General features: G+C 50.3%; 3 protein-coding genes and 1 pseudogene across 3 annotated transcripts; all 4 read left to right on the top strand.

Annotated features, from left to right (window-relative positions):
- The first annotated feature begins 10,294 nt into the window (after positions 1-10,294).
- On the top strand, positions 10,295-15,175 carry LOC138397375 (keratin, type II cytoskeletal 6A-like). The gene is made up of 9 exons (XM_069491309.1): positions 10,295-10,901; positions 11,792-12,006; positions 12,355-12,415; positions 12,574-12,669; positions 12,792-12,956; positions 13,446-13,571; positions 14,190-14,410; positions 14,604-14,638; positions 14,752-15,175. Exons 1-9 carry the CDS (start codon positions 10,362-10,364, stop codon positions 14,985-14,987), a joined length of 1,695 nt encoding a protein of 564 aa, XP_069347410.1. The 5' UTR covers positions 10,295-10,361; the 3' UTR covers positions 14,988-15,175.
- Positions 15,176-25,933: 10,758 nt separating this feature from the next.
- On the top strand, positions 25,934-35,187 carry LOC138396877 (keratin, type II cytoskeletal 75). The gene is made up of 9 exons (XM_069490621.1): positions 25,934-26,498; positions 27,026-27,240; positions 28,192-28,252; positions 28,611-28,706; positions 29,533-29,697; positions 31,468-31,593; positions 31,733-31,953; positions 33,350-33,384; positions 34,487-35,187. The coding sequence occupies exons 1-9, from the start codon at positions 26,001-26,003 to the stop codon at positions 34,723-34,725; spliced, it is 1,656 nt and encodes a 551-aa protein (XP_069346722.1). The 5' UTR covers positions 25,934-26,000; the 3' UTR covers positions 34,726-35,187.
- Positions 35,188-36,887: 1,700 nt separating this feature from the next.
- LOC138397283 (keratin, type II cytoskeletal 5-like) lies at positions 36,888-44,838 on the top strand (annotated as a pseudogene).
- Positions 44,839-45,654: 816 nt separating this feature from the next.
- Positions 45,655-56,700, top strand: KRT82 (keratin 82). The gene is made up of 9 exons (XM_069491228.1): positions 45,655-46,113; positions 47,977-48,185; positions 50,520-50,580; positions 51,163-51,258; positions 51,631-51,795; positions 54,636-54,761; positions 55,393-55,613; positions 55,851-55,882; positions 56,459-56,700. The coding sequence occupies exons 1-9, from the start codon at positions 45,709-45,711 to the stop codon at positions 56,698-56,700; spliced, it is 1,557 nt and encodes a 518-aa protein (XP_069347329.1). The 5' UTR covers positions 45,655-45,708.
- The last annotated feature ends 1,188 nt before the right edge of the window (positions 56,701-57,888 follow it).

The following is a 57,888-nucleotide window of genomic DNA, read 5'->3' as shown; positions in this document are numbered from 1 at the left end:
TATCCCTATGATGTTTTCTCTGCTCTTTGCTTCCTTGTAATTGCTAAATAAAGCAGATTTATAATATAGTGTTTGATGTTGTCTTGCTTTGGGGCCAAAGGTTGTCAAACTTTTTCATCTGATAAAGGAGTTTTCATTTTTAAATGATAATGCATTCCCTGTATACATAACTCTCCTCCTTTAGAGCGATTCAACACCTGTGATTTGGCGTCTTGACATTCAGTGTCTCTTCCCAGATCAAAGTCCATGTACCTTTTTGGTAAGTGGAGTGGAAGGTGTCTGGTCCACCATCACTGTACGCTCTTAACCGTCCGTACTAGGAACCCTGGCACAGTTCCTCTGCCATGGTTTCTAAGCCTATTTCTCTCCCTATGCCAGTACTCAGTCTAAATGCCTAGTTGAGAAATATATTCCCGGCCCATTACAGCAAGAGAGATTTGACAATGGAATCAGATATTTTATTATTAATAATAAGTAAAATTGGCTTCATGACCAAGAAACAAGTGGAATTAATTTCTAGAAATGCATCCTGAAGACACAGTACTAATGTAGAAAAGTGTGTGCACATGCACAGCTGGGAAACATTGTGCATAACAGGGATAATTGGAGCACTCAAACTGGTCAAGTTAAGAGTCCAAAGAGTCAGGACAAAACTCAGATTCTTATCCCTTGAGGGGTGAAGACAATAGAAGGAGAAAATCCCCTTTTCTCACACCCTAAGCTTCTCATAGAGATTCGAAGAAACCAAGTCCTTGTCGCTCAGAAGACAGGGTCCCATCCCTCTCTCAGGTGTGAACTGTCCCAGTATAATGTCCAGGGATGGATGAGGGAAAACCCAGGATGAGAACTGGGGTTGGTCAGTTCACTCGCATCATCCCGGAGCCACTTCAGTCCTGTTGTCTCCACGAGTGGAGATTATCCTCCTAACTCTCAGATTCTCATATTACCGAAGACATTTTCTTGGAGTGTACTAGTGTTTCTAGTTCCTACTCTGTGAGTACTGAGCCCCTCTAACTGTTCCCCCAGCAACATGGGAACCCCTCACTTTCTGCCCAGAACTTTCCTGATGGCAGAAAAGTGAAGACTGACTTCTGAAATCCAAGCACACTTACCACAGTTACCCATAAGCAATAATGAAAGAGAATGTAATCGACAAGGAAAATTATCTAGGATATGGTAATAAACAAAAAGGAGGTTTAAAATAGTTTGTCTCTACATTTGTATTTAAATAACTTTAAAATCTTATGGTGCATGGATATTAAAAATACAATAAAGGAATATTACAAACAATTGTCACCAATTTGATACCTTAGTTTGATAAGAATTGGTATTAATTATTCTTTAAAAGTTTGGCAGAATTCAGTGGTGAAGTCATCCTGTCTTAGACTTTTCTTTGTTGGAGGCCTTTTCATTGCTATTCAATCTCGTTACTTGGATTGGTCTGTTCAGGATTTCTATTTCTTTGTTCAATCTTGGTAGGTTGTATATGTCCAGGAATCTATCCATTTCCTCTAGGTTTTTGAATTTATGGGCACATATTTGATCATAGTAGTCTCTAACAATCCTTTGTATTTCTGTGATATCCATCGTGATGTCTTCTTTTTGTTTTTGATTTTATTTATTTGGGTCTTCTTAGACTTAGTCCTTACTCAGTCTAGCTAGTGGTTTGTAGATTTTGTTTATCTTTTCAAAAGCCTAGTTTTTGTTTTGTTAATCTTTTGTATTTTTTAGGCTCAATTTCATTTCTTTCTTCTCTCTTCTTTATTCTTTCTTTCCTTCTATTAATTTTGGACTTTGTTCTTGCTTTTCTAGTTTCCTAAGGTGCATGTTTAGATTGAAATCTTCTAGTTTTTTGATGTAAGCATTTATTGTTATAAACTAGTCCCTATGTCAATTCTTCTCAAACTATTCCAAGAAATTGAAGCAGAGAAAATTCTTTCTGACTCCTTGTATGAAGCCAGCTTAACCCTGATAACAAAGCCAGATAAGGACACACAAAAAAACCAGAAAACTACAGGCCAGTATCACTGATGACATCAACACAAGATGCAAAAATCCTCAACAAAATACTAGTAAACCAAATCCACCAACACATTAAAAAGATAATACAACATGATCAGGTGGCATTCATCTCATAAATGGGATAAATCAATAAACATTATACATCACATCAATACAATGAAGTATAAAAACCTTATGAACATCTCAATAGATGCAGAAAAAGAATTTGATAGAATTCAACATCACTTTATGGTAAAAAATTTTAATAAATTAGATATAGAGAAAAGTACCTTAATCTAATACAGGTCATATATGATAAATCCACAGCTAACATCTTTCTGAATAGGGAAAGGCTAAAAGCTTTTCCTCTAAGAACTGGAACAAGAGAAGATGCCATTCTCACCACTCCTATTCAAGATATTACTGGAAGTCCTGCCCAGAGCAATTAGGCAAAAGAAAGAAATAAAGGGCACCCAAATTGGAAAAGAGGAAGTCAAATTATCCCTGTTTGCAGATGACATGATCATATAATATACATATACATGTATATATAATACAAACCCTAAAGTCTACCAAGAAACTCTTTAATAAACAAATTCAGTAAAGTTGCAGGATACATAATTAACATACAAAAATCAGTAGTGTTTCTATATGCAAACAACAAATTAGCTGAAAAAGAAACCAAGAGGTAATCCCATTATCCTATTTACAATAGCTACAAAAATAAAATAAAATACCTAGGAATAAATTTAACCAAGGAGGTGAAAGATTTTTATAAGGAAAAATACAAAACACTGATGAAAGAAATTGAAGATACAAACAAATGGAAAGGTATACCATGCCCTTGAAGTGGAAGAATTAATATCACTAAAATGACCATACTGCCCAAAGCAATCTGCAGATTCAATGCAATCCCTATCAAACTACCAATGACATTCTCCACAGAAAGAGAAGAAAATACTAAAATTTGTAGGGAACTACAAAAGATGTGAAGTACCCTAAGCAGTTCTGAACAAAGAGAGCCAAACTGAAGGTATCATACTACCAGACCTCAAAACATACTGCAGAGCTGTAGTAACCCAAACAATACAGTACTGGCATAAAAACAGACACAGGCCAATGAAACAGAATAGAGAGCCCAGAAATTAATTTACATTTTCTATAGCCAGTTGGTTTTTGACAAAGGTGCCAAGAACACTTATTGGGGAAAAAAGATAGTCTCTTTAATAAACGGTGCTGGGACAATTGGATATGTAAATGCAGAAGAATGAAACTAGAGTCCCACCTCTCACCCTATACAAAAGTCAACTCAAAATGGATCAAAGACCTAAATGGAAGACCCAAAATGATAAAACTACTAGAAATAAACGTAGGGGGAAATGCTTTAGAACATCGATCTGGGAAAAGATTTTATGAATAGGACCTCAAAAGCACAGGCAATGAAAGCAAAAATTTTAGAAGCTAAAAATCTTCTGCACAGCAAAGAAAATAATCAACAGAGTGAAAGGAAACCTACAGAATGGGAGAAAATATTTGACGACTACTCAGGTGACAGGGGATTATACTTCCAGAATATACCAGGCACTCAAACAACTCAACTGTGAAAACCTAATCTGATTCAAAAATGAGCAAATGATCTGAACTGATGTTTCTCAGAGGAAGATATATAAACGGCCAACAAATATATGAAAAAATTCTCATCATTAATTACCTGGTAAATGTAAATCAAAACCACAATGAGGTATCATCTCATCCCAGTTACGATGGCTATTACCAGAGACAAAAAAAATAATAAATGCTGGTGAGTATCTGGAGAAAAAGGAACTCTTAGATGCTGTTGGTGAGAATGTAAAGTAGTATGGCAACTATAGAGAACTGTATATATAGAGTTTCCTCAAAGAAACTACAAATAGAGCTATTTGATCCAACAATCCCACTACTGGGAATTTATCCAAAGGGAAAGAAAAACATTATATTGAAGAGACATCTGCACTCCCATGTTTATTGCAGTGCTATTCACAATAGCCACAATATGGAATCAAACTATGTGTCCAACAACAGATGAATGGATGAAGAAAATGTCCTATGTACACACAATGGAATACTATTCAACCATAAAAAAGAATGAAATACTATTATTCATGGCAAGATGGATGGAACTGGAGGAAAGCAAAAAGTCAGGAACAGAAAGTTCAACACTGAATGTTCTGACTCATATGAAGGAGTTTTAAAAGATTGATCTCATAGAAGTAAAAATTAGGAAAGAGGATACTAGAGGCTGGGAAGTCTAAGGATAAGGGAGAGAGAGGGAGAGATCTGTTAAAGGATACAAAGTTACAGCTAGATAGGAGGAATAAGTTCTAGTGTTTATAGCTTGTAGGATGACAATAGTTAGCAATAATAGATCATGTCATTTCAAATAGCTAGGAGGATATTAAACATTCCCAACCCAAAGAAATGATAGATGTTTGAGATGATGGATATGCTGATTTCCCTAATCTGTTCACTCTAAGTTATGCATATGGAAATATCACTATGTACCTCATGAATACATACAATTATTATTTGTCAATTTACAAAAAGCCTCAAATATAAAAAAATTGATACATTAAATAGGCCAAATCTTGAAGACATAAAATGCCAAATTTCTCACAAGTACAAATAATTAGAATATCCATATAATTTTTAGAGAAATTGAATCAATAATATATAACCTTCCAAGAAAGCAAGCACTGGGTTAGATATTTTCATTGGGTAATTCTACCATCATTAAAAAATGAAATAGTGCCAATACTCTACCATCTCCACCAGAAAATAGAAGCACAGACAGTACTTTCTAACTCATTCTATGTAGGCCAGTATGATACTGACATCAAAACTAGACAAAGACATTTCAAGAAAGAAAAACTACAGACCAATACCTCTTATGAACATAGACACAACAATGTTCAACAAAATATTACCAAATTGCATCTTACCAAGTATATAAAGAATTATACACCACGACCAACTGGAATTTATTCCAGATGTGCAAGGCTAGTTCATGATTCAAAATCAATCAATATAATCCACCACATCAAAGGGATGGAAAAAAGGAAAATCAGATGATTATAACAACTGATGCAAAAAAGGTGTATGACTTAAGCCAACATTCATTCATTTAAAGAAAACTCTCAGAAAACAAGGAATAGAGAGCAATTTTCTAAGCTTGGTAAACAATGTCCAAAACCAATCATATACCTAACATCATACTTAATGATGAGAGAATGGACCCTTTCTCCCTAGGACTGAGACCAAGGCGAGCATGTCCTGTCTCTCCACTATCCTTCACATTGTACTGGAAGTCTAACTGGAACCATAAGAAGAGACAGAGTAAGAAGAGTTATATATATTAGAAATTAAGAAATAAAGCTGCCTTTATTCTCCTATGACATTATAAGCTATGTAGAAAATCCCAAAGAATTTACCAAAACCCTCTCGGAAGTAGTAAGCAAATATGGCAAAATTACAGGATACAAGGTTACCAGATAAAAGTTAAGTAATTTCTTATATACCAGCCATGAAGGACTGAAATTTCAAATTAAAAACTAATACCATTTACTGTGCACCAAAAGATTAAGTACTTATACATAAATCTAACGAATTATGTAGAGACTCTATTAATATATGTGGAAAACTACAAAATGCTAATGAAGTAAATCAAAGGTGTAAATAAATGAAGATCTATTCCATACTCATGGATTGGAAGACTCAATATTATTAGGATATCAATTCTGTCTAATTTGATATATAGATTCAACACAATCCCAATTGAAATTCCAGCAAGCTATTTTGTAAATATCAACAAACTGAATAAAGATTGCATAGAAAGGCAAAGGATCTTTGCAAGGTGAAGAGGAGAAGCACAGGGTAATTTTTAGGGTGGTAAAACTTTTCTGTGTGGCAATGTAGTGGTGAAACCATGACATTATGCATTTGTCAAAATCCATAAAATATTTTTGGGAGATTTTTAAAATTAATATTAATCTTAATTGACAAATCATAATTATATGAATGTATGGGGTACAATACAATGTTTTGACCCATGTATATAATGTGGAATGATTAAATCTATCTAATTAACATATTCATCACCTCACATGATTTTTTGTAGTAAGACACTTGAAATTTTCTCCCTTAGTTATTTTGCAATATTCAATATATTCTTATTGAATATTGTCAACCTGCTGTGCAATAGATCTTAAAACCTATCCCCCTGCCTAAATGAAACTCTGTACCCTGTCACCAGCAACTCCCCATTCCCTCCACCTACCCCATCCCCAGCCTCTGGTAACATCATTCTACTCTCTACTTCTATGAGTTCAACATTTTTAGATTCCACATGTAAGTGGAGTATCTGTCTTTCTGTGCCTGGCTTAATTCACTCAGCAGAACATCCTCCAGGTTCATCCACATTGTCTTTATTCTTTAGAGCAGTTTTAGGTTTACATAAAAATTGTGCAGAAGGTACAAAGACTTACCATATACATCCGTCCCCCACACCATCATGGTCTCACCCATTATTAACAACCCCCAGTGGAGTAGTACATGTGTTACAATCAATGTGGTAATATTTACATTCATGTCATTATTACCTAAAGTTCATAGTTTATATTAGGGTTTACTCTGGGTTTGGAAAAATGTATAATAACATGTTTTACCATTATAATATCATACATAATAGTTTCACTGCCCTAAAAGTCCTCTGTACTCTGTCTATTCATCTGTCCTTCCCCCTTAACCCTTGATAGCCATTGATCTGTATTTATTCTCCCATGACATTATAAGCTATGTAGAAAATCCCAAAGAATTTACCAAAACCTTCCTGGAAGTAATAAGCAAATATAGCAAAATTTCAGGATACAAGGTTACCAGATGAAAGCAAGTACTTTGTTGTACACCAGCAATGAAGGATTAAAATTTCAAATTAAAAATTTGAAATTAAATTTTACTGTCTTCATAGTTTTGCCTGTTCCAGAATGTCTTACGGTTGGAATCATACAGCATGTACCCTTTTCAGACTGTATGCTTTCACTTAGTAATATGCATTTAAGTTTCCTCCATGCCTTTTCATGACTTGATAGCTCACCCCTTCTTAGTGCTGAATAATATTTCATTGTCTGTGCCAGACCTCAAACAATACTACAAGGCTGTGGTTCTTAAAACAGCCTGGTATTGGCACAAGTGCAGGGACACAGACCAGTGGAACACAACAGAAAATCCAAATATAGAGCCATTCTCATATAGTCACCTAATTTTTGACAAAGCGGGAAAGAATATACTCTGGGGACAAGAATCCCTATTCAACAAATGGTGCTGGGAGAATTGGTTAGCCACTTGTAGAAGACTGAAACAGGACCCACAGCTTTCACCTCTCACAAAAATCAAATCACGGTGGATAACAGACTTAAACCTTAGGTGTGATACAATCAGAATTCCAGAAGAAAATGTAGGAAAGACTCTTACAGACATTGGCCTAGGCAAAGAATTTATGAAGAAGACCCCCAAGGCAATCACAGCAGCAACAAAAATAAATGAATGGGACATGATTAAATTAAAAGGCTTCTGCACAGCCAAAGAAACAGTCAAGAGAATAAACAGACCACCTACAGAATGGGAAAAAGTTTTTGCATACTACACATCAGATAAAGGACTGATAACAAGAATCTATTTAGAACTCAGGAAAATCAGCAAGAAAAAATCAAGCAACCCTATCAAAAAGTGGGCAAAGGACATGAATAGAAATTTTTCAAAAGAAGATATAAAAATGGCTAACAAACATATGAAAAAGTGTTCAACATCTCTAATCATCAGGGAAATGCAAATCAAAACCACAATGAGATATCACTTAACCCCAGTGAGAATGGCCTTTATCAAAAAAACCCAAAACAACACATGTTGGCGTGGGGTGTGGAGAGACAGGAACACGAATACACTGCTGGTGGGACTGCAAACTAGTGCAACCCCTGTGGAAAGCATTATGGAGGTATCTTAAACAGATTCAAGTAGACCTGCCATTTGACCCAGCAATCCCATTACTGGGCATATACCCAAAGGAAAAAAGGTCATTCTGTAACAAAGGCACATGTACCCAAATGTTTATAGCAGCACAATTCACAATAGCAAAGATGTGGAAACAACCCAAATGCCCATCAATACATGATTGGATTAGTAAACTGTGGTATATGTATACCATGGAATATTACTCAGCTATAAGGAATGATGAAGATACGACATCTCTATGGTTCTCCTGGAGAGAGTTGGAACCCATTATATTAAGTGAAGTATCCCAAGAATGGAAAAACAAGCATCACATGTACTCACCAGAAAATTGGTTTCCCTGATCATCACCTAAATACAAATCTGGGAACGACACCAATTGGACATCAGACTGAGGTGGGGGGTGGGGGAGGGGATGGGGGTATGCCTACACAATGAGTGCATTGCGCACCGTTTGGGGAGTGGTAACACTTGAAGGTGCTGACTCGGGAAAGGGGGGGTGGGGAAAAAAATATGAAACTGTTGTTTTTAACTTGCACTGTTCACTTAATAATTTATCATGAATATTTCCCATATTATTTCATATCATTGTACAAGAAATAATGTATACATTATGAGGACATACTGTATCTAACAAGATATACTGTTAGACTCTTTGATTCTGTAAAATTAAATTGAAAAAAAAAATAAAATCACCAAAAAAAAAAAATTACACACACAAAAAAAAATATTTCATTGTCTGATGTGGCACAGATTGTTTATTCACCCACCTACTGAAAGACATCTTGGTTGCCTCCAAGTTTTGGCAATTAGGAATAAAGTTTCTATAAATGCCTTTGTAGATATTCAAAGTAGACAAAGTAGATACTGCACAAGCACGATTGGAAAAGAGACTATAGGAATGTATGTCAAATAGATATATAAGAGTTTAAAATAATTTATAAATGTATGCAATTTTATATATAAAACACAGTGAACCCTATAATATGTGTGTATATATGTATGTGTATATATACACACACACAATATACCTATGGGGGGTTCACTCTCTACATATAAAACACCCCCCATACACACACACACACACACACCCCCCCCAATACACACATCTCACATATTATCCAGAAAAAGCACAGAAACATTCCCAGGTAAAGGTCCTGGAAAGATACACAAAGAACTAATAGCACTGCTTACTTACTTATACAAACCCCGGGTGGCTGGAGAATGGCCTTACCTCATATGATCTTCCTTAAATGTGTGTTACAAGTTCAATTTGTAAATGTAGAAATAAATGTGTAAGTAACAGTATTCAATATATAAATAGGCTTTATACTACATCGACATCTGCAAAGTGTAAATATATAAGAGAATCTTATTAATCCTCAAGTTTTAACTGTTTACAGAAAATACAAAGGACATATAGCATATTAAATGAAACACTGTGATCAAGCAATTAGGAAATCCCGAAGACTGAAACACTACTCAGGATAATATTACAAATAAATAAATGATACATACAAGGATAAAGAAAAATTGAATAGACACTTGATCTTAATAAATACATAAATTTTTAAGATACAAAATAACATTTTGATTATATTTTAAAGGGGCCTATCATTTAGACACTAATATTGAATTATTTGTTGAAGAAATAATATAATTTCTTCAATTTGCTTTCAAATAGTTCAGGGTTGGTGACTAAATCGGGTGGAAGCACAGAAGAAATAGGTTGGCCATGAGATAATGTTAAAGCTACGTGACACAATATAGGGGCCCATTGTGCTGGTGCTCTACTTTTCTACTTGTTTGAAATTTTACATGAAGAAAAATAAATAATATTTCACATTCAAAATCTTTGGAAAAAATAGTGATCTTTCTGTTAGCTTAAAATGATTTTAAATTTCCAATATCTCCGCTGGTAGACGGAGCAGGCGGGGAACAGGCGATCACTCAGGACACTGTGAACACAGCACAACATGCAGGACCTTTGTATGAGACAGTGACTAACTCGTAACTTCATGAATTGAGAATAGTCTTATTGTGCTGACATCAAGTCAAAGCTGGAGGCAGGAGCATTTTCCCTGACTAAAGGAAGCAAAAAATGCAATCTTGGTATTTCACAACTTTTCTACTAATCCAGGTGTGATCTCACCGTGCGTAAAGCCCAGCCCTGCCCGATGTGCAAGCTCACCTTCCAGGACTGAGCCCAGCCCAGGCTCACCACATATAAACTGCTGCCCGGAGCTCGCCTCACAGTCCTGCTCCTCTCCCTCCAGCCTCCAGCCTCTCGCGCTCTCTCAGCCTTCTCGTCTTCTAGAACCATGTCCAGCAAATCCACCATAAGGAGCCACAGCAGCAGCCACCGTGGCTTCAGTGCCGGCTCGGCCAGAGTCCCCGGGGTCTCTCGCTCTGGCTTCAGCAGCGTCTCCGTGTCCCGCTCCCGGGGCAGTGGTGGCCTTGGTGGAGTGTGTGGAGGAGCTGGCTTCGGCAGCCGGAGCCTCTACAACCTGGGGGGCTCCAAGAGGATCTCCCTCGGAGGGGGCAGCTGTGGCATCAGCGGTGGATATGGCAGCAGAGTTGGAGGTGGCTATGGCTTCGGCGGTGGAGCCGGCAGTGGATTCGGTTTTGGCGGTGGAGCTGGTGGTGGCTTTGGGCTCGGTGGTGGAGCCGGCTTTGGTGGTGGCTATGGGGGCTCTGGCTTCCCCGTCTGCCCCCCTGGAGGCATCCAAGAGGTCACAATCAACCAGAACCTCCTCACCCCTCTGAACCTGCAAATCGACCCCACCATCCAGCGGGTGAGGACCGATGAGCGCGAGCAGATCAAGACCCTCAACAACAAGTTCGCCTCCTTCATCGACAAGGTGAGACATGAGGCCGTGGCCTCCACAGAGTCTCTGGATGCGAGAAACAAAAATCCTCCTACTGGGGGACACGTAGGAAAGAGGGACAAGGGGCTCAGACTAGCTCTGCACGGGGATGCCAGATGCCCCATGCTGACAGCTGGCGGCAGGTGATGAGATGCATCTAACGACTGATCCTGTAAAGGGGCCTCATCCCTGCCCGGGAAGAGCTCTCACCTTTTCATAACATTGAATCCCAGATGGGGCAAGGAGAGATGGCATGGGTTCATTCTTCCCTCTCAGGTGGCTCAGAGACTACAGAGAATTTGATGGTAGTATGTGAGTTGATAAATTTCTTTCTGGGAAAGAAAAAATTCTTTTAAAAAAAACAGAAAAAAATATTCTCTGTAGATTAACAAAAAAAACTTAGAAATATGTATACAATATTTAGAAATAACAATTTACCCTAGAAACAGACAATGATGATAAAATTATTATAGAATATTTTAGAGCAGACACAGGCACTGAAGGGGACGCTGGACTGGAATCCGGTCATTAGGCAGCACACAGCATGCCTCTGACTGAGGTCCTGTCACTCAGGAAAACTGGGCACAATATGTCAGGTACACACTATTTGAAAACTAGATTTCTGGTTGTGCTTGGAAAGTCATCTGTGTGCTCAACAACTTAGAAGGGGAGAACATTTGAATGTTCCATAAGAGAATTTCCCAAGTTCGATCTATGGGGTGCAAAGGGAAAAGGCTTGGGGAGCAGAACCCAGCCTGAGCCATCCGCATGCACTGTAGGATCCCAGCACCGTGGGACACTGCAGACCTGCCAGGAAACATGATGCCACAGACACTTCTTGCTTCCTTCCTGTCTGGCAAATGACCGTCTTGTCTCCTCTCCAGGTGCGGTTCCTAGAGCAGCAGAACAAGGTCCTGGACACCAAGTGGACCCTGCTCCAGGAGCAGGGCACCAAGACCGTGAGGCAGAACCTGGAGCCTTTGTTCGAGCAGTACATCAACAACCTCAGGAGGCAGCTGGACAGCATCCTTGGGGACAAAAGCCGCCTGGACTCGGAGCTCAGAGGCATGCAGGACACGGTGGAGGACTTCAAGAACAAGTGAGTCAAGGGGGAAAATGGGCTCAGCGTTCTGAAGCACACACTTCAAGACAATGGGTGACCAGGTCCAGATGGGGGCAAGATTCCTAGCAAAACATGTCCATGCTAACGAAACTCACAAACTACTACCTAGGAACAAATCTGCAAGTACAAAGGAGAGCCAGGGAAGGACCAGGGAGATTAGAGAAGTGAAAAATTTAGTAGCAACAAAAATTGGCCTTTAGGCTGTCTGTGGCAGGAAGGAAGAATCAGGACATATTGCACATAGGGACAGTGTGGGATCACGGGCTGCTTTTCTGATTCCTGCCATCACTGGCTCAGTGGAGTCTTACACCTTCCTTCCTGCAGGTATGAAGATGAAATCAACAAGCGCACAGCAGCAGAGAATGAATTTGTGACTCTGAAGAAGGTGAGCAGATTCAGCCAGGCTGTCAGGTTTCTTTGCTAAAGGACAGAAATGACTCCGTGTCTCTGCTCACCTGTGAGAGGAGGATTGGCAGGGAGACTCAACTGTGGGTAGACGGGGCAGGGGCTCAGCTGACGGCACGTTGTCGGCTCTTTCCCCAGGACGTGGATGCTGCCTACATGAATAAGGTTGAACTGCAAGCCAAGGTAGACAGCCTTACAGACGAGATCAATTTCCTGAGAGCCTTCTATGACGCAGTAAGCATCTCCACTCTCCTTTTGTTTGCTCTATGGAGTCTGTGAAGGGGGAGGATCCATGGGCTCGGGTAGTGCTTTTAATGGCACAGGGGTAAGTGGCCTCACAAACTTGTGTTCTGCAGGAACTGTCTCAGATGCAAACCCACATCTCAGACACTTCCGTGGTCCTGTCCATGGACAACAACCGTAACCTGGACCTGGACAGCATCATCGCCGAAGTCAAAGCCCAATATGAGGAGATTGCTCAGAGGAGCCGCGCTGAGGCTGAGTCCTGGTACCAGACCAAGGTGAGCAGGGAGGTGGCAGCTGCCAGGAAATCCCCGTGTCCCACCCTGCATACCAGAAGGCTAGAGACTTCACTGGGGAAACCTACTGAAAAGAATCTAGCATCCTCTCACATGACATGTACCCTGCACTGTCAGAGTAGATATTTGTAGAGATTATGCCTAAGTGTAAGAGGAAAAGTGAGAAGGATGCTCATGTTGAGAAGCACTAGGAATCTTTGCTTTTCGCTTCCCCCTCAGTGCTGGCTCTTAGTCGTATAGTACAGAGCACTGCCAGGCCCTAAGGGATGAGGCACTCAGTGGTCCCACAATGAGGATGGTCTTGATTGGGTTTCACAAGTCTTATCAATCCTGTCATATCAATTTTCCTTAAATACCCTGAGGAGAAGCCGTTAGGTTCAAGTTCAACACATGCCTGATTCAGAAGTGAAAGTCACTGTTCACCTGTGTAAACTCATAGACACTGTCTCTCTCTCCACCTCTGGACTGCAGTACGAGGAGCTGCAGGTCACCGCGGGCAGACACGGGGATGACCTGCGCAACACCAAGCAGGAGATTGCTGAGATCAACCGCATGATCCAGAGGCTGAGATCTGAGATCGACCACGTCAAGAAGCAGGTAGAGTGAGGGCCGGTGGTGAAGAGAAGCCCCCCTTCCTTGCTAGACCGTCACCCAGTCATTAACCATCATCTGGGAACATTGCTGGGAAGTAAACAAACACTAGGGAGAGGACGACCCTCAGCTCCTGCCCTCAGTGAGAATCAAGGAGACGTGGATCCCACTCCGGAGGATTAGACTCTAAAGTGGGAGGAGGGGACAATCTCAACAGTCTCATGTGAAAAGTCATCTCCTCACTTAAGGACCACCAGGATTTTGTATGATTAGTGTCGCATCCACATGTGATCATCGACATCTTGTTGTGGCTTTGGAGACAGCACTCAAACCAGCCCAGTGGGTCCATACTTCCAATGTGCCTTGTTATTGTGTCCACTGCAGTGTTTCCTGTCTATAATAAACCACATCTTCATGCAGGGTGGGTAATACTGGGGCATAGGAGTTTGTCACTTACCTCCCACACTAGATGAGTATGCAGAGTGAAAACAATACTGCACGGTGAGGGTCATAGTTCCTTTTCTATCCTCTGGGCTCCTGGACTCTTCTGTCTAGGGAAAGAGAAGAGCCAGGCTGGTGTGCTATAAGGCACCGATGCAAGTTCACTCTTGCTTTCCCTTCCAGTGCGCCAACCTGCAGGCCGCCATTGCGGATGCGGAGCAGCGTGGGGAGCTGGCCCTCAAAGACGCCAGGAGCAAGCTGGAAGGGCTGGAGGATGCCCTGCAGAAGGCCAAGCAGGACATGGCCCGGCTGCTGCGTGACTACCAGGAGCTCATGAACGTGAAGCTGGCCCTGGACGTGGAGATCGCCACCTACCGCAAGCTGCTGGAGGGCGAGGAGTGCAGGTGGGTCCCTGAGCACACCTAGATGTCTGGCACCCAGCACAGCGTCAGGGCACACCTGCCATGGCCAGAATTGCTAGTCCTGAAAAACCACGGAAGAGCAGTTTCCCAGGGACTGTTGCTCACACTGAGCTTCCCACACGGGCCCAGGAATGGCTCACTGAGGTCTCACGCTGCCTGTGTTCCTCCCCTCTAGGCTGAATGGCGAAGGCGTCGGACAAGTCAACATCTGTAAGTACCCTTGCTTGCCTTCCTCCCCTGCCCTGGCACTCTTCCGGGTGGGCTCCGGCTGGCAGAAGGAGCTCACCGTGTCTTCTTGTGTCCTTGTCCCCTCCCCACAACAGCCGTGGTGCAGTCCACCGTCTCCGGTGGCTATGGCGGTGCCGGCGGTGTCGGCAGTGGTGTAGGCCTGGGTGGAGGCAGCGGCTACTCCTACAGCAGTGGTCACAACCTTGGAGGTGGCTTCAGTTCCAGCAGTGGCAGAGGCCTGGGGGGTGGCCTCAGCTCCGTGGGAGGCAGCAGTTCCTCCATCAAGTACACCACCACCACCACCTCCAGCAAGAAGAGCTACAAGCACTGAAGTCCTGCCGCCAGCTCTTGGTCCCACAAGCCTCAGGCCCCGGTCTGGCTGCAGAGCCCTCTCCTCAGGTCGCTTGTCCTCTCCTGGCCTCCGGTCTCTCCTGCTCTCTGAGTGAGAGCCGAGGCTGGATGCTGAGTGCCCTCACTGCTCCCCTCTGTCTACACCTGCCCCTCCTGAGCTTCTTTTGCAACAGTCATTGTCACACAGACATGCAAATATTTTTTGATGTCCTCATTTCATTACCAAATGTATAAGTCTTCCATAATTCTGAGATGAAAATGACAGCTGCCCTCCTAAGAATTATATTAATAACTCAGTCTGGGTCCTGCTGTGGACCGGGAATCTTCCCATCAACTTCTCACTGTCCTGCCCTTTATTCTACACTCAGGGGGTCTCCATCTCACAGATAAGTTGTCCTGGTCTTCCCTTGCAGTGTCCCTCAATGTTGTGTGACAGAACCCTCTGATGCACAGAGTCTGTATTCAGCACTGTTTTTCTCTGCTGTTTTGCTTTCTATTGTTCTGTTGAATAAAGCAGATTTAGAATACAAAAATTTTGTTTGATTGTACTGTTGACCGTGTATGAGTTTAGAACATTTCTCATCCCACAAATGGATCCTCCTCATTGGGGATCCACCCTCCCCCTGTCAATAATGCACCATGCTTTGCAGCCCACTCTGTCAATCAACATCACGTGATTCCACAGGGCCCTCTGGGTGGGCGATCACCAAGAACTATTCAGGCTTGCCACGCAGGACTTTTCCCCCAAATAGCGTATTTTTAAAGTGCTAGGACAGAAAGGGAAGCCAGGTCCTGGAATATGGAACAGTATAATTGGATAACTAAGAGTTTTTATTTTTCAGCCCCTCCATTGGGTGGCTCGGCCCCATCCTGATCTCTGAGACTCCCTCAGAACCCCCCACCCCCACCCCCCAGGAAACACTGCACTGATCATGCAAATGGAAACACTTGGTCAGAGGGCCAGGTGCTCGACTCAGCTCTATGATTATTACGACTTGCCACAAAGTGGTTGCCCTGATACAACTTCTAAAATCTATCGAACTAATCAATACTGTAAGGGGACATCCCGAGGTCTCAGTGCGTGGACTTACAGCCACATGGTGCTACATGCGGTGGAATGGCTTTGACACGACCCAAAGCTACATGGGTTCCACTGAAGAACTTCTCTCAGGAAAGCCTGGTTAGACTTTATGTACCAGTACACCTGCAAACTGGCTTTGTCTATACGTTATACCTCAGCAACCCTGAAAAAGTGAAGCTGTCAAGGAAAGTCAATACAATCTCAGAACTGTGGGTTAGAGATTTTGGATTCCGGTGCTGTTGGCAGAGATGGGAGGGTCCATGTTGACAGGTGACAGAGATTAGCATGGAGATGGTTCTTTCTGAGGAACTTTCTCAGGATGTTGAAAAACTGTTTGAACCGTAAGATTCATGCAAATTTTGACAAGCAAAAATAGACACTGGAGGATCATTCAAATCTACCACGTATCAATGTCAGGGCTATCATTTTAACTTTTAGACAGAAATGGACTTTCTGCCTTTTTAAGGACATCCTTATACAAGTTTATTCTAGAATCTGGCTAGTCAGACATTCCATACCAGGTCTTTCCTATAAGCGGAAGAATACAAGGCAAGAAAAAGCCCAAGAACAGCCATAACTCAGCTACAATCATATTTTGCTCATATGAAGCCACAGCAGGGACCCTCCCCCCGGCTCACTACTCAAGTTGAAGTTCAGCCTTCTTCCCATGGCTGCCCACAGGTGGGCAAGGGTCTGGCTGCTGAGAAGGTCACTGGCAGAAGCTTTGGAGCTGGGGGATTAGTGACTTTCATTCCTTTCTGTCATTGCAGTCTATGGCTTGAGGTCAAGGGGATGATGGAATCAGAGCTTAGGAACTTCCACATTGCACAAAGCCCCAAAGCTGACAGGACAACTTCCCACCGTGCCAGGCACAGACCCTGGCTCTTCTCCCCAGGTGAAAGCTCCAGGACTGCAGGCCTCCCCCACGACCCTCGAGGGGGGGTTAGATGCAAACCCAGTTCCCAGTGGCCACCTCGATGCCAGCTGGCTTGATACACAGAGCAGGCATTACTGTCCCCGTCACCTGTGAACAGGTTTGCCCAGATGCTCAGTTAGATTTCAATTTCATACAAACAGCAAAAAAATTATAGTGTAAGCATGTCCCAAATACTGCATGGAACATACTCGTCCTAAAAAAGTATTTGTTGTTTATCTGAAATTCAACCTGAAGTGCACATCCTGTATTTTTATCTACTAAATCTGGGAACTCTGCCTATGAAGTGGATCTGCCTGTACATGGAACCACAGACAAGGGCCCTGGTGGCTGGGCCACTGCTCCGGATTTCTCCTGTAAGGGGCAGACCATAGGCAAGGACCAAGCTGGAGGCCCTGCCTCCAAACCACCCCTCACTGCTACCTCAGCCTTAGCGCCAGGCTGTGGCTCCCACCTGCCCCAACACATATCAGCTCAAAACACCCTTGGGCTCCCCTGGGTGTCTTCATTTTTATGGTCCTCATTGGCAGCTCCTGTTTCCATGCCTTCATGTGTTTCTACAATTTCTCAGCCTCTATCCCGCAGGAGGCAGATACCAACATCAGCCGGTCGGCCATCGTGGCAGGAACTTGAGCTCTGGACTGTTTTTAAAGGACATTGTATCTATTTGTTATGTGTGTAATATATTCAAAGATGTTAACATGGAAAAAAGAATGAAAGCTAATAGGTCACAATATTAATAGTGACTGATCCTGAGGAGTGGGAGTTGGAGTAATTGCTCTTTTCATTTTTGTACGTTTCTATTACATAAGGATAAACATCCTATCCCCCCCATTGAAATATCCCTTTTATTGCACACTGAATTCATACATTCTTCTCTTCTGTTCCATTGATGTCTTTGTCTGATCACACCATTGTAATTACTAGAGCTTTATATTACATGCTGGTTTCTGATACAGCAGGTCCTACACTTTCTTTGTTTTCAATGTTTTCTGGTTATTCTTGTGCATTTTGTTGTTGTTATTGTTGTTAAGTATACCTGGGTATCTTAGAGTTTTTGTGTTCAGAGTTAGAACCTTTTTTTTGTCATATTTTCTAATCACTTAAAGGTAGGGCATGAAAATTATTCATTTCTGTACCTTGATCTTGCACCCAACCACCTTGCTACACTTTATGCCCATTTTGAAGATTGAGGAAACCAAGCCTCAGAAAAAAAGTTAGGTAACATGATGAATGAGAGGCAGAGCCAGGCTCCAAGGACCTATCGACCTTGTTTCAGAATCTGTGCTCTTCTCCACAATGCTAGGAAGGTGTGGTCTCACCCAAAGACAGGTGCCATCACCTCCCCCGGGCTGTGGCAGGGCTGCCCGGGTGAGCAGGAGGGACTGACCCGCCTGTCCCCCCACTCCAGCCCTTCCTTGCTTTGCTTGCCCCCTGGTGGAGGAGCTGCGGCCCCGGGAGCTAAGAGCAGGCACAGGAGCGAGCTCCTCACCTAAATGGGGCATCTGTGGGGTGATGACATCAGCCGGTGACATCCGCACACACCGAGGGCAAACACCAAGCAAGGCTGGCCCTTTTGCCTGGGAATTCCAGCCCACGCAGAGAGAAGGAAGAAAGCCTGCTTCTGCCCACGCTGGCACTGCCGACTGCCCTGCCCGCCCCGGCTCTGGCCTCTCCCCGAGCTTTCTTTCTGTCTTTCCTCCTCCTGGGGGGCCTTGCTAGTTTCTGAAGCCGTGTTTTCCCTACTGGGACTTCTTGTTCATTCCTTGGTGATGAGGAAATGATGAGTGAAACGTGACTGCCTTTAGCCTGTGTTAGCTTTGCCTCAGAAAATGTCTTCAAAATCTTATTATCTGCTCATAGGTGCCCTCTGTCACTCAGCAACCCAGCAATGTCACTCAGCAGTCCAGTTAAGATTACCTGTGGCGTAGCAGGGTTTGGGAAACTTCCGAACAATTTAAAGGAAGGTAGATACATTATTAAATGCATGTTAAATTCAACTGAATTACATGCCCACCCATAAAAAATCTCTCTCACCTGGCTGAGCCAGAACTACACCCATAAACACATACACATGCACACACACACACACACACACACACACTACATAAACCAAGAGGCAGGGGCAATGGATGCCAAGTATGAAGGTACATGAACAGTGGCAGGCCCAACTTTGGAGAGGCTAAGTGGGTATCAATTCCTTTAGTCGGAAATTTTGAAAGAAGTAGGAAAACCCTATTTCCCTTCTAAATCCATAAAAATACCATGATGCCTAAACAGCATCATCACATAGGTGCTTATCTTATAGAGACATTAAATGCTCAAAAAAAAAAAAAAAAAAACCAAACCTCCATTTAATGCAGAATCACCCTACCTAAATCATTCCAGAAAGAATCTGCAGAAATTTTCTCTCTTTAGCATGAGATCATAGATGTCCTTAATTGAATCCTTCTTGCTGAAGCTTAAGTTTATTGCCAGTAGTAACAGCAACAACAAAGAAACACAGGCCTCCTGTCATCGTTCCTTTCCCCTGTCCTCCCACCTATTTCCTAATTCATTTGTCATTTTCATTAGTCTCTGGGCTCACTCCAAGTTGGCTAACTGTTGCTTAATAAGCCAGTGCTCCAGGGCGAAGGAAAAGCACTTTGAGGCATTTCCTTTGAAAGGAGTGGGTCTCCCTTGTTGGACTGACGGGAGCAGGTTCCCGGGGTGGGAATCTCGCAGAAGGCAGCCTGACGTCGGCCTGCTGGGTCAGGTGCCATTTTGCCCTTTCTGGGAAGGGAGGAGACAGAGGTGTCCGGGCTGCCCAGATGTAACCTGCATCACGGACACGGTCCTGGTCTATTCATTGGAAACTATTTCACCCACCCAATTCCAGCAACATATCTGGTTTCACCCCCTGAAAGCTCTCCTGCACCCTGCACGTCCATCAACTGCAATTTGGCTAATTGGAAGAGCCCTCTGCTGAGTCCTGCTTCAAAGAGACTAATTGTTTTTGCAATAATGAGTCATGGGCCCTGATTTTTCGTTCCTCTGTCTGGGCTTGTGAATATTTACCCCTCTAAAAGTAGACCAGGGAGAGGTTCCTATTCTTCAGTCGTCTTGAATCAATCACTCCTAGCTTAATGGCTCTCGGTTTCCCAGCATTGCTGTCATTGTCATTGTCACCACCCTCATCACCAGTGTGTGCTGATTCCAAGCCTGCAGGTCAGCTTGTCACGCATCCCAGAAGGAGGCAGGGACTCCTAGGGGACCGGCCCTCCTGGGGATCATGGAAAACACAGCCCCACATCCAGATGCTCTTGTTCTTGGAAACACGCAGGTGAGTGATGCAACGCCCAGATGTCTCAGGTAGGAACTCGGCTTTGCGCCGACAAGGTGGGAGCACATTCCCATCTTGCGTGTCTGTGGGTGGACTCCCCCTGTGACTTACCCGTGAGAAATGTCTGGACCAAGCCAGCTACCTCAGCCCCTGCTGGGCTTAGGCGCTGCTCCGCCGTCCTGTGTGTGCCCCAGATGCAGCGTCCGGAGCCGGCAGGGAGACCAAAGCTCATCCGAAGCCCTCAAGGTCCATCCAGAGGCCAGTCATGCCACCCACCGTCTGAATTCCATACTTTTAAATTCTGTTATATACCATTTTATGTGACTTTCATTTCATGTGCGTGGGTTTTATCTTCCTCACAATCCACCGAGCTCCTCGGAGTGGGAACCGTGGAAGAGGCTTACTTTCTGTCCTAGCGCCCGGGATCAGCTCTGTGCTAGCAGGAAGGAGACAACTGTCCCAGTGTCAGTTTTACTCTCAACTTCCTTCCTGTAGGGCTCCAGGCCTTGCTGTCCTCGTTCATGAAACATGCGGCCTTTATCGTGTGCATTTCCTGAGCTCTTCTGGAGGTGAGGTGAACAGCTGAGGCCTGGGCGCTGGACCACACAGTCACAGCCTGGCGCCCGAGGGGAGGCACCCTCCCAGGTGTCTCAAGCTCCTGGCATGTCCTGTGCCTGCCCCTAACATGACACCCTCTCATAAGCACTTCCTTGTCATAGTGTTGGGACTGTGCCTCCTCCACTGTGGGTACCCCAGCACCTAGCACTCACAGATCCCCAACAAATATCCCTGAAAGAATAAATGAAGGGATGCACAAATGCAGCTTGTTTAAAGGTGCAGGTCACAAGCGCCTCTCAGATGTAGCTGGGGTGAGATAAGGAGGCCAGAAAGCAAGAAAGAGGAAAGAATTTGGGGACGTCCAACCTCACGAGACCTGGAGGCAGTGCCATGCCCAGCACAGGGGCGAGGCTGCTGCGTTCAGCTCTTATTTCCCAATAGGTGACACACACCCAACCCTCAACTGCAGCCTCCAGACCTAGAAACCAGCCAATGAGGAGGTGCCAGCAGCGTCCCTCTGTGTGCCAGTGTCACGGCGCCCACAGGCTCCAAGCCAGTGCTCACCTGCTGGGTTTCCAGGCACTGTGCCACTCAGCTCAGAGAGTGCCCCTGGGTGCCCACTCGGAGGAAGAGCTGGAGGGGCATCCCAGTTCTCCCCCACTTTCCCTGACTGCAGTTTCCCTGTTCGGCAACTTCTCCTTAGCCAACCCCTAGAGAGACTCGGTGGAGGAAACATCCCAACTCTAGGGACAAATGAGGCCCTTGAAGTGGTTGGAGGTGAATGGCCACGACACACCTGGAATCTGCGGGGGGCACAGGGAGGGCCCTGAGAGGTTGGCATCCCAGCCACCCCTCCCTTCAGGAAGGGCCCTCCCGTCCTGTGCTTGCTGGACTCCTAGCAGGACGGGCTCAGGGCCAACGTCGGGCAGTAGAAAGGAGTCGGCTACCAAGTGATTGAGTGGCCTTCTGCAGTCCTGTCCCCTCTCTGACCCTTGTTTCCTCTCTCTGGGGCTTCTCTGGGCTTGAAAAGATGACTTCTGCTCCTTTGCTTCGCTGCTCTGTCCTGATGCACGCAGGTGGCACCACGTACATGTGTGGCTTGCTGCTCTGTGAATGTTCTTAAGAGGGGCATGTCTGTGTGTCTGTCTTCATGCATGCACATCTGCTGGGGCTGTCTGAAGGTCCCATCGTGGAGAGAAGGGGCGGTGCAATCTCTCTCCTGAGCACAAGCTTGAATGAAAGAGCACAGCACTTTGCTGCTAAAATTGACGGGGTCTGGAGTGCTGTCTGCCTACCTGCATGAGGCTCTGCACCTGCCCAGAGAAGCTGGGCCCATGTGAAACACCTGCTGTGTTGGCAGTGGAAAGGCGTGGATCAGGTGAATGTGGCCGTATGCTAGTGAATGTCCCAAGCCCTGAAGCTTGGTGGCTTGTTGAGATCAGCTGGTACATTTAGTGCCCTTGGCATAGCAGTTATTCCACTGAATGCAGGAGCAAGGGGGCCGTAAGATAGAGCAGGCTGTGCGGTGCTTAGTAGGCATACCAAATATTGAGGAAGTCTGCCTGCCCCAGCACAACGGTGAGGTGGAAAATTGTTCCTGGCCCGATGTCTCAGGCACCACCGCAACAGAATTGTCACGCCCTAGGAGTGTGTCAGCTGGGAGACCCAGGTTGTGACTGCACCTCCAAACCACCTTGGCTCCCCTTCTTCCTCCAAGGCAAGGGAGTTTTGTCTGCTTTGTTCACAGCCATATCTCCCGGGCCTGGAACAGTGAGCACCTGGCTCACAATAGGTGCTAATAAATAGCTATTCCCTAAAGCCAGGCCTCCCCCAGAGAGAAGAGATCTGCAGGGATCTAGCATATTGTGCAACCAGGGCTGAGGGCTGTGGCCTAGGTCCTCAGCACGGTGCCCAGGGCCCTGGCTCTGTGCTCCCAGCCAGCCTGCTCCAGGGAGGCAATCCCCTCTGTCCGTGGTGTTCCATCTAGGCTGCCCTCCCACAGCTCTGGCCTATCTTAGAGCCCAGGCTCCCTGGTGCACCCTCCACTCCTCATCCTTGGGAGGCACATCGCCACCTTCCTCTCCTCCCCCACCCACCTCCACAGCCCTGATTGCCCAGCCCCCTTGGAACCCACCACCTCCCGAGGACCTTGGTGTCCCTCTGAGGATGATGGAGATCACCCTGGGCAGGACAGGTAGGGAACAGGAGGTGGAAGAGTTTCACTGTCCCAGCCTTGGGCATTAAAGCACACACCATGGCCCTGGAACCCACCACTCCCCAAACTGCAAGGATGCTCCTCCCAGGTGGACCCAGCACTACAGAGTTGGAGAGACTCAGGAACGCTTGGAGAACAGAAAGGGATATGTATCTCCTTTCAAATTAGACAACCTATATAGCACAAACTTCTGCCACAATTCTATTTAGGGTGTTTAGGAGGCAAGTCGGGGTCGGAGGAGGAAAAATACCCCAACCTTCAGAGGTAGACCAACACCCAGACCGCCAGAAAACCAACACCTGAAGTGCAGGCCAGATGCAGGTGTTCTAAGCAAACAGGTGTAAAGGGATTAGCACCTGGGCCCAGTTGACCTGAGAGGGCTTCTTGGGGGTGAGTTTTAAGCAGAATTTAAAAGGAGGTTAAGACAAAACAAAACAAAAAAACTTCCTTGGCTGAAAGCAAAGAAGGTACTAATAGTCTGTAAATTCAGGGACTTTAAAGTGGGTGTCAGGGAGCCAGGTGTCCCAGGCACTCATGTAAACATCTTCCCCCGGGGTAAAGGTCCCAGTGCAGGTCACAGCACCAAGGAAGGAGGAAGAGAGGTGACAGACATCTGTTTCAGTCTAGCTCTAGAAACAACCATCTTGGTGGAAAAATAGTAGAGTAGCAGGAGAAAAAGAATAAATGAGCAACCCTAGTTGAGGGGCGGTGGCTGAGAAAAACCAGAATGGGGACAGAATGCGATGACAGTGCCTGGAAGTGTGGTCCCAGCAGGGGCTGGGGAAGGAAGGAGGGAGGGCAGAGTGCAGCCGGCTCCCACCTGGGCAGCTCCGGAGCGGGGAGGGAGGACGGCAGGCAGCTCCCTTCCAGCAGCCATGCTGGCTAGGCCACCCTCGCGCCTTGACCCTCGCAGGCCTTCGGCCTGTGGAAAGCTGGGGGAAGCTTTACTCAGCGCTCCTCAGGAAACAAGTGTGCTTCTTCTGGGGGACAGATTATCACGCACCAGGAGTACAGAAAACAAAGATAATTATTCTTTCCACTCGAGAACCCTGCACCACCCCGGCTGGGACCCAGGCACGTTGGCAACCAGGTGAGAGAATTCCTGTGCTCTCCTTGGCCTATGTCAACAAAAGCTGTGATTCATAGCTTCCCTGTGGAAACTGAGACTCTCAGACAATCTCTAGATGGAGGAGAGGCCTTCCCCACCCCACCCCCGGCCTCAGCCCCAAGGAGGAAGTAGCTCAGAGAGTAGAGAAGCACCACTCCACGTGCCAAGCTGCCATTCTAGGCTGGTGAGAGCTTCTGCCAAACCGCTGGCTACCTGTGTGCCCCTAAAAGGACACCTGTGTGAAAAGACCATGGCATCTGGCTCTGGCTCTTGTGGGCCCGTCTGCGTAATTAACCGTCTGGGGCTGTTTCCTCACCCACAAATGGAGGCTGAGTGCAGATCATTTCCTCTCTTCCTCTCCCATCTCTCAAAACCACAGCAAGAAGCAGGAGGTCGGCAAGATAGATTTAGCAAATTTTCAGGCTGACTCCTCCCCTGGCAGAGATGGGGAAATAAGATACAGAGATAAGGGGGACAAGGACCCTGGAAGTCTCCTTATCAGTGTGTAGACTCATGGGAGTGTAGGGCACAGCCAACAGATTAACAGGAGAAAGGAAAGAAAAAACCCTCTACTGGATGCAACCAGTGGACTCTTTTGATAAAGGGGTGGGACGGAGGAGGAGTGGCCAGCCCGGGAGGCTCCTGGGATAAGGCAGCCTCAAATATACGATAGATTGGTGGTATGCTTCACCATACACCAATCATTCATAAATTATTTCATGTGCTTCACTTCTGTCTTCCCAACAGGACCAGGAGCTTTTTATGAAAGAAAAATCACATGTATTGTGTTTCTTTCGATTTCCCACAGGACTTGGCACACAGCAGGCACTTCATTAATACTTGCTCGATTGTATCAGAAGGAGAGAGACTCAACAGACGTTTACTCAGCGCTCACATGCCCCAGGCCTTGCAAAAGTAGTTTTCACACAAGAATACTCATCACGGCCCCATTTTGCAGACACAACAAGTTGAGGCTCAGAAAAGTTTCACGACTTTCCCAAGGTCCCGCAACGATGAGTAATTGGCAGGCCTGGGATTCAAACCCTTCTTGCACAGGAGATGGAGAGCTGGCTGGCCTGGAGAGCCACGTTACGTGGGAGGGGGCAAGGCACGGGCACACACGCTCCGGAAAACCATGTGTGACCTACACAGTAAGATGTAGAAGCTTAAGAGAAAAACAAAGGGGCCATCAAAACGGGGTGGGCTCCTACGGAAGATGATTTGCGGAGCAGGATTTTCAAGATCTGGAGGTACAGCTTGATGGGGATGGGGGACAGGGTGCAGTGGCTGAGAAAATGCTCAGAAACAGGAAGCACACTAAGCAACAGGAAACAGTGGGTCGCAGTCACCTGTACTGACACAAGGTGTTTGGACAGGAGGCAGTTGGTCCCAGGCCTAGGAAAGCGGTTTAGAAATGAGGCAGTGTTGTCTGAGTCCCTTGTAAGATGCATGATTAGCACATGACTGAAGGCAATTAACTTGCCTCACATTGGTCTGCTGATCAAGTCGCAACTGGAAAGGAGTTTCCATGGGGTGGGGGGCGGTATGCCAGAGAACCAGCCTGTGGCTCTTACACCATGTCCCGAGGGTGCCGCCTGTGAGCTCAGGGTTGGCGAATGCCCAGGGGATGCCATCAGAAAGCCCTCTCCGTGAGAGTGCCCCGCCCCTCCTGGAGGCCCATAAAAGCCCGGGTCCGGGGCTCCCCACCACCTCCCTCCTCCACCCCCTGCACGAGCCTACCTCAGGTGCTGCTCTTGCCGGCCTTCCTTGCCACCATGTCTCGGCAGGCCACCGTCACCTTCCAGACCGGCAGCCGCAGGGGCTTCAGCACTGCCTCGGCCACCACCCCAGCAGCCGGTCGCTCCCGCTTCAGCTCCGTCTCTGTGGCCCGCTCCACCGGGGGGAGCGGGGGGCCGGGAAGGATCGGCAGTACTGGGGTCGGCTTCGGAAGCCGCAGCCTCTATAACCTGGGGGGGCCCAAGCGGGTCTCCATTAGTGGGTGTGGCAGCAGCTTCCGAGGTGGCTTTGGCGGCCGGGCTAGCAACGGGTTTGGAGTCAACAGTGGATTTGGCTATGGGGTTGGAATTGGAGGGGGCTTTGGTGGCCCTGGCTTCCCTGTCTGCCCACCTGGAGGCATCCAAGAGGTCACCGTCAACCAGAGTCTCCTGGCTCCCCTCAACCTGCAAATCGACCCCACCATCCAGCGGGTGAGGACCGAGGAGCGCGAGCAGATCAAGACCCTCAACAACAAGTTCGCCTCCTTCATCGACAAGGTGAGACAAGAGCTTCATCTGTTCCCTTGAGTCTGGGATTGAACAAACTGTTGGAAAGGCCCCAGCCCAGGGAGGAGAGCAATAAAGCAATGGCCTCCCCCTGTGGGGAAGCCACCCGTGGGGCCCAGGCATGTTCCAGGTGGGCCAGCTTGCCCACAGGACCTTGTGGCAATTGCCCCTTTTGGAGCCCTGTGGGCTGGTTCTGAGTCCACACCGAGGGCAGAGTAAGCCGATTCTCTACAGGAGGACAGTTGCCACTGAGCGAGCTGCCCTCACCCATGCAAGTGGTGTTGAGAAACTCAACCCAGACACGGAGGCCTCCCACAGACACCCCTGGGCCCCAAAGCCTAAGGGAACTTTGGGGTAGCTTCATGATGTTTCTCCTTTGGGGTTGGCACTGTCAGTTACATAGTTACCAGATGGATGTCAGGTGAAAAAATATCCTTTTCTTCCCTCCTTTACTAACAGAAGTATCTGACTCTGCCTCCTCAGCTTCTCGAGATTCTATTCTCTCTTCTCCCCCGCAGGTGCGGTTCCTGGAGCAGCAGAACAAGGTCCTGGAGACCAAGTGGAGCCTCCTGCAGGAGCAGGGCACCAGGTCCGTGAGGCAGAGCCTGGAGCCCCTCTTTGACACCTACATCAGTGACCTCCGACGGCAGCTGGAGGGCATCACCAACGAGAGGGGCAGGCTCGAGGCTGAGCTGAGGAACATGCAGGATACCGTGGAAGATCTCAAAGTCAGGTAAGTGGGTCACAGCTTCTGGCCACACATAGCCATCCCAGGCCTCCTTTGTTTGAGGACCAGAGAGGTACAAAGGAGCAGATGCCAGTGTCAGCAAGGAGCTTTGGGACTGCCAGTCATTATCGTATAAGGTGAAGGCAGTATGGTGTAGGGTAATACAGGGACCTTCATCTCATGCATCACTGTTAACAAGGAGCCTATTCTTATGTCTACATGGCCACAAAGGGAGACCAGCATCATCTAACAAAACACTGTTACTCATTCGGAAAAGCATAATATTATTTCACAGTCTGCATATTATTTAATTCCACTGGACATGGGCTCGATTATTGAGATGACTTGCGTTTCCAAGAAGGCCTTAGCTTGGAAGTGAAGAGAGGTAGGAAGGAAGAGTTTAAGCAAGGCAATCCCATCTTCCTCGTGGAGGCAAATCTTGACCGCACATCATTCGGACTGTAGTGGGTAAGGTAGCCAGTGGAAAGGGACGGCCCTAGCTAACCCCTTAGCTGGCTTCTGAGTTTGAGCTACACCTAGATACAAAAAAAGACACTTCTTCTCACCCTGAAGGTTCAAGAAAAATATATCAAAATACACCTGGAACTGTGTCCCGAACAGATAAAGTTTACCCCACAGTTTCAGCAGGCACTTGAGGCAGCAAATGTTTTTAAAGATTAAAATTGTGCATTCACAGAAAGATGCAGTGGCATAAGTATATATTTCTATTTCCTTAAGTTCCATGCTCACCTTCTACTCTTACAAAAGTTTAAAAAAAAAAAAAAAACCTGGCAGAAACAATTATCCCTCTTTTATAGAGGGAGAAATACAGGCTAAGTGAATCATCAAAGTCACACACAGGTCAGCGGAAGAGCGGGGAAGGATTTGAGGTCTCTTCCCTGCTGCTGCACCAGGCTGGGAAGAGTGCAGTGGAGCACACTCCTCCTGTCCTCACAGGTACGAAGACGAAATTAACAAGCGCACAGCTGCTGAGAATGAGTTTGTGGCCCTGAAAAAGGTGAGTGGAAATGTCTCTCAAAGGAGAATATTTAAAACTGAATCTTGGAGTGTGGGGTGGCCTTGCCCGTGGGCCACCCAAGAAATGTCACATCAACCTGGAGAACATCTGGAGAGCTCAAACCTGCCAAAATGCTCCCTCCGTGTTTATGGCCCCGCTGGCCCTGCTTGGGTTTCTGCTGGTCCAGGGAACTTAAGCCCCCAGTTCTCAGTCCTCATCCATCCCCACACCCAAATCCCCCAGACCCAGAGTTTTCTAAAATCCAAACTAAAAGTCCAGGGAGAAATCTGCTTGGCTTCTTTTGGATTCACTGCTTGGGGCTACGATCTCAGAGGAGCAACTTGTACTGTCGTTCCAGGACGTGGATGGTGCCTACATGAACAAGGTGGAGCTGGAGGCCAAGGTCAAATCTCTGGAAGACGAGCTCAACTTTCACCGTTTGGTCTTTGAGGCGGTAAGAGTCTGCGAGTGTCCTTGCTCCTCCTAGATCTGGGGTCTGGACAGGAAAGGCTGCTGCAGTGCCGTCCACTCAGTGCCTCCACCCAGCATCTGGCCGGGTACGCCAAGCGGGGCCTTAGAGAGTAGGGGGCATCAGGGAGAACTGCTTGGAACCTTGTCACACTAAACTACCCCAGCTCTGAGGCTTCTCCCCCCACCCCATGGCGGGACAACCCCCCGGCAAGGAGAGGGTGCCAATTCCCAAATTCTAGGGCACTGGGTAACATTCCCAAGGAATCAAGACATAACTGCTCCCTTCCCTTTTAACAAAAGGCCAGCTTCCCCTCAGCTCATTGGTCACAGTCTGTCCTAGATCTGGTCAGGGGCTCCTTGCCCTTGGAAGATGCTTCATCCCGGGCGCTACCCCTCTGAAGGCAGAAACCTGGGTCTGTGGAGAGGGAGAGAGGTAGGAAGTGATGAAGTCACACCATGCAGGGACAGCAGGGTCCTAAACATCACCCGACCCTGAAGAAACCTTTTATGCTGACATATTGAGCAAACATGTGTCACATTCACATCTATGTCATTTGAACTCAGAGGACACTTACCCACCCTGTACCCAGGGAAAGCACACAGATGGGAACCCTGAAAAGTGTTCAATGACCCAGAAACTTCCTGGGATGGAATGGGTCCTCTAAGTGGCTGGGAGTGCCCAGGGAACAGCTGGAAGGATCTGCCAGGGATGCCAAAGAAGGGATTCCTGACCTGGATGGGTAGCCAACCACAGGATTCAAGATCCCTCCTTTTTATGCCTCGGTGACGCTGAGTTTGCTGCCCTGCAGGAGCTGTCCCAGATGCAGACCCAGGTCAGCGACACATCCGTGGTGCTGTCCATGGACAACAACCGCAACCTGGACCTGGACAGCATCATCGCCGAGGTCAAAGCGCAGTACGAGGACATCGCCAACCGCAGCCGGGCTGAGGCTGAGTCCTGGTACCAGACCAAGGTGAGTGTGGGCACCTCCGATGGGTTCCAGGGTTAGTGTTTTCTGAGGCTCCGTATCATCACTTAACTCTGAGCTACAAGCCTCAGGAAATGGGTGAGCACTTCCATTTCTTTCAACTTGGCAGGAGCATCTTTGGTGCTATGAAAATGTAGCTTGAAACCTAACCATACACACTAACATGCGGTCAGGGCAACGTTGAGTGTTCAGGACATCCAGGGCCCCACATTGCTCGAGATCTCAGTGGGGGCAGGGTGAGTCCCCAAAACAACGAAGAAAAGTTGTAAAGCAGTTTCTGAAAGCCCTATTTATTCCGTACATATTTTCTGAGCTCCTACTATATGCCAAGAAGGATTGCAGGGTTGTAAAGAATAAACTACAAACAGAGAACCCGAGGCCCAGGAGGCCATAAAGTGAATGGAAAATCATGGAAGGGAAAAAACAACATTACTAAAAAGCTCCCAGGAAGAGGTGGGCTTCTAGTCCAGCTGGGAAGCAGTGAGGGACCAAAGATTGCTGAGGAGCAGGGACATGCGTAAGGTGGAGCAAGCAGCTGGAAGGCAGGGACAAGCGCTTTGTTGAGCCAGAGAGTCCGAGTCAGGAAGAGGAAGGTGGGGATAACCCTGAAGAGCTACTGCCCAGAGGCTCAGATGGCCACAAGGAGGGTGGCTTTGGAGGGGTAGAGTCGACCCAGGAAATCAGCTCCCCACCGAGTCCAGACCCCTCATGGGCAGCTGCTCGTGGACAAGCCGGCGCCTGTCCCTGGCCCTGCTCTGGGCACTGCCCTTCCGGTCAGCAGTGAGGTGGGGAGGAAGGCAGGCAGGGTCGGGGACAGGGGGCCACAGTGCAATGGCAGCCCTGTGACAGTGAGAGGATGTGGGGTGCACTTAACGCCAAGGTGAAGTGGTTGAAATGTACAGCGAACGATTCCTGGTGTTGTTGGGTTGTTCCTTTTAATCATGTGTGTCTAGAAAGAGGAAGCTGAGCTATTCAGCACTTTCAAAACCTGGCAGATCTTGCCTCGGGCAGGAGCTCTTCTGTGGGGGAAAGGTGTGGGTTTCACTGCAGTCTGCTGGAGCAGAGAGGGTGTAATTATTTCTCCTAAATGAGTGTGTCCTAGATCTGCACCATTAGACTGAGAGCTACCTGAGCTCGAGGATGCTTTTCCAGAGTCTCCACGCGTGCTGCCTACGGCCTCTGCACCACCCAACGCTGTTCCCTGCGTCTCCTCCCCGTTTCCCGGCACTGCTGTTGGGAGGGCTGACAAAATTCATGGGCACAGTTGGTCTGGACGCATGCCCCACGACCAGCAACTCCCCAGGGACAGTGACCAAGTCACCGCCTCATTCCCAGAACACAACATTCCTTCCTCACCCAGGGTTTTCACACAGGCTGTTTCCTTTGTCTGGAATGTTCTCCCCCAAATCTGGTCACTTAGGTCCCTCCTTCCCATTCTTTAGACCACAGCTGGAGCATCTCCATCTCTGGAGAGACTTCCCTGACCACCACCTCCCACTTCCAAATCTAGGTCAGATTCTTTTACTGCACTTTCCCAGGACCCTGGTCATTCCCTAAGGGGCACTTATCTCCGTTTGGAACTGTAAATGTGATAATACGCTGATTTGATTAAGGTCTATCTCTCTCAATAAACTGTAAGCTTCGGGGGATTGAGTGAATGAATGTGCCTGCTTGTGGCACCAAGGGCCAGGCTGTGCACGCGACGAGTGCCCAGGCCAGGTATTTGGGTGACTGAATCTGCTCTGGTTCTCTCAGTACGAGGAGCTGCAGGTCACCGCAGGCAGGCACGGCGATGACCTCCGCAACACCAAACAAGAGATCTCTGAGATGAACCGCATGATCCAGAGGCTGAGAGCTGAGATCGACAGTGTCAAGAAGCAGGTAGAGTTTTGGCAGGGCCAAGAGCTCCTTAAATGCTCATTTCTCCTGGGTCATTCTGCCGTCTTACGTCTCCTACCCAAGAAGCAGCATACCTCCAGGGGCTGTCAGCAGGACTCACGGCTTCCTCCTTTCCTCGCAGTGCTCCAGCCTGCAAACGGCCATCGCCGACGCAGAGCAGCGTGGAGAACTGGCCCTCAAGGATGCACGGGCCAAGCTGGTGGACCTTGAGGAGGCCCTGCAGAAGGCCAAGCAGGACATGGCCCGGCTGCTGCGCGAGTACCAGGAGCTCATGAACGTGAAGCTGGCCCTGGACGTGGAGATCGCCACCTACCGCAAGCTGCTGGAGGGCGAGGAGAGCAGGTGGGGGCAGATGCACCAACTCCGTCCTCAAAGCCAGTTGAGCTGCCCACCCCTCCGCCTGGCTGCCTGGGAATTCCTAGGGGCTCAGGATGCTGCAGCTCCTCCTCTTTTGGAAAAGGGAGCAAAATGCAGATGCAGTTGGGCTCTGACAAAGAATATGGGTACAATTTCCTTCCAGGCTAGTAAATCACTGGAGGTGCAACTACGTTTAGTGCCCCGTGGAAATCCAGGACCTGGTTAGGTCTAAGTAATCAAATTCAATCAAAAGAGAAATTGGTTACATGGCAGGTCTCAAAATGTGGTACGAAAGGCCCTGCACTGAGAATAAACTGTCCTAGTATTGAGGCTTACAGGTATGCCGCTAACTACCTACGTTACCCTGGGGAAGTCAGTTTCCCTTCTCTGGCCCTCGATTTCTTCAATGAGAGAACGAAGAGGCCAGATTCCTTGATCTCCAAAGTTCAGTGGGAGCTTTGTGCTCTGCCACTTACCAGCCGTGTAACCAAGGGCAAATTACTTACCCTCCCATGCCTCGGTGTTCTAACCTATCAAATGGGATAACCGTAATTCGAAACTCATGTATTTTTAGAAGGGTTAAAATAAGGGAATATTCACAAAGCTCTTAGAACAATGCATAATACACAGTGTTCATAAATGTCAGCTGTCATTCAGTTTAGTGGCTTTGGAATCAGATAAATCTAGCTTCAAATCCAGCTTTATGACCATGATCAAGTCAGTTAACTTCTCTGAGCTTCAGTTTCTCCCTCTGTGAAATTGAGATATTCCCTGCCTAATGGGGTGGCTGAGAGAAGTAAGTGGTATAATATGGTAACAGGTACTCAATAAATGTCAGCTCTTGTTAAGATTCTAACTAAGTGCGTGCTTATGAATGAATGCCAGTTCTGTCCTCTACATGCTAAAGCCAAGTTGCTCTGGTTGCTAACAAAATAACAGACTGATTATTGCTATTGTTACTCTCATGACTCAGACTCCCCTCCACACCTGCAATAACCTCCGTGCTGGCCCAGTGCACGACAATAGTCCCTTGTTGAGAGACAGACCTTTTTGTTATAGGACAGGTTCTGCCTTTCCAATTCACACTGGTATAATAAGACTTTTAATTTCCTTAAGGTGTCTAACTAGTTTAAACCAAAAATATGTTTCTGAGATTACAGGTTTTGCACCTATGAACCTCAAATTCCACATTATATCATTCATTAGAGTATTATTTTTAATGCTAGTAATACTTAAATAAATTCATTCTACATTACTTCTGCAATAAAAATAACAAAGAGTTTTGAAATGCATTTAAAATAATTGCAGAAATGTCATTGCAAATGTATACAAGTTGCCGGACACAGTAGTAACCCTCCTTCTCCCCCCTCTTTCCAATCAGGCTGAGTGGAGAGGGAGTTTCTCCAGTTAACATCTGTGAGTATGACTTCCTTCTTCTGTCCTTTGGGGTGTGTGTGGTTGGGAGATGGGAGGGGATGGGCTTGCAGGAGGGTGAGGACACAAGGCATTAGAGGGAGTTCCCCAGACATGGTGCATTTTGAGAAGGTTGGAGGTTTTGAGTACATTAAAAAGAAAGCCCTATTAGGAGAGGGTCTTTAATGTCACAATTCTTTTCTCTTGGAGAGTGAGGGTGCCACAGAAAGGGTGATGGGAGGTTTGTTATCATTGTTCTGCTTGGGTCTCAAAGACCCCAGCCACACCTCCCACTTCCCAGGAGTCCAAGCCTTTCTTGCTGGGGATGCAAGTCTAACTAGGAAATGAACATTTGATGTGGACAGGATTTATGAAAACTCCTGGTCTGCCTTGGGCCTTTGGAGGAAGCCTGCATGCCGGGCGCAAGGGCATTGCCACCTAGGTGACTGCTCCCCAGAACAGTTTGAGAAGAAGCCCCACTGCTTGGCTCAACTTCCCTCTGCAGAGCCCAAAGTAGGGTACCAGAATGTTTAAGGTGAAGAGTGGTTATAAGTTAGGAGAAGAACAGATTGGGAGAAGAAAGGGGGCAGAGTTGACTGGGTGCATCTGTCACTGGGTCCATCAGAACATTTCAGCCCCACTCTGGGATTCCCAGGGCCTAGGCTGGAGGATGTCAAGAGAAGAGCACATGCACCTGCACGAGCTTCCAGAAGGAAGGGAGAGTCCAGAGCCGGGCCCAGAGAGGGAGACGGGCTGGCAGAGCAGCAGGGGATAGCACGGCAGAACCACAGGGAAGGCAGGGGGACGGGAGCAGCTTCCCAGAGCGGGGAGAGGTCTCCAGCAGGTTCTGGAGGGGAAGAGAGGCACTGAGTATGAGTAGTGGGGGGAGCAGGAGGCCATCCGGCCTGGGGAATGCCGGCTACAGCTCAAGACCACAGGCTGAGGCGCACAGCATGGTCTCACTAAGCAGGGGAAATTGCAAGGAGGCAAACAGCTGTCTGACAGGACCCCTCCCCGCTCCGAGGGCTCCAGGGCACAGGCCCTGACACCTCAGCTGTCTTCTCTCCTGCCCCTGACTCTGACCACATCTCCCCTTTTCCGGCAGCTGTGGTCACCTCCACCGTTTCCAGTGGCTACGGCGGTGGCAGCGGCGTTGGAGGTGGAAGCCTGGGAGTCGGTGGGGGCAGCGGCTACTCCTTCACCACCAGCGGCGGGCACAGCCTGGGTGCAGGCCTGGGGGGCTCTGGCTTCAGTGCCAGCAGCAACCGGGCCCCGGGGGGCAGTGGCTCTAGTGTCAAGTTTGTCTCCACTACGTCCTCCAGCCGGAAGAGCTACAAACACTAAGTGCAGCTGCCCAGCCCCCTCTGCCCCGTCTCGAGGCTTATTTGTATTCACACCTGGACACCTGGGACCCTCTTCTTTGCTCCCCTCCCTACAGCGCACCTGTGCTGCTGGGAAGCCTGGCGTCCTGGTGACACCCCCTTCCGTGGACTGAGCCAGCCTCTGCCCTCCCAACAGCGCCGGGCTGTTCGCAGCACCTCTCTGTGCTGCACATGCAAAACCAAAGCCTGCTCTCTCCCTAGGCTCGTACTCGGCCTGTCTTGCAAGGCCCAGGAGTCTCCTCGGCTCCACCTCCCTGCCTCCCTCCCCCGCCCCCAGATGCAGAGATGGGGGAGTCTGTGTCTCCAGAGCCACCTCAGTGGTGTCTCTCACCCCATCTGCCTCACGGTGCTTATAGGCTGCCTCCTCGGGGTGAGTGTTCCCTCTGTCACCGCCCTGGAATTTGTGTATTAAAGGTGTGTGTCATGTGTTTGGCGTCAGGCACTCTGTTTAGAACGGCGACTGAATGGCGACTGGCAGCCAAGCCCAAAGTGATTCTCCTCCTCCCCCAGGTGTGCCCCTTGCTCGGGCTCCACACAGGCAGGTGCAGAGGATCCGCCCTTGCCCACTTCCCTCTGAGCTGAGAAGGCTGGCTGGGAAGACGGCAGGGCGGGCCCCCCAGACTTCCTCCCCTTCTCCTTGGCTGCCTTGTTTGGGAAACCCAAGGCCCTGGCAGAAGCCCTGCGCAGCCTCCCTGCTCCCTGTGTCATGCAGGGCGGTGCTGCCCCTCCTGGAACCAGACTGTGCTCCGAAACACGGCCAACACTGAGTCGGGTGGGTGGCCCAGGACTGCTCGCAAAGGGGCTGATTGTTCCCTGACAGCTTCAAACTTGCAGAGAAATAACAGGCCATGGACAGGAGTTAAAAGCCGGCCCTGAGGGCAAGGCTCTCGCCAAGGAGCAGCGCCATTTAGCCCATAATTGCAGGCAGCAGTGAGACATCCAGGAAGCTCCCACATTCCGTTTATGAGTTTATGAGGCTCCTGGACCCCTCCCCTCAGGCCTGGGCTGGGGCGCAGCCCGGTAGGCTCAGCCAGAGTGGGGCGGTCAGGACCGATGCGAGCTGCCAGCCGGGGTTCTGAAAACCCCTGGTCCCGAGTGAAGGAGCAGGGAGGGAAACGGAGGCCATGAGTTAGAAGGAAGGAAGATGAGTGTGAAGCCAGGGGCTAGAGTTTGGAATGGCTGAGAGGGGAGGATGGTGGGAAGGAGAGAAATGACACTGAGAGCAATCGTTTAACCCCCTGGTATGGGGGAGCGAAGGGGTGCAAGTGCAGCCCCAGGGATGAGAGCAGTGGAGGAAAATCCTGGAGCTTCCTCCCCTAGACAAGCTTCCCGTGCTCTCTGAGTCTGATGTCCTCCTCTGCGTGCCGTGCAGTGATTCGGGCATGTGACCACTGCATTCTAACATTGGCCCCAGCATCCATTACCGATGTGGCCTCAGCCAGTGCCTAACCACACTGTGCCTCAACTGCTTCACGTGTAAAACAAGAGCAAGAATAGCTACCCCCGTTGTGCTGTTCATCACTAAAGGGGAAGACAGCTGTAAAGCAGCTATGCAGAGTAGCGACTCAAAAAATGTTCACAATTGTTATTATTTTAATCATCCACTCTCACAAAGTTCTTATGAGAATCAAATGAGATAATGCTTGCAGCCGACCTGATGCGTGGTAAGGCACAGACTGAAACGTCAATAAATGGATTTTTTTTTTTTTATCATGCATGACCAGGATGGGAAGGGCACAGTCAAGCACTTGGCTTCAGAGCCCAAGACCTGGGAGCAGAGAAGGGAGCTGGGACGGGAAGCAGCGGGAGTGTCCACAGCACGGCTGAGAGCCTGGGCGGGTGGGGGGCTCAGGAACTGAGGCCTGCCCCAGGCCCCAGTCCCCAGGCCTGGCCCTGCCCTGGGGCAGGGTGTTCCCATGGTGATCAGTGGGACAGGAAGATAGGCTGTGACCAGACAGGCCATTGAGATGAACTCAGCAGAGTGGGGGGTCTTTGATCTTCTCCAGCCAAGCCCAGTTATTGAAAAGGATAAAAGTCAAGGAGAATTTGGGGAACCTAGACTTTGAAGACTCCTCATCCCTTTGGCACTTTCGCTCCTCTGACCCTCTGGCACCAGCTCCCACTATGACCCAAGAATCCTCTGTCACCGTCAAGTCAGAGGCACTCGGAACTTCAGTGCTTCCTTGGCCAGTCTCCTCCCAGCCTGCCGGCCCAGCTTCAGCCCTGTGTCCATGTTCCTGGGTGGGAATTGCTGCTAGGGTGGCTTCAGGGATGGATTCAGGACGAGGAGCCTCCACAGCCTTGGGGGCAGCAAGAGAATCTTCATCAGTGGGGGCTGCCGCTCCAGCCAGGCTGGCTTTGGGGGTGCTGGCTACAGGCTGGGTGTCGGGATCATAGGGTACAGGGTGGGGAGAGCCAGCAGTGGGTATGGCTTTGGAGATAGGATGGTGCCTGGAGCTGGGAGCATCCATGAGGTCACCGTCAACCAAAGCCTCCTGACGTCCCTCCATCTGGAGATCGACCCCTGTCTCCAGTGGGTATGGAAGGAGGAGAAGGAGTGACCAAGAGTCTCAACAACAAGTTCGCCTCCTTCATCCACAAGGCGAGTGGCAGGTGGGGTCCCCAGCAGGGAAGCAGCTGCTGCCCAGGGATCCCTGCTTTCTGTGCTGTTCTGAGCTGGGCAGTCGGCTGACCCGGAGGAGGAGGGGGTGGTTTCCTACCTTGTTGAGGTGGGAGCAGAAAAATTCCCATCTCTACACTCAAGAGCTCCCTGACCCCTGCAAGGACATTGCTGTTCTGATGGGTAGTGGCCATGCATTTGGCTTACAGTTAGACAGTTAAAGCGGATCCGTTTGGAAAGAAGGAGATAAAGGAATGAAGGATAACAAGTTCCGTTCATGGAAGTGGGCTGGGGCCACTTTTTCTTGCCCAGTTTAATCAGGACGCGTGTCTTCCTATGGCGGTAGGTGTACGTCTGGGAAGCTGAGTAGGTGGCAAGGGTGCACTTGGAGCATTTAGCCCTTTTCTTGCAGCAAGAGGAAAACTGGGAGGTTGGCCTGAGTCCTCCCTGCTGCACGGCCTGGCGTCCTAGGGGTTTCCCAGCCCTGGGAGAGAGCCCCTCCGTGACATTGTTCTGTGTGGCACCTCTAGCATCGCACAGCGAAGCTGGTTGGTTTTGCCTGTGAAGAACCAATTCAAGGATCATTCAGGCTCCATGTCTGGGGCCTGGGAGAAAGAGTGCTAAACTAACAGGCAGCCAGCCTGGGTTCCAATCTGGTCTCCACCCCTGGGACAGTCACCAAACTTCTCAGGACTCGGGTGGGTTGGACAGATGGACTCGAGGGTCCCTTTGCAGGCCTAACAGCCTATAGAATGCCTCATCACATGGACCAGATCGCTGAATGTGTAGACCTAACCAAAGGCACTGCTGAGGCTCTGGTTCCTAAACTTTATCACCCCATGTCACCCCACCTGGTCTGGTATTGGCACCAGCAGAGGTGAGATTTCCAGGTACCTGGCTGTGACAGGCACAGCAAGGGCTCCACTTTTCCCCACTTCATCTGCAGGGGATGTGGGGAATGAGGACACGTGACTGGGAGGGGGGCACTTGGAGCCAGGACTCCCCTGCTTCCTCTGACAAGGGGGGAGCTACAGAGGAAAGGATGCGATTGTTAAAGACTCTGGGCAGTCAGGGCTCCTTCGTGGCCTGAGGCTGGGTGTACTCTAGGTACTCCCGGAGGAGGGGCTTTGTTTAAGGCGGAAGGTTATGTGTATTTCCCAAGGCTGCCCCTCAGGCTGAGGAGAGAGGGGGGTGATTCCAGAAACCTAAATTAGCTCCACAAGCCCACAGGGACTGAGAGAGCAGAGTGAGGGAGGGGCTTGCCCAAGGCCCCACAGCTGGTGAGGACACAGCAGGACTGTGCCCAGGTCTCCTCAATGCAACTCCAGCACTCCCAGAGTGTGTGGGCAACTGAGTCCACATTCTAGATCTAGAGAAACCACATCAGAAAGAAAATGGGCAGACTGAACTTCCTGCCAAGAGCCTCCTGTCCATTTAATGGGAATCAAAACCTCCCCCAGTAACACGCTGGTCACTAAATATAATGCTCAAATGCTCACGCCAGTAGATATATTTCTTGTTTTTATTGTTCCTAATTCTCATTTGTCTTGTTCTAATTTATTTCTAATTCTCTTGGTCACACCAAAATTAGTAACTTGACAATGAATTTTGGTTACTGTTTGTGTAATACAGCACAAGTTCAGGTTTTAGAGTTGTGAGGTCCAACGGGGTAGCCAGTGGCCACATTGGACTATTTAAATTTAAATTAATTAAAATTAAATAAAATTAAAAATTCAGCTCCTCTGTCACACTAGCCACATTTCAAATGTTCAGTTGCTACATGTCACTAATGGGTCCCGTAACCAATGCAGATATAGAGCATTTCCATCTTCACAGAAAGTTCTGTGACACAGCTCTGTGGAATCTAGAGTCAGTGGCTTTAGGCTCTTACTAGCTGAATGACCTCCCAGGAAAACTATTTAACCTCTCTAACTCCCAGTTCCTTTATAAGGTGGTTGAGAGTATTAATTCAGCATTTGCATGTGAAGTACTTGGCAAGGTGCACGGTGTTAATAAGTGTTAGCTATTTTTATTGTATTTACAATTAGGTATGTGTGTAGTGATACAGACCCAGACAAGAGAAGCAAGTACAGACAGATAATTTATAATATGCAAAAGTATTTATATAATGCAAACACAGAGTAACAGTGTTTCAATCCAAGAAGGCTTCCTGGAAGAGAAGACTAAAGCTTAAGGTTGAAAAGACAGAAGGCATAGGGGAGGGGGAGGGTGGAGACCTGTGGAAGAGTGTGCTCCTGGTCGATGGCCAGGCAAGGTTCCTGTAGTGTCTGAGTGGCCTGTTCAGGGCCAGCTGATGCCACCCTCCAGCAGAGGGACTGTGGGCAGGGAAACACCAAAGACAAGGACAGTTGTATGGAGTTAGGCGAAGAACGGATATTCAGATTTAACAAAACGCCAACTCAAGGAAACAATGAGGAAAACCAGATTGGTTTCCCAGAGAGCATGGGAGAAGGCACAGTACTGAAGTTTCAATGGCAGGAAGAGATTTCCTCAGACACCACTGAACAGGAGAGAGGACATGAAAGCAGGGAGCATTCTGGGTGTGTACAGTGTGTGAGAGGGCTCTGTGGGTTTGAAAGAAGAACAGCTCCCATTTCCCAGATGGGGAAGAGCCCCTGAGAGGTTAGGGACCTGCCCAAGGTCACTCAGCCGGTCGCAGAGGAGCCAAGGTCCAAACCACAGCTGCCCAGCACCCCGGGGGCGTTGGACTTGGTGGTGCTTGGGTGGGCTGGTGGGGAAGGGGTCCCCTGGGAAGAAGTGAAGTTTCCGTCCCAGAGATCATGATTGGGGGCACCTCTGCGTGCCACTGGGGGGAAGGAGGAGGGTTGCTGCCTAGGGGCAAGTTGAAGGATGAGAATCGTGGGGCAGAGGCTCCTGTTAGCCTGAAGACCCTGCCCCTTAGGGCCCAGTTCAGCATGGCTGCAAGGAGCGAGGGAACATGAGGACGCTGTGGGGTCGAGAACTGCTGCCTCTTCCCGAGCTCTCTGTCCCCCGCTCACTGCCTGTGCTGGGGTTGGGGCGAGGCCACAAGAAAAGCAAAAGGAGGAAACAGGCGAGTTCCTTATGGGACCCAAGTACTCTAAGGAGTCAAGCTGTGAGAATAGAAAGCTCAGAAAGAGTGAGGGACGGTCCGTTTTGTTGTTTGAGGTTTGGATTTTGTTTTGACAGGGTGGTGGTTTGGGGGTTGGAGGCATGCGTGTGACAGGAGAACTAGGTGACAGTACGATGTTCTCTGAGTCCGCTCTGCCGCTCCACCAGTGGCTGCGCACTACACCCGCTGCTCTGACCTCACTCCCAGAACCCACTCCAACCCCGGGCACTTCATCCTTCCGCAGGTGTGAGGAGGAAATCAACAGAGGCAGAGCAACAGAGAATGAGGTTGTGGTGCTCAAGCCGGTGAGTGGATGGAGATGTTTCCGGCTGGCTCCCAGGTCCCTTGGGGCAGTGCTGCCTGCCGCTTAGCCAGTGGCCCTGCATACAAGGCCATACTCGATTTGCACAAGTCTTAGGAGCAGGTCTGACTTTAAAAGTGAGAAAACTGAGGCTCAGGGAGGCTAATAATGTTGCCCAGGGTTACTCAGATAATCAGAAGTGAGTCAGGATCCAGGACCCCAGAGTCTGAGCTGCAAATCACAACACCAGCCCCCTCCCCACGTGGAGTGCAGCGTGCAGAGGGGAGGCACAGTGGGCCTGTCCTGAGCCGAGTCCCCAGAACACCGTCAGGCTTGGGAGGACAGGGGTGGGGCGGGGACAGGCATCCACGCCATGGAGTTCTAGGCCTTTCTGTTGGTGGGGCACACAGACCAGGGGTGGGGTTCAGAGCTGGCCCAGGGCTAAGTTGGAGGAGGAAGAAGGGAGCAGCAGCCTGTGACAGAGGGGACCAGGCAGAAGGGTGAGAGGGCGGGAAGCCATGGCGGCTTCTGGAGAGGCTTGGAGAGCCCAGAGGCAGCAGAAGCCCAAGGGCCAGGACAGGATGATCTTCACCATGTGAGGTGACATGGGACACCTTTCCACATGGCACTTGCTGATGAGCAGATGGGCATCCCTGAGAGCCCTGGTCCTCACACGGTTTGTACCTTCCCCCGCCTGACCAAGTTCCACTCCTTGGCCTGGAATAGACAAATGCCCTCGTCCTCAGGAGCTGAGATTCTCCCACCTAACTCACAGGCGGAGGGGGCTGGTTAGCCCAGGAAGGGTGGGACCCAGAGTGACAGCATATTCCGTGCCCAGGACGTGGACGCCATCTACATGAACAAGGTGGAGCTGGAGGCCAAGGTGGACGCCCTGATGGACAAGATGAACTTCCTGAGAACTTCCTGCGAGGCGGTGAGTACCCAGCACCGTGCCAGGAGGGTCAGGGGCAGGGGACCGGGCCACAGCTGGGCACAGGGGCTGCTGGCTCCTTCCCTGATCTTTGCTCTGCTCCTTGTCCCCTACCAAGGGAGAAAAGGAGGTTCCTTGGGGCAGCTGGCAGGTGGGGAGGGGTGAAAACTTCATGCTTGACCACCTGGACCAGGCCTGTTCTGTCGGGCAGGTGAAGGACCAGCTGCCTATCACTGAAGTTTCCATAGAACTTTCTGAGCAGCTTGACTCACCCAGCCCAGCCCAAATTTACTTGCTGCTCTTCCTAGAGCAACTGCAAGATGATGCGATTACACACATCGAGTGGCAGTAGTGAGCCCTCGGGTGCTTCTGGAAGCACACACACAGTTGCCGTGTTCTCCCGAAGACATATTTTGTGCAGCACCAGGATGCTCTTCACAGGGCTGCAGGTACAGCCCTGAGCAAGCACCATGGAGCCCCTAAATTCTCGAAGCTGATGTGATAGGGGGAGACAGGCAATTCAGAGTGATCGAATAACCGTACCATTTCCAGCATGAGGGGGCCAATGAGGAGAAATGACAATACACAGCAATCGCAGGCAGTGGGGAGGTGACATGGGATAAGAGACTTGAAGGAATAGAGGATGTGAGCCAGAAAGACAGTGGGGGGGGGGGTGGGAGGGGACAGTGTTTTGGCCAGGCGTCGGGGGCAGGGGGACCAAGAAGCACAAGTGCCCCAGGTGTGACCCAGGAGTGCCCAGAGGAGGCCCCTGTGGCTGGGGCAATGTGGTGAGGGGGGGATTGGTGGGGGGGGGGTGTAGGGTGGAAGTGCACCTCCAGGAAGACCTGGTAAGGACAGGCGATATGCCCGTGGGTCACATACATTGGGTGCCCAACGGAAGCTGGTCCCGTTGTTCCAGAACCCACAGAGTCAGCTCTGAGTCTTTGGGTAGGCTCAATGACGACCCCACAGCCCACATAGGACACAAAGTCTTCCTTTTCCCTCCTTGTTCTCGTCAACAAGTGTAGTATTGGCTTCTGACTCTGAACTGGCCACAGCCAGCAAGCCTTCAAACCAGGTCAGCAACCAGGAAAAACTCTTTGAGAAAAACCAACTGCTGCACAAAAACAACAAAATAGTAAGTTGTTGAAAAAGGAATTGTATGAACCAGTTGTTAATAAAAGAGAGCGAAGGGATATTTTTACTTAGATTTTTGCTTTGGAACAGTGATTCTGAAACTTTAAAGAGCATCAGAATCGTCTAGGGGTCTCGTTACAACACCGACTCTGGTTCAGTAAGTCTGAGATGGGCCGAAAGGTTTTATTTCAATCAATCTCCAGGTGAGGCTGATGCTGCTGGTCTGAGGCCACATTTTGAGAACCACTGCTTTAGATGATTCTAAAAAGTGATCATTAACAAATTAATTGTGGGTTTACTGTTTCCAAAACCATCTCATATAGACGTCATTTAATCCCCGCAGGAATCATACGAGGCCAGTGTTATGATCCGCCTCTCCAAGGCCAGGGTGCTGTCTAAACTTGCTTGGCAGATCCTAGACTTGACTCTTTCGGTCTGGGGCCCTTTCTGCCATTTCCATTTGCCTTCCCCGAGGAGCAGGGAGGAGCCACGTTGGGAAACAGGATTGGGAAGTGGCTGAGTTTTCTGGCTCCTTCTGACTCAGTTTTCTTTCACAAGATAATTTCTTCATTTGGTGTGAAGGGCTGTATTTTCTCAGAACATGAGACACTGTGGTACTGACAGGTCACAGCAAGGTGCGCTGCCTTGATGAAGGGAGTGGCTTCTGGTGAATTCTGGCAAGAGTTACCTGTGCTGCTTCTCCCCTGTGCAGATGAGCTGATGATAAAGAACAGCTGTAAACTCAGTGACCTGCCCAGTGTCTTTCCCAGACATTAGGACCTAAGCAGGGCACTGCACCCCGACAGTGCAGGCCCGGGGCAGGGCACAGTCTCCCAGCACACACACACGCCTGCTCGGCTCTCTCCTTTAGGCCCAACTACAGGAGCTGGCTCAGAGTCAGGCCCAGGTCTCTGAGACCTCTGTGGTCCTGTCCATGGACAACTGCAACCTGGACCGGGACAGCATCATTGCTGAGGTCAAGGCCCAGTGCGAAGAAGACATAGCCAACCGCAGCCAGTCCTGGTAGCAGACCAAGGTGAGGCAGCAAGGCCAAACCAAGTAGACAAGCACAGAGAACTGTTTCAAAGGCCAACAGGGTGGGAGCCTGTCCTCTGGGACATCCCGGTCTGATGGAGTGGACGAGATCTGAGTTCGGCGGGGGGCTCACCGTCTGTCCTGAGCACTACCTGGCGGAAGAGCGAGATGAAGGTGGGGGGTGGTCAGTCCCTCTGCCGAGAGGAAGACAGACACACCTCCAATGCCCTGCATCAGAGAGACAAGGGACAGCTGGGCAGTGCTAGCCACCAGTGCCAGCAGGGGAAGAGAGAGGGAGGGTGAGGACAGGGAGAATTCAGTGCCGCGTGGGAGACGCTAGAGGAGCCAGACAGGAGGGAGAACTGGCTGGAGCCGAGGAGGTGGGGGCAGGGGCTTGATGTGGGACACAGAATGGGATTTTCCAGGCGAGAGAAACACTCTGAGCTGGGAGTCATTGGGGATGTGACCTGTAGTGCCAAGGAACACAAATAAACACACAGGAGAAGTGATGGGCACTCTGCATGATGCCGAGTTTGGGACGGTGAGATGCATGGCACAGGACCAGGTGGAGGAAGAGGGGAAGGAAGAGCATGGCCTCAGCTGCCCAGCTGTGGGGTGAAACCGGTGGGTCTGGAAACGAGGGGCAGAGCCGAGAGACAATGCAGGCAGGTTTCATGGGCAGGTGGGGCCCAGCGGGGCGTCTCCAAGCAGCATGTTAAACGCCTCTGGGGCCCTGGGAAGCCTCGGCCTTCTCTTCTCTGGCCTGGCTGCCCCTGCCTGCTGCACATGTGGCCACCCGAGGCCTGCTTCTCCCTCCACCCAGTACAAGGAGCTGCGGCGCTCTGCCCGCCAGCTCGGGGACGCCCTCCTCACCCCCAAGATGGAGACCTCCGAGCTGAAACAGGGATGCAGAAGCTGCGCTTGACATTGATAACCTGAAGAAGCAGGTGGGGCCGGGCTCCCAGATGTCATTCAGTCCCTGCCCCTGCCTCTGGGCAGACCTGGGCCTGGGCCCCACCCAGCCCATGCAAGGGAAGCGTCCCAGATGATGGGCCTCCCAAGGGTGTAAATGTGCGTTCACCCAGGAAAGGGACTCTCCTCAGGAGGTGGGAATGGCAAGACCTGGGCTTGCTTTGCTTACCCACCATCTAGAAAGCACGGCTTTGAAAAGGACCTCAGAACATCACGTTCTCCATCCTGCATAAGTCTCAAATGACCCAAGGGGGACAGAGATCAATCTTATTTTTAAAGACAATGAAGCTCCAACCTCCTTTGCTTTCAATCCACCTCAGGGAATTCTTCCCTGTTTTAACCTAAAGCCCAGGCCTTACTGCACTCTCTGTGAAGGGCCACACGTGCCCATCTCCGCCTGGCCAGCCGGGGAGCTGGGAAGTAGACGGGGCACCCTCACACATGTGGGACTTGCCCTCTAATCCCAGGAAGTCAGGGCATGTAATTCACGCCGCCCCCTCCTCTCCTATGAAATGACATCAAGTCCCGACTCTCCCTTTCCTCTGCCTGGCCTCTTTCATCGCCCCCGTAAGCAGGGAAGGAGGACAAGTGGGATTTTTATAGGGCCCACCAGCACTGGCCATTGGCACCTTCGCTTTGCTCTTGGCTACCCTAATTATCCACCTTGCTACTTGGCGCTGCCGATATCCCAAGCTCATAAACCTGATTTGGGGTTTGACCCAGCTCAGCCCTCCATCTCTCTACCAAATAAAAGGGGGGGAAACTGGGCCACAACCGGCTCATTCCTGCCCCCGTCCTTCCCTCCAGGGCCACGTCTCCCTGCCTCTCTCTCCTGCCATGTCGTGCCGCTCCTTCCAGCCGAGCTCCAGATGCGGCAATCGGAGTTTCAGCTCCTACTCGGCCGTCATGCCCCGGATGGTCACCCACTACGCAGTGAGCAAGGGGCCGTGCCGGCCAGCGGGGTCCGGGGGCCTCCGGGCCCTGGGCTGCCTCGGCTCACGGAGCCTGTGCAACGTGGGCTTTGGGAGGCCCCGGGTGGCCTCCAGGTGTGGCCTGCCCAGCTTCGGGTACCGAGTGGGGGCCACCTGTGGGCCTTCTGCCTGCATCACCCCCGTCTCCATCAACGAGAGCCTGCTGGTCCCACTGGAGCTGGAGATCGACCCGACCGTGCAGAGGGTGAAGAGGGACGAGAAGGAGCAGATCAAGTGCCTCAACAACCGTTTTGCATCCTTCATCAACAAGGTAAGGCATGGGCCCGGCGCTCCAGGGCTGCAGGACGGGATCCACTGCAGATCTGTCATCTGGTCCTTTTCTGGCCCGGGGAAGCCACGGTTTGTCCACTGGCCTCTCCCACAGTCCCTGACCACTAATCTTTGGAAGCTGGCTAGGTCAGACTCCACACTGAATGCTTCTGCCCCCAGTCCTTTTATTTTAATTTCAAAATATTAAGGGGGTACAAATGTTTTAAGTTACATGGATCACTTTTATAATGCTTGAGTCCCAGTGGTCCGTTTTTAATATGTCATCTCTCTCTGGCAAAGTCACCAAGGTTGCTGGAGGTCAGACTACAAGAGGAACTTCCAAAGCAATACCGAAAGGAATGACCAGACAGGCAGAAGAATGCCCTTTCTGATGAGGCTTTAGTGATAGAACCATCTTCTGTGTGCCTGGGCTGTGTCAAGACTCTTGGTCCTGAAGCAAGGATGGGCACTCAGACCCCGGAATCTGCCGTCAGTTTAGGCCTGGGATGAGGAAAAAGTGGAGCAGTCAGAGCTAGAGGCACAGGTGACTACCACAAAAGTCTTACATCTGCCAACTCCAGAGCCACTGCTGTGAAAGCCTACAGGGAATGTGGAGGTGCTGCCTTTAGAAGGTGCTGGACTGGCTGGCATCCCTCAGCTGCCTCTGGGCGTGTCCCCACACCCTAGGGGGGCTCTTGGGGTCAGGATCCATGCCAAGGGCTGAGCTGGTATTTCTGGTGACCCTAAGGCTTAGGGGCAAGAGTCCTGGGCCAGAAGTCAGGAGACCTGGGCCCTGGTGTGGGCTCCACTCCTCTTACCCTGGATCCCTGTGCAAGCCACTCGTCTCTCAGCCTCAGGAGCCTGCTGCCCAGTGGTGAGGTAGAAGAGAGATGGCAGGAAAATTGAAGGAGGTAATAAAGGAAAAGTGCTCCACAAAGTACTTGTTTAGCCACATGTACAGTTTCATTTTTAAAGCCTATTAAGTTCTGGCCATAAACTCATTCCAGCGACATGGGCCCGGATCATCAGCAACATCACACCTCCTTCTGTAAGGCCAGGAGCCTCCTGCTGGTGTGGCCATCAACCATAAAAAGGGCAACATTACTCCTGAAATTTTCTTGAGAGAGGATGCACCATGTGGAAAATCCCAGAGCAAAGACTAGAGACCATGTTCCCTTTGTCAATGACGAGCTGGTAACCATGGTCAACTCTCTCAGATTCTCCTAATCTCGGTTTCCAATCCACAAAAAGGGAGGAGGTGGGCTAGCAGCTTCCACATGACTATGACCTGGACTTTATTCAGAGACAGCTGGCAGGATGCAGCAGAGTAGGCGAAAGGAGCTTAGAGTCCTAGCACGAAACCGTTGACCTTACCTTCTCCCCTGAGTGCCTCTGGGCTGCAATAAAAGAAAGACTCGCCTCCCGGTATCACACATTCTTACATCAACATGAAGATTTACAGAGTGCTTTCCCATGCACGGTCCCAAGTAGGAGCTTTGGGGATCAAAGTGAGCCTCGAAGGGATAGGATGGCTTGGTCAAGGTCACAAGGGTAGTGACAGGCAGGCAGGCAGGGCTGGAATGTGGACCTACCCCAGGCCTCTTGGGCAGTACCCTTTCCACTACAACACACAACCTGAGTGGAAGGTCGAGGTCCCCTAAGCTCCACCAGGCAGGGGAGCCACAGAGACACATACCCTCAGGTGCCAGACTGTGTGGAGACTAGGATTTTTGCAAATTCTAGTGCATTGGCAGTGGTGTATTGAGAGAGAGGGCACAAACACATTCCACTGCCTTCTCCAAGTCGTGGTCTTCATGGTCCTCATAGTCCCTGCTGCCTGGTGACATCCCATTCTTGGCTACAGGTCCGGTTCCTGGAGCAGAAGAACAAGCTGCTGGAGACCAAGTGGAACTTCATGCAGCAGCAGAGGTGCTGCCAGAGCAACATGGAGCCCATCTTCGAGAGCTACATCTGCACCCTTCGGCGGCAGCTGGACTGCGTGTCTGGGGAGCACGTGAGGCTAGAGTCGGAGCTCTGCAGCCTCCAGAACGTGCTGGAGGGCTACAAGAAGAAGTGAGTTGGCTCTGCTTTCACCCCACCAGGGAACTCGGGGCAAGCTACAGATTCCATAGCTTGGTTCATTGGGCGGCAGAACAATCAAGTGGGATGATGCAGGCAGAGCATCCCATTTGGCACACGGGAGCTCAGAAATCGTGCATTGTCTTCATCTGCCTTCCCACTTCCCTGCCTAAATAGGCTCTCGTTATTGCTCTCCTGCCATTCTCACATTTTCACCTGCGGTTTCTGGAGCTCCAGGTCCCTGCTCCAAACCACCTGCTCTGCCTTCTCTTCCATCAGTCCCCTTGCAGATGCTGAAGTATTGACACTTCCTATTCCCCAAACAGACCACCTTGTTCCCCAGGCCTCTTCCCTGAAAGCATTTGCTCCTGCTGTTCCTTCTGCCTGATAAGCCCCCTCTCAGCACCCCTCCCACCACATCTAGGCCGACAGCCCACATTTTTCTCTCACCCCCTGTCTCTGGCTTGCTGGAAATCCCAGGCTGGAGATCACCTCCCTCCTCATTATCAGAGCTCTAGCTCCCCGTGTCACTTCCAAGTTCTTTGTGGTTCCTGTTTTCTATCTTGCAAATTTGTCCTCCCTGAGAGCAAGCTCTAGAGTCTGAGTCACAGCTTGGAGTAGGTGGTTGATAAGCATATGGTAATTAAGAGCCTGCTGGCCAGGAGAGCCCATGCTGGCAGGAAGCTGAGGCCCAGATACATTGGCTTACTGGGCCCTGGGCCCAGTGCCCCGTGGGAGTGCACGTGGGTGGGGAGGGTTGGACAGACATCTTTCCATTAAGGAGAAAAGTTTAAATATATGAGAGCAACAGGTCATAAGGGATGTGGGTCAGTGGACTGGAGCCCCACCGGGGGCACCCATGCTGCAGGTGTCGACCATGTGCCTACTTGGTTCCAGACGCTGTGCTGGGAAGTGCGGGTGCTATAGAGAGGGAAGAGGCTGGCTCCTGCCCTCAAGATGCCCCCGTCCAGTATGCACAGACCCCCTGGGCATACACACCAGCAGATGCAACAGGGCACAGGGCAGAAGGGGAGAGGAATCCCAATGGAAGGAGGGAGCAGAAGGAGACCAGGAAGGCTTCTTGGAGGAGGTGCCATCTTTTCTGGGCCTTGAAGGATAACTAACTTTCATTCCAATGGCTTCTTATAAAAGGGGAGTCCAGAGTAGACCCTAGAAGTGGGGATGGGGCAGGAGCAAGTGACAAGGAAGGGCCAGAGCAAGCCAGGTGAGGGGACAACTCTAGCAGACTGTGACAGGTGAAATGTGGGGAGGCTGTGGGAGGAGTGGAGGCCGGCCTCTCGCAGGAACAGCGCCCTTCCTGAGGGGTAAATAGCAAGGTAAATCCCAGACACGTGATTTGCAGCTCCAGAAGAGAACTTGAGCTTTTAAAAGTGGAACAATAGAAGAAGGATGAGGTCAAATTTGCATTTTACAATAACAATAGTGGCAAACACACAGTTCTGACCCTGTGCCAGGCACTGTCCTAGTAACACATGTGATAGATTAACCCACAGCAGCCTGCAAGGCAGGACAGTGTGACCCTCACTTTGCAGATGATGGAACTGTAGAAGATGAGACTCAGAGAGGCCAAGGCACTTAACCAGCTGGTCCACAACCAGCACGTGGCAGAGCCGGGACTCAGACCCAGGCCGTGGGCTACAGCACCCAGTGTCAGGGCCGAGGCAGAGTTCTGCTGGAAAAAGGAGACGCTCTTAGTGGATCCATGTTGCTCACCCCCCTCAGTCATTCTGGCCAGACTGAAGCCCTGCTGATTCCCTCTGCCCCTGGGGGGCAGTGAGTGGGCCGAGGAGCCCCAAGGTGCTTGGGGGAAACAGTCGGCTGTCTCTGTGTGTTTCGTGAAGTGGTAATTGCTACCTCAGAACTGAACGGCAGGCAGGGGCCAGGCTCAGAGCCCTCCCAGCGAGGAGGGCCGCGGGGCCCACTGGGAGTGTCCGTGACTCAGAAAGGACAGCCGTGCGTGCAGCACAGCCTTTCCCACCTCCTAAAGGAGGCAGCTGGGTGAAGTGGGCTTCCTCAGCAGCGAGGGTGAAGGGGGTCTCACGGAGGACTTCCCCGAGGATGGCTCATCACAGGTACAGGCTCCTAGGGAGTGGAGAGGGATAAACTTAAAAAGGATCTGCAAGGCGCCATGGTAACAGTCATCTACCTGGAGTGGGTGGAGGAGCGAGAGGTGACCAGAGACAGGGCTGGACCTGGTGACTCCCCAGGGTGCTCAATGACAGGCAGAGTCACCCAAAAGGCCTGACACCAAGGCCTCTTCCAAAGTCCATGTCCGACTACTGTGTTTTTTCCTGCCCGTTCCATCAGATATGAAGAGGAGCTCTCCCTGCGTCCCTGTGTCGAGAACGACTTTGTTGCCTTGAAGAAGGTGAGGGAGGGCACTCAGGAGAGGCCCTGAGCTGGCCCACCAGCCCTGGACCATGACCAAACGTGTCTGCAGCCCACTCGCCCCACTAAAGGGTCCTCACCCCCAGACTCCTGGGCCAGCTCCCGGGCCAGCTCCCTCTCCCCTGCCCCTGGCAAAAGGGTAGGGACTGGCCTGGCCTCCACCTCCCAACTCATGCAGGCCAAAGCTGGGGAAGGGTCATGTCTAGCCCTTCCCTGGCAGCTGGTCATGGGTTAACACCAAATCAGAAGCAAAACCAAAGCTCTGATGCAAACCCCCAAACAATCGCAATGGTTCCTCAGACGCCCCCCGCACCCTTCTGCCCCGCTCCCTTCAGATCCCTCCCCATCAGGATGCCAGGCCCAGGCATGGAGTCCCGGGAATGGGGACCCTCTCCCACAGTGGCTCCATCACCCCTTCACATCCACATGGGCTCAGTGAGGAAAGGTGGGCCCCACACCTGCACCTGCCACCAGCCTGCCTGGGAGGTGAGCCAGTGGGTGGAAGGCATGGCCCCCGCCCGGCCCCAGCCCAGGTCATGGTTCTGTCCCTGCTCTGCTGCAGGAGGTGGACACGGCCTTCCTGATGAAGGCTGACCTGGAGACCAACGCGGAGGCTCTAGTCCAGGAGATCGACTTCCTGAAAGGCCTGTATGAGGAGGTACCATCGGCACTGCCCGCCGGGTGATCGGTCAGGGGCTGGTGCCGAGGAATCAAGGGTGCTGGGAAGCATCTGCCCAGCGGGGCCGGGTCAGGGCGAGCACGTGGAGAGATCAGCACTGGAGAGGTGGTTCTCAGGCAGTGAGACCCCCGAAAGTCAGATCGTCCAGATCCCCAGCTGGCAGACCCCTCTGGGAGAGTTTCCACAGAGCTCTGGGTAACTAGAGCGTGGGGACAAGGAGCCCATTGATGACCGAAGCCCAAGGTATAGCAGGGTTCTGTGCAAATCTGCTGTGGGAAGGTCTGAGCAGGTTCTTCCCATTTCTGCACCTGGGCCCTCAGCGCTCACACCTTCTCACCTGGCCCCTCCCAGGAGATCTGCTTGCTCCAGTCCCAGATCTCCGAGACCTCGGTCATTGTGAAGATGGACAATAGCCGGGAGCTGGATGTGGACAGCATCATCGCCGAGATCAAGGCCCAGTATGACGACATCGCCAGCCGCAGCAAAGCCGAAGCGGAGGCCTGGTACCAGTGCCGGGTGAGGCCCCGGGGCGGGGACAGGGGAGACCAGGGAAGGACCCCCAGACTCTCTCTCCCCCAGGAAGTGGATAAGGAGTTAATGAGGGCTTTGACACAACAGGGGACCCATAATCCCCAGCCCCTGCTGTCTCTGCTAGGCCCTAGTCTGCGTCCCTGCAGAGCATGTGGGAGGGACCCCACAGACAGCCCAGGCCTGTCACTGGGGCACCAGAGCGACAGCTTTATTTACCTGCAGACTCACCGGACGTGCTCCTCTCAGCAGCATTCAATAAATACTAATTGGCGATGATGGCAAAGAGGGCCGTGGGCTTCTCGTGGGTGGAGGCTGATGGCATGGGGTGGTTACTAATGGTGGGGCAGAAACGGTGATTAAGGTGGCCCCAGACTTAGTAATTAGGGGCTTGCTGGGAGGGCGGGGGGCAGGCCTGAAAGCAATTCAACAGACATTATCATCCCAGTGTCACCTGCCCTGTCTGTGCAAGTCACCACGCATGCATTCACTGATCGGCTCCCTCATTCAACACTGTTTATTGGGCATCCACCACGTGCCAAGCACAGTTCTAGAAGCTGGGAATCCAGCAGGGCACAGAACAGACACCTGTCCCTGCCTTCACGTCACTTCCCTTCCAGAGGCAGGTGCAGGAGCAGGGGTGGTGGGGCGGGACAGACAATAAACAAGACAAATAAGTTAGATGGTGATGTGTGCTATGGAGAAAATAAATCACAGTGCACATAGAGAGAGTTGTGGGAGTGCAGTTTTGAATAGGTAGCCAGGAAGGATGGGCTTGCCAAACCAAAATACGAGGTAGCATAAAGTGACTGCGAAGGTCGAGAAGCAGCTTAAGGAAGCTTGATGACAAAAGCACCAAATTGTGTCTGGAAAGGCAGAGGCATTGTCATTTGACCTGATCTTGAAGGACAAGTAAAACTTCAATGAGCAAAGAATGGGGGAGGGGGTGCCAGGCAGGAGCCGGATGCTAGAGGATGAAAGCGGGGTGAAAGAGGGTCTGTGCGCTATGAAGGAGAACGGGATGGAGAGGTGGGTTGGGCCTGGATCACAGCACATCTGCAGAGCTGTGCTAAGGCCTTTGCACTTTTTCCTGAAGACATTGGGTACCACTGCCCAGGGAGTATCCCAAGTGATTCTCTGCCTGTTTTCTGGAGATCTGTGGGGATCAAACGGATCAAACCCTGGCCTTGAGCCAGTTGCTGGTGACTCAGTCTGTGGCCATCCACAGCCAGATTTCACCCCAGCTGGTCCCTCTCTGGTTGCCCTGGGCCACCTATAAGTCAGGTGGGCTCAGGGAATACAGCCACCTCATTTTCCCATCCTCCTAAGTCAGAATCATGAAGACAAGTCTATTAATTAAGGATTGCATTTAGCTATGAGGATCAGAAATTTTAAAAACAACAAATTCAATTGTTACTTTTTTCTCAGATAGCTTGAAGTACAAAACTAGGCTGTCCAGGATGACACAGGGGTTCTATGACACCATCGGGACCCAGGACTCTTCTAGCTTTCCATTCTGCCATCCTTAGCACAAGGCTCATCCTCACGGTTGCCTTGCCTCCCAAGATAGCTGTGATGCCTCACATGTCACATCAGACAGGACAAAGGGGGAAAAAAACCCATGCCAACTGAGTCCTTCCCACTCTAAAGAGAGCTTTCCTAGCAGCCTACCCAGCAACAGCCATAGATCTCATTGATTAGAGAAGGCTGAGAAATATTTTCTTATCTATGCTCACTGGCCACCCCAAATAAAAGCAGGGTTCTGTTTGAAGAAGAAGGGGAGAGTGGATGTTTATTAAGCAACTATAGGCTTTCCCACAGTAAATAACAAAGGAGCCAAAGAGAGTAATTATGAGGTTATCTCTTGTTTTGCATTTTCTATTCAAGATGCTCCCATCCACTATCAGAAAATCTAAAGTTGGCTGATTTTTAAAAATCTATGAATGGAGGCCGGGCGCGGTGGCTCACGCCTGTAATCCTAGCACTCTGGGAGGCCGAGGCAGGTGGATTGCTCAAGGTCAGGAGTTCGAGACCAGCCTGAGCGAGACCCCGTCTCTACTAAAAATAGAAAGACATTATATGGACAACTAAAAATCTATATAGAAAAAATTAGCCGAGCATAGTGGCGCATGCCTGTAGTCCCAGCTACTCGGGAGGCTGAGGCAGTAGGATCGCTTAAGCCGAGGAGTCTGAGGTTGCTGTGAGCTAAGCTGACGCCACGGCACTCACTCTAGCCTGGGCAACAAAGTGAGACTCTGTCTCAACAAAAAAAAAAAAAAAAAAATCTATGAATGGAATCTACACATATTATTCACAAGTTGAATTCAGAATACAAAGGTGTTTTTAAAAAGTGTTAAGCCCAGGTAGGACATAATACTGCATTTTTGGGTTTGATAGTTTTGAGGGAAAACACACAAATGTCCTCATGCTGATGGGCAGACGTGGTCTGTTAGGGGAGCCCCGCTGAGCACAGCAGCCCCTTCCGAGGTCCAGAGGGACATCTAAGAAGAGAGAGCCCCTGGGTGACCTTGGGCTCCGGGGCAGAGAGAAAAGGGCCAGATACCGAGCAGCCAAACAGACAGTTGGGGGGGGGGGGGAGGAGTCTCAGTGTCTGGGAGGGATTTAAGGCTCGGAGGTGGGATGGGAATAAAGAGCAGCCCACGTGAGGACCCCAAACTTGACCAGCAGTAGAGAGGGGAGCAGAACATGTATGAGCATCCAGACACCTTCCAGGCTCTAAGTCACAGGAGCAGAGCCTCGGGACAGCGAGAAAGGGGGCAGGAGATGCCACCTCGTGGGCCTGGGGCTCTGACCTCTCTGTCCCGCAGTATGAGGAGCTGAGACTGACAGCCGGGAACCACTGTGACAACCTGCGCAACCGCAAGAACGAGATTCTGGAAATGAACAAGCTGATCCAGCGGCTGCAGCAGGAAATTGAGACCGTCAAAGCCCAGGTGAGGCGGGGGAGGGCCACCCTGCCATGAGAGCCTTCAAAGGCTGTCTGGCCTTCTGGACCACATGGGGCATGTCCAGTCCTCCCTGGGAGCGCTGCTGGAGAGGGAGTGGCCTTGTGGCTCCTCACTGAAGAGGACGCAAGCCCTTTCTACAAAAGAGCTGGCCAACGCAGGATGAGCAGCCTCAGGAAAGGGCCGGGTCCTGGCAGAGGCCAGGTGACCTCCTGTCAAGGTGGAAGTGGCAGGGGTGTTTCACTAGATGGAAATATAGAAAAGACATTCTCCATGGTGCATTCAAAGACTCTAATCCTGTGATCCTGAAATGCAAGGTGACTCTGACTTGCTCACAAAATCAGATCCACTCTATTCTCCTAGGTTAGTGAAGACCAGCCAGGCACTTAAAATCTATTAGCCCAAAAGACATTGCTCAGTATAGCTAAGGGGAAAATCTCAGATCTCCTTGAGACGTTTCAGATAGAAAACCAGTCCCAACTCCCTGGAGGAACCCGATGCCACAATCCTAGGAGGAAACCCACAGAGAATCTGAACCGGGCCTGTACCCACCACCGTGTTCTCTCCGGGAGTCCATCTCAGGGCCCCCAATGACGCCTTTCTGTGCCCTCTCCCCCAGCGCTGCAAACTCGAGGGCACCATAGCTGAGGCTGAGCAGCAGGGCGAGGCAGCCCTCAACGATGCCAAGTGCAAGCTGGCGGGGCTGGAGGAGGCCCTGCAGAAGGCCAAGCAGGACATGGCCTGCCTGCTCAAGGAGTACCAGGAGGTGATGAACTCCAAGCTGGGCCTGGACATCGAGATCGCCACCTACAGGCGCCTGCTGGAGGGCGAGGAGCACAGGTGAGCCTGTGAGGGAGGGTTAAGCAGGGACAGGCTCCAGGTGTGCATGTGGCCCAGCCCTCCCGTGGTTGCTGCTGCTATGACCCATCCCCAGTCACGGAAAACCCGCACAGCACAGTCTGCAGGCCCTCATCACTAACGTGGTCCGTGGAGAGGGCAGGAGAGGGGAGATGCCACATTTTTCAGCCCGGTTCTCTTCAATGCAGTTACCTGTCTTCTTTTTCCTCTTATCCCCAGGCTGTGCGAAGGCATTGGGCCGGTGAACATCTGTAAGTAGATGAGCCATGCCCTGAGGGCTCCGGGGTCCTGAGGGGGTTGGTGGCCCCAACACAGACAGCCCACACCACCCCTCACCAGACCTCTGATGCCTCCCCGACCCCAAAGGAGGAGCTCTGTCTGCCATGAGCTCCTGGGCTGATGGCAAAGCTCTCTGGCTACCCACAGCTTTGGGAAGTCGGGACTGGGAGCAGATTCAAAGCATGGTCCCAGTGCTTCAGGGCCCAAACGTCACAAAAGCCATACTCACAGGAGGATGCTTTTCTAGAGGAAGAGGATTTGAAGCAGGCTCGGGAAGGAGGGATAAGACAAGTAGAAACTGAGAGGGTGAAGCAGATAGCAGGCCTGGCCTGGCCAAGGCTCTAGGGAGAGAGGAGAGGCACGTGGCTGCCTTATGAGCACTTCATGTGGCTCTAGGGGAGGACACATGGAAGCTGGTGGCTGGAATGGGCGTGTCCTTAGAGGTGAGTGGCAGCAGGTGGGAGAAATGGCCCGGCTGAGACGTGTCAGGGCAATCACCTTAGAGTTGTGCAGTGCGGGGCTCTGAGCACCCCTTTCTGTTCCCACAGCCGTGAGCAGCTCCAAAGGCGCTGTCCTGTACGAGCCATGTGGCGTCAGCACGCCTGTGCTGAGGACCGAGTACTGCCCGGGGGCCACCAGCGTCCTCAGGAGCAGCGGAGGCTGCAGTGTCGTGGGCACCGGTGAACTCTACATCCCCTGCGAGCCCCAGGGCCTCCTGGGCTGTGGGGGCGGGCGGGGCTCCAGCACAAAGCTCGGGGCTGGGAGCAGCCCCTCCAGCCACAAGTGTTAGCACCACCCCGGAGGCTGGTAACCCAGGGGCAGGGCCCCAGCCCTTGGCCCTGGATGTCACACCCCACCAGGGCTGACGACAAGGGTTTTCCAAAGCCCCACCTTCCCGTTTCGGCTCCAGACTCCCCTCAGGTGTTCCCTGGGAGCTGCCCCTCAGCCTGCTCCCTAGCCTCACCAGTCACTCTAAGCTGTTCACTCAGCTCTGTCCAGAGCCTGAGCTGGGCCCTGGGGTGGAGATAGGGGACAGAGAAAGAGAAGGAATCGCTCCTGACCCCTGGGCCAGGGGAATGGCCATGCCCCCAGAAGGCCAGAGGGCATCACAGTTCTGCCTGTGGATTACCCCATGGAAGTGTCCCCACAAAGCTAGCTCCACTCCCCCATCCCAGGCCCCCCACTTCCCTTACTTTGGGCACTCGTTCACCTGAGAAAAGTGAACCCCTTTTAACACCACCTGAACTATGCACTGCTGCAAATATCAAAAGGAGACACCCCCACATCCCATTCTGAATTCCAAAGCCAAGTGCTGAGATTTCAGGATCAGTCAGGACCTGCCAATGTCCTCTCAGCACAGAAAATCAGAGGGGGTCTGTCAGCAGTAGATTTACATGCTCAGGTGTGTTGAACTCAAACTATGAAAATAAGTCTTTTTCCTGAGCTCACATTGGCAGGTGGCGGCAGGGAAATGCCTAGAACAAAGGGCAGGGGACACAGACAGACCAGCGAGAGCTGACGTCATTTGCTCAGTGGAACCAGACCCCTCCCCTCCTGTACACAGCCGCCTGCCGGTTCCTGCCCCACTCCCTTCAGTTCCTCTTGCTTTGGGTCTGATGAGAATGTGTCCCCTCGCATCAGTGACCGGCTGCCCCAGGCGACTTGTTGGCTCAGGGGTTGGGAAAGGGTGGGGAAGGTGCTGGGCTGACTCTGCCTCCCAGGAGCCCCTCCTGCCCAGCCCAGCCCACCCCGGATTCAAGGCCTCTGCCATGCGCGTCTGGGCTTGTCTGTTCCCAAAACAATGTCTCTGTTCGCAGACTGCGGGCATCAGGATTATTCACCTTGCTCTGTGGGGGACGCATAAGGCTGAGGGGAGCCCATGGCAGCCTTTGGGGACTGGAGCTTTGGGAGTGGAAAGGAAGGTTATTATACAAATGGGGAAACTACATGTGAACGGTCTGTGAGTGGCCTGTGGAAT

This window comes from Eulemur rufifrons, chromosome 16, assembly GCF_041146395.1.
Source record: "Eulemur rufifrons isolate Redbay chromosome 16, OSU_ERuf_1, whole genome shotgun sequence".
In the NCBI taxonomy this organism is placed as follows: Eukaryota; Metazoa; Chordata; class Mammalia; order Primates; family Lemuridae; genus Eulemur; species Eulemur rufifrons.
This window is presented reverse-complemented; position numbering and strand designations above follow the sequence as displayed.

What these genes read in the sequence shown, in the direction of transcription:
- KRT82 (XM_069491228.1), top strand. Translation starts at nt 45,709, where the DNA reads ATGTCGTGCCGCTCCTTCCAGCCGAGCTCCAGATGCGGCAATCGGAGT. An exon ending in CTGGAGGGCTACAAGAAGAA is followed by an intron (nt 48,186 to 50,519) that starts GTGAGTTGGCTC and finishes CCGTTCCATCAG; the next exon opens with ATATGAAGAGGAGCTCTCCC. An exon ending in CTGGAGGGCGAGGAGCACAG is followed by an intron (nt 55,614 to 55,850) that starts GTGAGCCTGTGA and finishes TCTTATCCCCAG; the next exon opens with GCTGTGCGAAGGCATTGGGC.
- LOC138396877 (XM_069490621.1), top strand. Translation starts at nt 26,001, where the DNA reads ATGTCTCGGCAGGCCACCGTCACCTTCCAGACCGGCAGCCGCAGGGGC. An exon ending in GTGGAAGATCTCAAAGTCAG is followed by an intron (nt 27,241 to 28,191) that starts GTAAGTGGGTCA and finishes CTGTCCTCACAG; the next exon opens with GTACGAAGACGAAATTAACA. An exon ending in TCGACAGTGTCAAGAAGCAG is followed by an intron (nt 31,594 to 31,732) that starts GTAGAGTTTTGG and finishes CTTTCCTCGCAG; the next exon opens with TGCTCCAGCCTGCAAACGGC.
- LOC138397375 (XM_069491309.1), top strand. Translation starts at nt 10,362, where the DNA reads ATGTCCAGCAAATCCACCATAAGGAGCCACAGCAGCAGCCACCGTGGC. An exon ending in AGTCCTGGTACCAGACCAAG is followed by an intron (nt 12,957 to 13,445) that starts GTGAGCAGGGAG and finishes TCTGGACTGCAG; the next exon opens with TACGAGGAGCTGCAGGTCAC. An exon ending in CGTCGGACAAGTCAACATCT is followed by an intron (nt 14,639 to 14,751) that starts GTAAGTACCCTT and finishes TCCCCACAACAG; the next exon opens with CCGTGGTGCAGTCCACCGTC.